Source organism: Prionailurus viverrinus, chromosome A1 (assembly GCF_022837055.1).
Source record: "Prionailurus viverrinus isolate Anna chromosome A1, UM_Priviv_1.0, whole genome shotgun sequence".
In the NCBI taxonomy this organism is placed as follows: Eukaryota; Metazoa; Chordata; class Mammalia; order Carnivora; family Felidae; genus Prionailurus; species Prionailurus viverrinus.
In genome coordinates this window covers 24766680-24838548 of record NC_062561.1, presented here as the reverse complement: position 1 = coordinate 24838548, position 71869 = coordinate 24766680, and the positions used below count along the sequence as shown (strand labels likewise).

The 71869-nt window shown below is 40.4% G+C and overlaps 1 protein-coding gene across 4 annotated transcripts; it reads left to right on the top strand.

Annotated features, from left to right (window-relative positions):
* The first annotated feature begins 17280 nt into the window (after positions 1-17280).
* LRRC63 (leucine rich repeat containing 63) lies at positions 17281-60798 on the top strand. Of its 4 annotated transcripts, none has more exons than XM_047864882.1 (10): positions 17281-17474; positions 18202-18446; positions 33560-34249; positions 34793-34861; positions 37287-37447; positions 47657-47755; positions 48048-48184; positions 51404-51487; positions 54499-54738; positions 60121-60798. In XM_047864882.1, the coding sequence occupies exons 2-10, from the start codon at positions 18362-18364 to the stop codon at positions 60338-60340; spliced, it is 1785 nt and encodes a 594-aa protein (XP_047720838.1). In that variant the 5' UTR covers positions 17281-17474; positions 18202-18361; the 3' UTR covers positions 60341-60798. The 4 variants fall into 4 exon arrangements, with proteins under 4 accessions (XP_047720838.1, XP_047720830.1, XP_047720820.1 ...); XM_047864874.1 differs by having other exon boundaries at positions 17281-17865; XM_047864864.1 differs by having other exon boundaries at positions 17281-17967.
* Positions 60799-71869: the final 11071 nt, after the last annotated feature.

Below are 71869 nucleotides of genomic sequence, written 5' to 3'. Positions count from 1 at the left end.
ACTTCATGGGTCTCATGAAGAATGTATTGTGTAGAAGACACAAAAAAAACAAAGGTACAGAGGATCAGAGGAAACATACGCAGTAGAGAGGAAAACAATGAAATAGATTAGTCTGGTGGCAGAGAAATGGAATGGAGCAGGCAGTGACTGGAAGTAAGAAGGGTAGGAGGCCATGGCCACTAGGTACTAGGTACCTAAGTACTTGGTACCTGGGTACTAGGTACTACCTCATACTAACGTATGAGGCAGGAACTGTCAGCCTGGGATCGTGGCAGTGAGCGACAGAAGCAAGAGGCACACAGACTATCTCTGAGACTACGTGTAGAGGATAAATGAGATGAATGAGTCAAGGATGACTGAGGTCAATCAGCTAAGGAACTGAGGGGAGAGTGATAATGTCCTGGATAGATATGTGACATTTCAGGGGAGCCAAGAAGGAAATCCATTGGATCACACTGACATTAAGGCAACACTGAAAATGCTCAGGAGAGGCCACTGGTGCAAAACGGAAGCCACGTCACTGAGGCTGGGGGGGCTAGGTCAAGGCGGAAGACACAGATTCGCGCCTCATCAGCATGGAGGTCATCAAAACCATGCAACAAGGTGAGCTCTCTAGGAGGAAGCACGTAGGAGCAAATCAGCAGAAGTTCAAGGTCTGACATCTAACATCAAGAGAGGGAGAGAGAAGAAAGGCCAAATTTTGATCAATTTTTGGCATGTAATGGAATATACTAATATTATATTAGATTTCAGATTATTTTAGATTGTATTAGACAATAAAGGACTACATTTTATTTTTGTTTTTCTGTCCCAATAAAGGTTAAGTGTCAACAAAGGAAGAGGCATGTGCACTGCACTTTAAATTCTGTCCATTTTGAGAAGCTTCCTATTCAGGGAAAGGAAATGGCTCAAAATGAAGTCTCTTAGACCGAACAAGAAGATTAACAATCCATTTCCATTTCCAACAATGTGTAAGATCTGCTTCCATCAGCGAGACCCTGGAAGTGCCACGAAAATCTCAAAACTTGTTTTTGCCTGCAGTGACCACAATGTCCAAGTTCATTCACCGTTTTCCTCAGTCGGCCTACTTTTGGCGGGACATTGAGTATACAGCGGTGGATTAGACACGCATTCTCTGTTCCCATAGACTGCAGAGCCGAAATCCTGACAATTGGCATCCTTCCTTCTTGCTTCCAATCCAAAGTAAACAGGATTGGACCTCAGTGACATTTAATGAGTTCTACTTGCTTTTCCCACTGTCCTTTGGCTACGAACATTTTACAGATGAAGGCTGAGTGTTTGCTAACCAGCCAATGGAGGTCTTCTTTCAGATGGACTATTTTAGATGTGACTGTTATACGTGCCCGAGTGGTCACACATTTTAACCTCAGTAGTTGAGTGGCCCTCTCCAGCGGGCTCTGTCTGCTGTCTACACAGTGAAGGTTTTGGCCTTCAGAGGCCCCCTAGTCTTTTACAAACTCCAGCCAGAGGAATGAGAACATGGGAAGAAGGGGCCTCTGTCGTCTCATCTCCCTCCTCACTGTCTTTTCCTCTTTAAATCCGCAGAAATGAAGGGTAAATGGAAGATGAACAAAAAATATGTATTTTTGTTTAATTAAGAATTTTAAAAAAGCCCCTGAATGAAGGAAGCATGAACTCTCCCAAACTGCTGGTGGGAGCAGATTTACTGGAGCTACTGAGTTTATAGATTTTTCGTTTTGTTAAGTGTTCAGGACAGAAGACGAAGCTTCAGAGTAAGTGGGCCAATTCGGCCAACCCTAGCAGGTGGCTCTGCTGGGCGCACAGGGTTGTCTTCATCTCTAAGTCATTTCCCTGCCTGTAGTATGAGTCACTGTCAAACACCCACAGGGACCGTGGAGGTAGTTAAACTGAGTGACACGGGCTGAGTATAAGTGGCAGAAACTGACACGCACTGGAAAACGTACGTCTCGCCCAAAGGCAGTAGCACAAGGAATGTCAGTTGGATCGCACGGGAGAAACCAGAAGTCTAGATTTTTATGTGAGATCATCTAATTTTTAAAATATTGTCAAGGAGTTAAAAAAAAAAAAATTAAATGTCCTGTCACTAATTTGCAGTCTCTGGTCTACAGAGAGTTCGTTATGCTTGTAGAGAACACGGAAGGCATTTGCAGATTTACAAACATCATTAACCTTATCATGTGTAACCAGGGCAAAAGACTCAAGAACATTGAGATAACCTGAGAGCAGAGGCACCCATTTATTTATAATCAAAAGACTTAGTAATGGTGGTAACATAGTGACTACCACTGTACATATGGGGTGAGTGGTTTGGCAGTTAAAAATGACACTGAAAGATGAGAACGAATCACGCAAAATGTTGACACGAGCTTGACCTGTTATCCTCATTGTTGTTATCCTCGTCAGCTGGAATGAGGGGAAAATCTTCGGTGTTACATGTAAATACTGGGTGCCTGAGGTCAGTCCGAAGAAGGCTCGGAATCTGAGTAATTAACATACTGTGGCAAACTGCTTCTGAAAGTTGTTGCCGGGCATGGAACCATTCCATGGGTTCAAAGCCCATTTCACCAAAATTTGAGGCTCCAGTGCAACTTCATGCATCCACCCATTCATTCATTCAACAAATACTTACTGAGCACTTACTATGAGCCAGGTACGATCAGAGGCACTGGAGATACAGTCGTGCATGAATCACACAAAAGTTCCTGACCTGCTGGAGTCCACATTCTAACTGTCTACATACATAGAACAAAGTATGTGATATATTAGCGATAAATCTTAGGAAGAAAAAAATCAGGGAAAGGGAATAGTTGTGTGTGTCCTTCTGGGAAGAGAATTTTGAGTTGAAACGTGAGGGAAATGGGTGCTGACAGCGAGAAGGAGAAGTGGAGTAAGCCCTGCAGATTCTGGAGGAAGAAGATTCCAGACAGAAGCAACAGGGGCAAAGGTCTTGAGGGAAAGGGGCATCTGCCGTTTGCAAGGCCCACGTGATGAGGCATAGATGGAGGGGTAGAGTAGCCGCAGATGAGGTCAGAGGGGCCTGACTGCACAGGGTGTTGGCTTTCACAAGAAGTGGCATAAGAAGCCATCGTAGGGAAGGAAGTCTCCTGACTAAACCAAGGGAGAGAAAGCCGGGTACAGTAAGACCAGCGGGGGCTGCTGCAGTAATCCAGGAGAGACGGTGCTGGCTTGGACTAAGCCCTTAGCAGTGGAAATGGTAAGAAGTCATCAGATTCTGTGTATTATTTTGCCAGTAGAGCTGAAACAAGTTCCTGACTGATTCCGTGCAGCATATAAGAAAGTGAAGAGTCGAGGATGAATTCGAGGCCTTTAGCCTGAGCCATTGGGAAGATGACGTTTCCATCGATGTGGAAAGACTAGAGGAGAGTCGGCTTGGGGCTGGAGAACAGCACAAGCTCAGTTTTAGACCAGTCGTATATGAGGGACCCAGTTAGGAGATCTGCTCAGGCAGTGGGCTGTAGGGTCCAGAGGCCCACACTGAAGTCACTGCCATATAGAGGGTATTTCAAGCTCTGAGACCGGACGAGATCACCTAGAGAACAAATACAGATAAGGAAGAGAAGAGGTCCACGCTCTGAGCTTTGAGGCACTCCAACACAAAAGGTTGGAAAAATGAAGAGGGACCAGCAAAGTATACTAAGAAGGAACACTCAGAGAGACAGGAAATGAATCAGGTGACCGTAATGAGCTGGAGGCCTGGTAAAGATAAATCTCAAGTTAGGGAGTGGGATCAGTCTCTGAAAGGCTGCTGTTAGTTATACAAGATAAGGATAGAGGACTGACCACTGGGCACAGAAATACGGAGGCCATTAGTAATCACACAAGAAGAGTTTGGTGGAGAGGAGGGGCCAAAGTCCCATTGGAGTACTTTCCCGAAAGAATGGGAGAGAAGAAATCGGAGACAGAAACTATACACAAACTTCAAAAGCTTTACTGTAAAGGGAAGAAAAGAAAGGTTGTGGAAGCTGGCTCAAGGGGGGAAGTGGGCCCAAGTGTCTTTTTTTAAGAGGGGAGAAGTTAACAGTAAGTTTCTATGATTCTAGGGATTACCCATCAAAGAGAGGGGGAGGGGAATAATGCAAGAGACAGAGGGACGGTCTGCTGGAGCAAATTTCTTGAATAGGTAAGAAAGGATGAGCTCTAGTAAACAAGTGAAGGGCTAGACTCCTTCCAGAGCCCATCCACAAGGACAGGAGAGAAAGCAGAATAGATAGTCCCAGGCGCCGGGCGGTGGGCCTGCACAAATTTTTCTGACTGCCTTTACTTCCACAATGAATGAGTTTGGGGAAGGAGCTATGGAAGGGTTGCACAGAAAGGAGAGGGTACAAAAGGGCTGACTAGGAGTTCGGAAGCGGATGCTTTAGGGGCATATTGGTAAGCCGCCTGAGCAACATTCAAGGCTAGTGATGACACTTTAAAAATAGTTTTCTCTTAATGACTTAACGTTTCATTTAGAAATCATTCCAGGATTACAACAAAGGTGCAAAAATAGTTCAAAGAATTCCCATATGCCCGTCACCCAACTTCCTTAAATGTTCCCATCTCATATAACCACAGTACGGCTGGCAATATCGGGACATTATCGTCGACCCGCCACTATTAACCAAAGTACAGACCTTTTTCAAATTTAGCATATTGTCCTACTGTTCTTTTCCTGGAGTAGGACCCAATCCATGATCCCATTTTCCATGCGGTTGTGGGGTCTCCTTAGTCTTCTGTAACCTGGGACACTTCTTCAGTCTGTCTGTCATCACCTTGACACTTTGGAAAAAGCTAGTCATAGAATGCCACTCAGTTTGGGCTTGTCTGTTTCCTCGCAATTTAAGTCAGGTATGTATTTTTGGCAGTAAATACCACATAAGTGACATGTCCTGTTTAGCGCATGATATCTCGGAGCCCCTGATGTCTGCCACGGTCCTCCACTGGAAAGTTTGTTTTTTTCTCTTTGTAGTTAATAATTAGGTGATCGCAAATTCATAACACAAGCATTCTGCATGGTTTTTCTCCCACCCTATTCATCTCCACCGGGGCAGGTACTGAGTAGGTAGAGAACTGATTTAATACTGTGGTTTATCAAGTGAGTACCTTAGCTAAGGTTTAACCTAAAGCAGTTGCCGATATCATCAAATACAAAGGTTAACTGCTTCAAAAGATTTTCCATGTAGACCAAGATAATCAATTATAGAAGAGGAAGTTTGATGGATTTTATAATTTCAAAGAAGAAAAATAGCCCTGATTTTCAAGTTTTGTGACACTGATTAATTTATACCCAGCTTTTGTGGAAAGACTTCCGGGTACTTCTGGAAAATACTTCTTAAATCAATTTTTGTCACTACGGACTTAACATACACTTGCATTTGAAAGCAGCCTATTGAAATATAAGTTATTTGTAAGCAGAAAGAGGTTCTAGATTTTTATTCGTCCATCCAACAGATACTTATTGGGCCAATATCTGGCCCAAAACCTGAACAGCTGGTGTGTGCTACAGGTGATAGGGAAAATCAAATATGTATCAAATAACTAATTACGACATTCTGAAGACTCCATGAAAAGTCAGAGTTTTTAATATTCCAAAGCTCTGATAGTGTAGATGCACCTAATTAAACATTTTTCTTACGATGGGATCTTGAACTACCCTGCGGTTTCAGCCATCTATATTCAAAGCCACGGAGACCTGGGGTGAGGTGGAAAATGTAGAACACAAATCCCGAGATCTGGAATCTAAAGTCGCCTGACTGTCAACTTGTGTGGCCAGCTCAAGCCAGTATAGCAAAGTAGCTAAGAGCACGTGTTCCGGAGTTTACCGAGGCTTGGCTTCCGAACCCGGGTCCTGCGTGTCTGGTCTTTGTGAGTTTGGATACGCTTCTTAATTCCCCTAAGCCTGTTTCTTCATCAAAACAAGAAAAGTAAAGTAAACAGCACTCACGTCCCAGCATAGTTACAAGGCATTCGTGAGAAGATGCATGGGCACAAGAAGCGCCAGTCTTCATACTTAATTTCGATTATGGCTGCTCTGATTATTAGTCACCTTTTGTGCTTCATTTTACATCTTACTTTCTTTAAATGCTTATTTAGAGAGAGAGTGAGTGAGAGCAGGGGAGGAGCAGAAAGAGAGAGAGAATCCGAAGTAGGCTCCCCGCTCTGCGTGGAGCACGACGCGGAACCGTGTGAGATCCCGACCTGCGCCGAAATCAAGAGTCGGATGCTTGACCGACGGAGCCACCCAGGTGCCTCTCATCGTACATTTTAACTGTAACTGTAAAATAAGGGCAGTCAGCTAGACCGGAACGTCTCTAGCATCTGGAAATAAACGTCTGGAAAAATTACCCGACTTCCGCAGTTGTCTCTAACGACTGCTATTACACAAGCAAGCATAAAACTTGGTATAAACGGTTAATGCGATTAGATCCTAGCTGTGGATCCAAAATTAGCTTAAAGATTAAATTCAAAACAATGACAACAAAATCGAATTACCTCTGTTAATGAGGAGAGTGGTGACTTCCTGGAATTGAGTCACCCTCTGCCCTGTGAGTGGGTGCCGATCCCCATGGGCACAGGGCACAGGTTATTCTGTGCTCACCGCCCACACCATCTACTGTGTTCTTCCAGGAGATCAATTCTCTACTTCGCTTGCTTTGAACTACTGCAGCCTTCAGTGACATCATTTGGCCTTCACTTTGCACAAACTCATGACTTATTTGGATCTGGTTCTTTGCTCACTAGCCCTTGGAAATTAAAGGAGTAACTTGGCATCAATTCGACATTCATTTCTTAATGCGGACCTCGTTTTGCCAAAGATTTGCCCAGCTCCAAATCTTTCAGTGACTCTCTACTGTTTCAAAATCCTGACATCTAAGTCTCTCTCAGACGTACGTTGGCAGTCATCCCTAACCAGCTTCTTCCCTTGTCAAACTAGGACACCTGCTGCCATAGACTGAAATGTCTATTTCCCCTCAGATCTCATATGTACAAACCTAGTCCCCAGAGGGATGATATTGGGAGGTGGGGGCTTTGGAAGGTGATTGGGTCACGAACGTGGAAGCCTCATGAAAGAGAGTAGTGCTCTTGTAAAAAAAAGGTCCTGGAGAGCTCCCTTGCCCCCATTTTCCTGGCTAGGGCGTGGCTTTTCTCGTTTCAGGGACAGGAAGCAGGGTATTTTGTTTCAGTTCTCTGCCTGCTGCTGACCAGAGACCTCTTGCCTACACCCCACGTACGTGCTACCATCCAGTGCCTGGCCCCTAAAAGCCCATGTCCTAATCGGATACCTCGGTGGATCGTCACAGCTTCACCTCAAGCTTGGTTCACTGCCACTGACTTCTTTTTATTTCCAACGCCAGGATTTCTCTTTCTGTTCATCTCACCTACATATTTTATCTGACGTTTCTATGTATTTGGGTAGGAGGTCGTCCACCTCAGCACTGGCGGCCATGTAAACTGAAATTCCTAGCATCGATTTCTAACCAATTAAACAAACTACACATCCTCATAAAATAACTTGATGACTTTTCATAGAAAATATATAAATATATACACACATATACATGTGTAAATACATATGTACTTCATAACTTTATGTCTGCTCATATAAGTATAGATATATAAATGCATATGTACATGTATACATATGTATTTGTATTTATACATATATATTTTTTTGAAGAAGAGCACAAGTTCCCTTTTAGTATAAGTTAGCAACAAAATCACTGTTAGATGCAATTATAATAATAATGGTCATGGTGTGACATTTCCTTTATACGATTAGGTTCTGAGTTGCCACTGAGAAAAATAATAGTTGACATTTAGTGAGCATTTTCAATACTCCAGGCACCATTTAAAGCACTTCAAGGATCTTCTCATTTAATTTTCGCAGCTCTTTATGGGGCAGGTGCCATTACTGTCCCAATTTGACAGATGTAGATATTAAGGCTTAAAGCGTTGAGTAATTTGACCAAAGTCATACAACTAGGAAATGGTGGGACCAGCAATCGAACCATGTCTGTTTGGCTTTAGGGTCCCAGTAGATCATCACATTACATCTCATCTTAAATGGCTGAGGGAGACGAACTGGGTAGAGTAGGTATCCATAATACACAAAGATCCCTTAAAAATCACTGGGGGTAAAGATAAACACCATGATGTAAAAATAGGCAAGAGACTAGGATAAGTCCTTTATAATAGATAATATTCAGTAATAAACAGAGGGAAAAGATGTTCAAGCTCATTAATAATCAAATACAAATTAAAATAAGATGCTATTTTCTACCTATAAGAATGAAGATTTAAAAAATGATGAATTCCCAGGACCAGTTAGCTCCCATGAAGGAAAATAAACACTTGCACACAGCTGGTGGGAATTAAATCAGGACTCCAGAAGACAAATAGGGAATATTTTGTCAAAAAGCTTTTAAATGTTTATGCCATATGGAAAAAAATTCTTCCATTTTTGAAAGAAACAATAAGGTTATAAAATAACAATGAAACTACTTTTAAATTAAAATACAGATATATATATATACATATATATGTTTATATGTATATACAATGCTTTTAATTATATATATTATAGCAAAATATTAACAATAACTATCTCTATATGAAAAGGATTACAGGAAATTTTTCTTTTTTTTGTTTATTTGTATAATTGATTTTCCTATAGTAAACACGTTGCTAGTTTCATCACCCCTAGATCAGTATTTCTTAACAATACCTGGGCAAGTTGAAAAAGCAAGGTTCTGAACCTGTAAAATCAAAGGCTGGACTGGGAAGAATGAAGTGGGTCTATAAATCTGGTCCCATACGATGTCAAAGATAAAACAAATGAAAAAATTGAGTCACCAAGCAATGCAATGTAATCTCTTTACTTAAATATTATATATTATAAATTAGTAAATATGAGATTGTATATATTGTTTATATATTATGTATTAATTGTATTATATAATAAATATAATGGTTTGGGGAAAAGACAGAGAGAACACATTTGCTTTCTGTACATTTCTATTATTTTTTCCCAACAAGCATTAATTACTTTGATATTAAAACACTCAATTAGGGGCGCCTGGGTGGCGCAGTCGGTTAAGCGTCCGACTTCAGCCAGGTCACGATCTCGCGGTCTGGGAGTTCGAGCCCCGCATCAGGCTCTGGGCTGATGGCTCAGAGCCTGGAGCCTGTTTCCAATTCTGTGTCTCCCTCTCTCTCTGCCCCTCCCCCGTTCATGCTCTGTCTCTCTCTGTCCCAAAAATAAATAAACGTTGAAAAAAAATTAAAAAAAAAAAAACAAAAAAAAACAACACTCAATTAGTGGCTCCTGGGTGGCTGAGTCGATTAAGGTTATGATCTCAGGGTTTGTGAGACTGGACCCCACTAGGAGCCCTGTGCTGACAGCACAGAGTCTGCTTGGGATTCTCTCTCTCCATCTCTCACTTCCCCTCCTCCACACACCCCTCCCCTGCTCACACACGCTCTCTCTCAAATAAACGTTAAAAAATAAATAACACAAAAATACAACAGTTGAGGGAGGAGCTGATCAAAATTCATAAAGTGCACACATTTTTGTTAAGTTACGGAAATACCAAACTCAGTGTTAACATCCACGAAGCTTAACGGATATTATTTAATAGCAAACAAATTACCCCTAGTTACAAGTACTTGAAAATCAAATAGACTTATAGACATTTTTACTCCAAGATTGGTCTATGTGGGAAATGTTAAGATATTCAATAATTTACTTCGCTACGCTTAACGGTTATTGATCAATAATTGTTCACGAATGGAAACTGGTAATAGAACCAGAGGGCATGAATATGTAAAGAGCCTTAAAGGTGAGGAAACAGGCTTCACAGAAGTTCACCACCTGAGACAACACAGTCCCTGAGTCCCACCAAGTTTAGCTGTAGAAACTTTTTAGGTTGAAAACACACACAGCAATCCCAACAACTCTCTTGGATCTTCCTTTGGAGACTTAGGCTAGAGCTGTCCTGAAGTGACTCAGTAATGATACAACTTATGTAAACTTCACGGTCACACTCTCAGGAAACGTGCCCACTGTCTAACAACAAATGGCATACAACTGCCATAAAAGTCGTTCACGGTCTCAGGAGACAGGATCTTGAGCTTACCTCTCATCAGGGCTGTGCGCCCTCCCGGGTGCCAACTTCCTGTGCTTCACCCTGACCCCATCAGAAGTCTGTCCCTTGGACTTCAGAGAGGCGCTATACGGTACCAGGAAGAAAGGTGCCTGTCAGATGGACGTGGTGACCTCGTGCTCTCCTGGGAGGGCCACAGCCCAGGTTGCCCAAAGCACTCCTGGGGAATGGGACCACTCTTCTCCCCATGCCCGTGGCCACCCTTCTCCTCCCTGCTGGTGGGCAGTGTGTGCAGGAAGGCGTGGAGGACTCCCTCCCATCCTCTGCCTCTCGGTGGTGCTGACAGGCCTGGGTTCTCGGACACAGCAGACGCTCTCTGGCCTCTTGTCTGTGAGTCACCAGAGGCTCTCCCCGAGGCAGGTGGTTGAACCGTCACCATGTTTCTCCAGCCGTGGGGCCGGAGCAGGCTGAACCTGGCCCCCGGTTCCCCTGGTGCCTGAGGCCCAGGGTAGCCTCGCTTCCCGTTCCCAGCCACCCCCTTGGATCACCACTGCTGGTGGAGCATCTGGGGAGCCGGGGTGGGAGTGGGGAAGGTCTTGTTGGAAAGGTAACACACCCCTTCCCTCTTGGGGTCAGGTGCCTCCTTGTCCCATTGTGTGCTAGGTGGACTGACCTGGCGAGCCAGCCAGGTGTTACCCGCGCCAGGTTGCAAGCCAGGGAATGAGCGATGGTGGAGGGCTGAGCCAGTCCCCCGGTGCTTGGCCATCTGAGGGCTACCATTGTGCCCATACATGGGTGCCATGGTTCCCTTACCTGTTCTTACTAGAAAGGTGCTGATTTGTGCGGATGTTTTAAGAGGGCAGAGGTCATTTGGGGGAGGTCTAGAGGTCAAGCAGGAGAGAAGATCCTTGCTTCCATTTCAGCCAGAGCCCCTCCCTTCTGTGATTCCTGTATTCTCCAGCCAGCTCATGTCAATAACTCATACAGAAAATTCTGGCTTCTTAAAATCCACACCTCCACGACTAAGGGATGTTCTTGCAGCATTTGATGCTCTAATACTTCTACGCCTTATGGAAAACATTTCTTTTTCAAAATGACTCTCTCCTCTTGAAAACAAGGATAAATGAGATGAATGTATTAATAAACACTCTGGGCCAGGTCTAGTTCTCAGGTGTGGGTCTGAAAAGCACGCTGCTCTAATTCATCACAGCAGATTAGCAAAACCGGCCCTTCCGGTTCCTAACTAATCTCTACTGAGCAAGAAACGGTGGCAAGGCAGATTTGTTATATTAATGGATCCACTTTCAGTCAGCGTGGCCAATTGCTTCGGCTCCTCAAGGACCCCATTAGTGCCACCTTCCTCTTACCTTTACTGGGGACACACCCAGTGTCTCACAACTATGCACTGAGAATAACCAGAGTGAGTGTGCAGGAGGAGATGCCTTTTCACCTCCCGAGTAGGATCACTTGGGTAAAGTGATACACCAAGTTACAAACCCACTGGAAGCAATCCTTTTTAATGCCATGAGTCTGGGTTTGGGAGATGGGGTGGGGCCGGGTGGGGGAGCAGGGAAGAAGGAATGCTCTGGTTTTCTTAGCTCCTGCTGAAAAGAGTGGTGACTACAGGCATCTCCTTATGGGTCTGCTTCTGGGTAGGTTGGTTAGTGAAGGGGTGTGTGGGGCTCCCGAGCACAAGGAAAGGACCTCACCAGCAGTGACATATAGGAGTTCCATGGCTCAGAGCAAGGGACCATCCAGTGAGAAGGGACCATCCAGTGAGAAGGGACCATCCAATGAGAAGCAGGATGGCAAGGGACCATCCAATGAGAAGGTCCCATCCAATGAGAAGGTACCATCCAGTGAGAAGCAGGATGGCAAGGTCCCATCCAATGAGAAGGTACCATCCAATGAGAAGGTACCATCCAGTGAGAAGCAGGATGGCAAGGGACGGTCCAATGAGAAGCAGGAGCACAAAGGCTCATCTTATTTGGTCGTCTGCATGCAAACCTCTTGTAGTTACAGAACCTTTTCTTTAAAGCAAATCGTAAGCAGAGCCATATTAATATGTCAAACAGATGAAAGCGTAGGTGTTCTGCTTGTAAAGGTGTCCCATCCATCTTTACTCGTGGATGGAAGAGTAAAGCACTATAGTCTGTCTTCCCCATGACTCCTGATAGGAGCTGGACACCATATCTCCTTCCGTTGGAGGATATCACATCACCTGGAAAAACTGGCAGAAGAAATGAAAGCAATGTTCTCCATGCCACCGAGGCAGGTCACTACGTGGGACAGGGTGAGGAGACAAGCAGTGTCCTGGAACTTCCTCTTTTCAACCCGGATAAAGTCTCTGACATCAAAGCATGAGGGTGGGGGACTGAGATTGTTGTAAATCCTATGGGACTGTCAAGAACACGCTAATCTCACTGTGCGATACAGAAACAGTTGGCCGCCCTTCTACTTGTCCAGCTGTGGTGTAAGAAATGCAAGTTCCTTGTCAACACAGACAGCACGATGCACCATCACCTGTCCAGGCAACCTGTGTCCTTCCCTACCCGAGTCCCCACATGCAATTTCAGCCTCGTTACACGGAAGAATAAAACATACGCTTAGTCAGGGTTGTGAGCACAAAGCAGAATGATAGGTTTGAAGAGCAAATCCATTGTATTTACTGTTTAAGGTCATAAACTGCTATTGGTCTTAGAATGAAGAGTGTCATCACAAAGCATTTCTGCTCGCCTGTGGTTCGAAATGCTACATGTCATTTTGGAGGACTGAGAGAGCACGCAGCTCATATATCCTATGCCTATGGCACATGTTTGTTATAAATTCAGGACTGAATCCCAGCTGGTTCCAAGGACTCAGCACATTAGAAAAAACCTGGGAAGGGTTATGTGCTCTTGGAATACGTTTCCCTCTAGCCATTCAAAGGGGAGTCACGCTGCAGACCCTCTCGCCTTTTCCACCTTTGTTAGGCTCACCAGCTGGCCCGGAGGATGTTGACAACAAGGTGACTTTCACCCTTGGGTTACTGGTTGAGATTCATCATGGATTCAGTCCAGTTCAATCAATCCTGACAGCAGCTTGCGGACCCAACTCACGCGAAGGACGAATCAAGGTCTCCTTACTTACATCACCTACTTGGACTCTTTTGGGTACAAGCTGTCCCACAGATCCTCGGCAGCCGGAGGGGCATAAGGATCGGAAACCTGTCTAGAGCACGCATTTGTTTCACAATCTGAGATCGGCAGGCTAGGTTTTCTGTCATGACGGAGACATTAGCAAACTAAGTGTGATACTTCATGGACAAATAAATGCCCAGGATTCACCCCCCAATGCTCTGAATACTTTGGTTTACGTCAACTATCATCACATAAAGCAGGGACAACGGATATAGGACACCTGTACCATTTGTCTTCTAACAATTAGCATCCAGGGAGGACTCATCTGTACCCAGCACAAAACTAAGTCCTTGACACTGATTATTGCTTTAAATCCTCCCAATACCCTGAGTTAGGTACCATTTTACCCCAATTTCACAGGTGAAGAAACTACTAGGGCTTAGAGAGGTTAAGCAATTCAGGAGCTGGTCCAAAGGCAGAGAGCTAAGAAGGGGCAGGCAGGGATTTGAACCCAGCTGAGCTATGTTATGCAGCCTTTGACTGAAACTTGACGCAGACACTAGAATTTTCAATTAACATGATTAACTGTGGGGTAAAATAAAGCAAAATCAACACTTAGAACAGTGCCTTCCACGTAGTAAGTAATGCGCATGGACATTTCACCATTCACAGCACTAAAGGCAATGTTGCTTAGTCAACCTAACATTAAGGAAACAAATATTATTTACCTTTCTTTGGGGAAGGACACAGTCACACAATATACACAGATATCTAATATCCACTGGGTATAGATGAACAGTCTAAAACCATCATTGAAGCAAAGGAAGTACAAAATCATTTCCAAGTATTCAGGGTAGTGTGAATAAATAACACTATTCTACCCGAACAACATAACACAAAAAAAGATTTAAAAATGTAAAGACCTCAAGTAGTTGTAATTATAGATAAATAAAATCATTGAGGGGCACCTGGGTGGCTCGGTCAGTTGAGCAGCCAACTCTTGATTTCAGCTCAGATCACAATCTTAGGGGTTCCGTTCGGGAGTTCCAGCCCAGGATCCGGTGCTCACAGCTTAGAGCCTGTTGGGATCCTCTGTCTTCCTCTCTCTGCCCCCCCCCCCCTTACCCTCCCCTCTCTTAAAAATAAATAAATGTTAAAAAGAAAAATAAGATAAAGTCTTTGAAAATGATTTAAATTTTCATTTCAATGTACAAAATTATAAAGCTTCAAACGAACCATTGTTAAGTTTTAATAAAGTTTAAAGTTCAGCACCTACAAAAGACCTTATGCATAGGAGGTTGCCAATAAATCGCTATCCTTCCATTATGTCTAGGATTTTTAAAACCTCTATGATGCAGGTTGCATGATATTTTCTTATTAATGATTTTTAAATCATTTCCTTAGTAATGATTTTTTGGGGGCGAAATCTCAGGATCAATCTCTACTTCAAACAAAGACAAGGAAATAACTGTCATCCTGAAAGACAAAAAGAAATAACTAAATAACTGGCCCAAAATAATTAAAATAATTAAGAACAGAAGTGAAATGTTTAGATATGAGAGGTAAAAAGAAAAGCAGCTTCAAAATATCTTTATTAACATTTAAGAAAATATAAAACTGTCCTGTATGCAGTGGCATGGAAACACAAGAAATATATGTATACATTTAAGCCACCGTGACGGGTGACTAGAATAAAGACATTTTGCAGTACTGGCTACATAATTAAACAGGTAAATTCAGACCAAGAAAATACCTCTTTCTCAAAAGCATTTTGAGAAATGCCCTGGGTTACCATGGGGACTCAATAGCTTAACCAATGTGCACTCAAAAATAACTCTTCATTTTCTAAAAGAACTTCTAAAAACTGAGCATAAAAATACAAATTACTCCAATTATTTCCATAGGGCAAACGTTAGATTAAATCTGCACTGACCAAAATGGTTAGTAAACCTCTGTTCTGTTTAAAAGGAAAATAAATAAACGAGAGAGCTATTGGGAAAATGGTAAAGATTTCTAGCAACAATCGCTACACCTTTCCAGCAGACCACGCGGCCCTTTCATCAATGGCAGATCTGAGGTTCCCCAAGTGTTTCCCACCATTAGGAAAATCAAGAGCATTACCTGTGGGGTGCCTAGGGTTCCTTTTGCGAAAGCTTTTATCTCAGTTTAGCAACAAAAAAAAAAGGCACAAAACACAGGATGTATATAACCTTGGCTCACCATTACTCTGGCCTCCTTAATACAATCTGCTAAAAGAGAGAAGTGTTGTGGTTCAGTTTTTTCTCATCACGTGTTTCTGTCTAATTGCAAAGCTAATGGGACAAGTAAACAGGTGGCTGTACTGTACAACAGGTAAAATAAATCCTTCAAATCAACGACGGAGCTACCGTATTTAAAGAGACATGATTTTTTTGAAAGGGGAAAAAATGGAGGTAGTAACATTTTCAAAAATAGTAAAAAAAAAAAAAAAATTGATAAAAATAAAATAATCCAAATTGAATGTGATTTGTACTTTCTAAATCCAGCCTGTATTTGTACATCATTTCCACATTTAAAGCCCTGGGTTCTACCTGGTACTTGCTAGAAGAAATCTGCAGGGAATGAAGCCTGGTGCCTGATTCCATATATGACAAAGCATTTTTAAAAAAACTATTGATAAGCACATTGCCTTGATTTTGACCATGCAATACGAAGCATAAATTTTAAAGGCCAAGCATTGGTCAGTAAAACTGAATCTCAGTAGTTGGCATGGTTCAAACAACTTTTAAGAGCATAGGAACCTGACTCAATTTAAATACTGGAACACACATTTATATGAGAAACACATTTTTAGGCCTAAAAATATAAACATTTTTCACACTTACACACTATGCACAACAAATACTACTTGAGACAAAATTGAGCAATCAGATCTGCCTAATGCTGTCAATTTTCTTGTCTTTCTGAGAGGCTTATCAATCCGCGGAGCAAAATCTATAGGCAAAAACGGAATAAATTCATGGTCTGTGGCCGCGGCCTCATTGGGACACATTAATCTTACAAGGAAAAGAAACCACATGCTAATACTGTAAAGAAAAACAAGGTGCCTATTCCCCAGAGTCTGATGAAATATTTTTTTACTTTTCCACTTTTTTCATGGACGATGCTTGCTTCTAAGGAGAAGAAGGAAGACTTGGTTAGGGAGTAAATCTTAAAGGATCCCCAAAGCTAGACAGATTTATAACGAAGTCTCTCACCTTGCAACATCTGTTACTAAAGTTCCTACACTTGTACTTAAGAAAAAAAAATTAGACTGCGAGGAAGTTCCATCTGCATTACTTTCTGAGTTGGGATTTACACACCTACCTGATGAGTTTTCCCTCATACTCTTTCTCCCTCAAATCTTCAAAGAAACATGCACGTACACGCAAACACAGACGATGTACCGAGCCCTGCACGTACAGGATCGTCAACACCGAGAGAGAGGAGACAAGCCATACTATGATCAAAACAAATGACTGTAACCGTGAGAAACGGGTGGGTTTCTTTTAAAGCCCGCTTGGACCCTTAATGCCCCTCTTCCTACTCCAGGAACTTTATAGGCTCAGAAAGGCAAAACAGTTTGCATTCAAGTAAGAGAAAGAAAACAGAATGTTCGCTTTTCGGGGGCACTACAAAATCAGCCACGGGACCCCGCTGCGTCCAAGTGCAGCATTAAGGAACGCCAGCCCAGACCCTAGATACACCGTGTAATCAAGGAGAGTAAATAAATAATAGTGGTCAATGTCATTAAGAAGGAGAAAAGTAATAACGATTGTCACCACGGGCTTCCGTACAGCAGCGACACACGGACCGGGCTTCTCCTCCAGCCCCCACCGCCCGCAACCTCCCGGCAGCAGGACACCGCGGCGGAGAGAGAGGCCCCTGGGCGCCGCGCGCGCCGAGCCGTGGGGCGGGGCCGGTTCCGCGGGGCTCGGCGGGCACGCGCCCCGCCCGGCCCCGCCCTCCTCTCCAGCGCCGGCGAGTCCCGCGGGCTGGGCGGGTTTATCGCCTTCCGGTTGCTAGGACCCGTGCCCTTGGCCTCAGGCCAGGCCTTGCGGCGGGGGTGGGGGTCGAGGGTAGTTAATCTAGGTGCTTTCCCCGCGGACTGCTTCTCGCGGGAGACTCGCATCCTGCCTTGACCTTTACCTCGCTGCCTCAATTCCGAGGAAAAGATGAAAGAGGAAAAGCCGGTCGTTTTGAGAAGCAGCTGATTGCCTTGAAGGATAGTGTAGGGGTCCAGCGCATCTTCTCCAATAATACGGAAGGAAAATTACCGGCATCAAGGGGGACGTACTAACAGGGACCATACCTTGAGCGCTTGTGTGCAAAGTTATCTTTGCGGGATAAAACGGCCCATTTATGCAGCTCCAAAGCATTCCCTTCGCAACTGTCAACGGAATCCTGATGTGCCAGGCACTTTGATGTTGCCTTGAGAACTTAGCGCATGTTCTGAGCTTCTGGCATTATTTCTAAATTGTACCAATTGGAACAGAGATCCTGGAAAATCTGATTATATTGAAGACCATCTTAGTTTTGGGTTAAAGAGTATGACCCAACTAGTCGTGGTTGAAACTTAAAACAAGTCCTTTTGCAGAAAGAAAACAAGTTGCCTGTGAACTGTAAATAGATATTTCGAGTCTTAAGAGGCTATCATGGAGGGATTGCCTTAATCTTTTTGACCAAATCTTTTCCCAAATATGTAAAGTAATAACAGTTTGAAGGTAGAGGTGAAAAAATGAGTGTTATTTTTACCGTTCGGGAAAATCAGTATCTACTAGACGATATAGCATGGGCAGATTGAACATTTGCTAATATGAGAAATTTTAGAATGATCCTGATTAGTAATAGTGTATATATTTTAAAATTGTGTTAGTCATAAACCTAAATTTTATCTAGATTCTTTCTAGAAGTTTTAAAGAATTTTTTTTTTTCCTTATCCTCTTTTTCTTTTATAGGAATTCTGCTTGGACTCAGCACAGTATTAGCAAAGAATGATTTTCACTAAAACGTAGATTCCAATGAATTACTTTTCAGCAACAATTCAAACATACTGAAAACCTTTTCAATTCCCGATTAACCAATAGCTGTGAAAAACAGTGTTCATTGTTAGTTAAAATGCAAAACCACCCACAACTGCTTCGAAGACCTTTACCTCCAAAACTCCCTAAGCTGCCTTTACCTAAGAAGAGAGTCTATGCAGGTATGTGTATTCATCAGATATGTTATTAAGTTTATTTATTTTTCGTAGAAATTTCTCAGGCTGCACGGTTCAGAATCACAATAGTAAAAAAGACACTCACTAGTAACCAGTAACTTCCAAATGTTTATTGTGAGAGGATAACATCCAATTCAATTCTACAGTTACAGTTGACCTTCATTATTTGTGGACTCTATGGGTGCAAAGTTACCTAACTGCTACAATTATTTCTAACGCCCAAACCAGTATCTTGTGCTGTATGTTATCTTTTTAACTCAAGGATATGTCAATGAAGAAGACTTCAGAGCAGTAGAGACAGCTCTTTTTCCTTTTATCATAGGTGAAACTGTATGCAGGAGAGTAATACATATGGTAACTCTCAGTCATTAGTGGATGGATATGAGGCAGGCAGTGAAAACATACATGTTCCCAGCTGACATCCAATAAGGAAAATGCTCTGCCTTCTTGTTTCAGCTCTCGTACTGTAAACAACTGCCCTTTTCTCACTCTGTTTTCAGTCTTTTGTGCCTTTTGTTGGTGCTTTTGCCATCACCCCCAGGAATAGTGTTCAAGTGCCGTCTGGTGTTCCTAAGCACAAGAAGGCTGCGAGGTGCCTTTACACAGAAAAGCATGTGTTAGTCAAGCTTCCTTCAGGCATGAGTTGCAGTGTTGCTGGCTGTTTGTTCAATATTAACGAATCAACCATATATGTTAAGTGTCTTTAAATAGAAACACAGATAAAACAAGATTATGTATTGATTGGTTGCTGATAATGTTGAGACCAGAAGTTTAGAGGAACCTAACCCTATATTTTCCTTAGAAGCAATGGCTCAGTATTGGATAATTCAGTGTTCACTGAGATTTTATAGAACAGAACGGCCACCGATAACAAGAACTGACTGTACTTCTTAGCACAGCGCTAGGAATTGGGGATGTAATAATGAGCAAAAGAGACCTTGTCCATCTTCTTCATTGGTTGCCGTCTGTTTGGATCAAATAATCACATAAGTAATTGTCAAATTACACCGCAGTAAAGTGAAGATGAGTCGCTCGGATAACCAGAACTTTATATAATACCCTTAATCCTCTATTTTTGTATGTGGTATCTTTTGACTCTGTACAGCAATGATAAAAGCATATTTCCACTTCTTTCCCCTTTTCAGTCTCCTCAGTCACCTGATTTTAGTCCATTGTGTTCATTATTTTATAATGTATTTCATTATTTTCGTGTCAACATTTATACTGTTAACATATGCCTAGTCCATCAGTTGATTTCCAATGATAAATTATTACCTTTGATTCCTGGCTATTAAAGATGTAGAAATCAACATGCCCGTACTACCTCCAATTTCCTATCCCACTTTCCCTTCAGCTTTTGTTATATCATTTCTACATGGTCATTTCTAGAATGTTCTATATTTCTACATTTACAACCTGTTGTGTAACAATAATGCCCACAGTTATGTGGATTTACTGCTCACTACCAGTTCTTTTCTTGTAGTTTTTTCATTCATCTCTTGGTTGAAGTCTATCCTCTAGTACACAGTTCTTGCTATTGACATTTTGGGCTGGAAAATTCTTTTTTGGGGGAGGGGGCTCTCTTGCTTTTTGGCACCTTGGAGGGTCTATGACCTTGACTGTTAATAATCCTATGTTTCCAAAGGCTCTTAGTGGAGTACTTTGCATATAGTAGGTGTTCAAAATATTTGTCGTTGAAATCCATCAATACTTAAAATGACTGAAGTACGGTTTATAAACATGAACAAACACTGAAATAAAACCCTGAAATGAATATCTATACTTTGCATAAGATGCTAGATGCCATAGGGAGTTAATGACGTGAGTGATCTGGTCCCTGCCCTTCAGGACATTTTAAGACCTTTAATCAAGTTCTGGAGATGAGATACACATAAAATAAGAACCTTAACAGTATAAAGCAGCATAGAATTTTGTCCAATTAATGGTATAGGCAATAGTAGTTCCTACATGTGAGTGAGCACTGGGGCAGGAATGGGGCTTGAGCGAAGACTTAAGGAATTAGGGAAAGTGGAGTGAAATATGTTTTACAGAGGAGACTGGTGTACTTTTTTGATGGCAGCGAAGAGTCTCTTGGAAAAGTAGAAATTTAATATACTAGAAAAAAAAACCATGGAGAAATGTGTCAAGAAATAGAGAAGCATGGAATTGAGAAGACAGATACCATCTCCATTGGGAAGATATCCCTAAACGCCACTTCCCCCTTCACCTAGTCAGGGTACCTTCCTTTATGCTCCCATAGTATTCCATGTTTACTCCTACCAAGCATTTGTCCTTCTCTAGTTTAACTGTTTACCTGCCTAGCTTCTACACTTAATGGGGAGATGTTTGATGGCAGTAAGGTTTGTGCTGTGTGACTGTCCCCTCAGCACTGTGGGTACAGCTGGCATGTGATACATGTTAAATGTTTAGTGAATTAACAAGAACGGCAAATATGGGCTACGTTAATCCAGAAAAATGGATTGAGTGTAAGGTTTTTAGGTAGACCTGGAAAGAAGAAAATGATTTCAACTGGCTAGTGGGAGAAGGTATTCCACGCAGTGTGGTCAACGTAGGAAATGAAATTACAAATGAGCAGTATAGGCTTTGGGATTGTCAGTAATAAACTAGAGTATCTGGGGGTTTCTCCTGGAAACTGACGAATCGTTACACAGCAAGATTAAGTGAAGTGGGTCCAGTTTGCATAGATTTTTTTTTTAATGTTCATTTATTTATTTTTGAGAGGGAGAGAGAGAGAGGGAAAGCCCACATTTAGGGGACAGGGAGAGAGAGGGAGAGAGAGAATCCCAAGCAGGCTCCATGCTTAGTTCAGAGCCCAACATGGGGCTGGATCTCACAACTTTGAGATCATGTCCTGAGCCAAATTCAAGAGTCAGAGGCTTAACCGACTGAGCCACCCAGGTGCCCTGTTTTTTTAAAAATGTTTACAGTTCACATAGATAGTTATTCACCAAACTAAGAAGTCTGAATTATCACTGCTAAGATTCAGATAATTTGATGAAAACTTTATAAGGCTGCATCAGACAATCAAGGGTGAAGTTAAATTGATGTAGACTAGGATGATGGCAGTGAAAGTTAGAAGAGAAAATCTGGTTTTTTAAAAATGTCACTTAACTAAGAGAGAAGGAGGTTAAAATGCAATAGCCTGCGTGGAAGCACATGATAAGCTATAAAATCACTGTGTGGTTGTAAGATGTTACAGTACTTGTCATACTTCTCACTTGGTCTGAACTTACTGGCTTGCAGCAACCTGGAACAGTGCCGAATGCCCTAGAATGGGAATCCAAGGATCTGAATTCTGGTCTTAGCTTCAACACTAATATGAGGTGTGGCTTTAGGAAGTCATCCCGTCAATGGGTCTTACCTTTCTATTCTGAAACAGCAGAACTTAATTAGGTCACTGGTTTTCGATCCTAATCTCCACTGTAAACCAAATGAAGAGGGGACATGAATCCATGAGAACAATAGCTCACTTCTTCTGTGATTCTCATAGTAGAAAAGGAAAGGGGAGTGGGATGGGGGATGAAAGGGGTGGGAATTAGAAGCTTTAGAGTTGACATATCTAATGTGAATATAGCCTGGGGTGATTAATTGCATGTGTTAAATGTGAGGAATTAGAAGTATGGAAGATGGAAAAATAACCCCACAAAAGATATCAGCATCCTAACTTCTCGAACCTGTAAGGTTATCTTCTATGGCAAAAAAAAAAAAAAAAAAAAAGAAAGAAAAAAAGAAAAGAAAATGTTATATGGGGTTCCAAATATGATCAAGTTAAGGCTCTTGTGATGAAAGATTATTTTGGATTATTCGGGTGGGCCCAAAATGCAGTCACATGTATCCTTATAAGAGAGAAGCAGAGATTACACACACACACACACACACACACAGGCAGAGAGAAGACTATGATACGAAGATGGATCAAAGAGAGATTTGAAGGTGCTGGCCTTGAAGATAGGAGTGATGTGGCCACAAGCCATGGCGTGCTGGCAGCCACCAGAAGCTGCAAGAGGCAAGAAATGGATTCTCTACAGGGGAGTCCAGACAGAACAGGGCCCTGCTGATACCTTGATTTTTGGCTCAGTTATATAACTTTGGACTTCTGGCCTCCAGAGCTGTGAGAGAATAAATTTCTGTTGTTTTATGCCATGAAGTTTGTGGTTATTTGTTACAGCAGCTAGAGGAAACTAATACAAGAGGAATCTAGGATTCCAATGTGTGTGTGTGTGTGTGTGTGTGTGTGTGACTAAATAACAGCTGTATCTCTATGAGATAAAGGAGGACAGAAAGTGCTGATGACTTTGGTGTAGGCATGACAAGTTTGAGGTGCTTAGGGCTTCCAGACCCAGATTTAGAATTATTACTGTAGATGGAAAATTAGTTACAATTGGGGGAGGGATAATGATAGAATCTTTGGAAGTACAAAATGGTAAGTTGAGAAAGAGAAAGATTTGTGTAGAGAAGATAAATGGGCAGGTGGTAGGAATGGAAAAATGGCTCTCATGAGAGCCAAGGAAAGAGTGAATTTCATGGAGAATAGGGTGGATTAAAGTATTGAATGCCAAGAGGAGGTCACATAAAGGTAAATAATAATGTGTACCCATTAGGTTTAGCAACAAGATATCAATGATCATTTTGTGATAACAGCTTTGGTAGTAGAGGTGGAAAATTCCAGGTCGTAATGGTTTGAAACGTAAATAGGAGGAAACTTTCAGTGTCAGCCTCAAAATGTAAAGAGATTGAAAGTGATCACTCATATCCTCATAAGGGGAAAAAGTAAATAAACTGATAATTGGTGACTTTCTTAGATCCATCAGAAAATTCGAGTCACAGAGCAAACCAGCATCCTGAAATCTGGAGAGACAGGCAGCTATAGAGAATCTCAGCTGAGACTGGTTTATTGGGATCAGAAGATACTTAAGCCAGTAAGTGATAGGAACAGTTAAATGCTAATTTTGACAAATTGCTGGAGGTTGAGTGTGGACTAGCTTAAGAGTTAAAAAACTCCTAGGGTCTGGTCTTAGGGGAGCCTCCACACTGCCATGGGTTTTAACTCCAGGAGCCCCACAAGATTCTCATGAAGAGCAGAGAAAAATCTGTTCATCTTTTCCCCAGTATGAGGGAGAAAGTAACCACTGAAACATTCCCAGAGCATGCTTCTGCCCTCTAAAGAAAACTACATCACCAGACCCTTGTCTGACCTGGGGTAAGGTCAAGTTAGATAACCCTCTCCCCTTGTAGCCTTTCTGTGTCATGTAAGGGGAAGAAAAAGCTAAGAAACATTCTGAAAGCCACAACCCAGGGATTCAGGCCCACTAAAACCCTGAGATTTTTATATAATAAATATATATATGAGGGGGACCTGGGTGGCTCAGTCTGTTAAGTGTCTGACTTTGGCTCGGGTCATGAGCTCACGGTTAGTGAGTTCGAGCCTCATGTCGGGCTCTGTGCTGACAGCTCAGAGCCTCAGCCTGCTTTGGATTCTGTGTCTCCTCTTTCTCTGTCCCTCCCCCGCTATCGCTCTGTCTCTCTCAAAAATAAATAAACATTAAAATAAATAAAAATAAATGGGGCGCCTGGGTGGCTCAGTCAGTTAAGCGTCCAACTTTGGCTCAGGTCATGCTCTGGCCGTTTGTGAGTTCAAGCTCCACATCGGGCTCTGTGCTGACAGCTCAGAGCCTGGAGCCTGCTTTGGATTCTTTGTCTCCCCCTCTCTCTGCCCCTCCTGTGCTTGCGTTCTGTCTTTCTCTGTCTCTCAATAATGAATAAGCATTAAAAAAAAATAATAATAAATAAATAAATAAAAATAAATACATGAGATTTTTTATAATAAGAATATACAATAATTCCTTTCTCTAATACCTTATCACCACATCAGTAGGGTTCTAATATAAAAAGAGGGGATTACAACTGAAAGAGCTTTAAGATGCAGACTTTATTTAAGAAGGCATCTGTAGGGAAGCACAGAGACAACAAAGGAAGAAAAAAGAAAAACAAGAAAACTAGAAGAAACTTAAATGTCTGACACCAACAGCTACAGTCACCTCCATTCCCATTCCCCAGTACATCGTGCTCAGCTTTTGGCAAAAGAATTACAGCTCATGCTTAAAGATTAGAAAAGAACACAGTCTGAAGAGAAAAAGGAAGCATTTAGAACCACACTCAGATAGGACACAGTAACTGAAACTATCAGACAGCAAATTGAAAATAACTGATTGATATATTAAGAACCTTGATGGAAAAAGTAGACAGCATGCAAGAACAGAATAATGTAAGCAGGGATATGGAAACTACGGAAAAATCAAGGGAAATGCTAGAAGTAAAAATTACTGCAATGGAAATCAACAGTGCCTTTAATGGGTTCATCAGTAGCCTGGACACGACTGAGAAAAGGATCTGTGAGTTTGACAACAGGCCAGGTGAAAATTCTCAAACTCAAATGCGAGGAGTAAAAAGAATAAACAAAATAACAAAACAGAATACCAAAAAACCTGTGGGAAAATAACAAAAGACAGGACATACGGGTAATGGAAATACGAGAGGAGACAAAACAGACGTGAGAGCAGAAGAAATGTTTGAAGTAATAGTGGCTGAGAATTTGCCAAAATTAACGACAGACCAAACCACAAATCTGGGAAGCTCAGGGAACACCTACCAGGATAAACATATTTTTAAAATGCACTTAGTCATATCTTATTTAAACTGCAGAACACTAAAGACAGAGGGAAACTCTTGAAAGGAGGTAAGGCAGGGGGAGAGGGGAGAAATCCCTACAGAGAAAAAAGATTCAGAATCACATTGGATTTCTTGTCAGAAACCATGCAAGCAAGAAAAGAATAAAATGAAAAAGTTAAAAGTGTTGAAAGAAAAAAAAACTCCACCAAAGTAGAATCTGTATTCAAGTGAAATTATTCTTCAAAAACGAAGGAGAGGGGCACCTGGGTGACTCAGCTGACTCTTGATTTCGGTTCAGGTCACGATCCCACTGGGACCGTGGGACCCAGCCCTGCATGGGGGCTCCATGCTGAGCATGAAGTGTGCTTGATATTCTCTCTCTCTCTCTCTCTCTCTCTCTCTCTCTCTCTCTCCCTCCCCCTCTGCTCCTCTTCCCACCTCATGCTCTCTCTCTCTCTTAAAAAAAAAAAAATGAAGGAGAAATATAGACTTCCTCAGACAAAAACTGTGGGTATTTGTGGCCACTAGAACTTTTTAGAAGTTCTTTTGTGTTAAAAGAAGAAAAATGATATTGATCCAAAACTCAGATCTACCTAAAGAAAGGAGGAGTATCAGAGAAGGAAAACTGGAGTGAAATAAAAATTTATTTTTCTTATTCTTCCTTGATCTAATAACTATTTGAATGAATAATAGCCACAGTGTATTAGGTGATTACAGCATAAGGATAAATGAAATGAATGGCAGCAACACTATAAAGAATGGGAGAGAGGTCTTGGGAATACTCTGTTAAAAGACACCCACAATACCTGTTAAGTGGCATCTTATTATTTGAAAGCAGACTTAGGGTATGGAAGTGTTGAATTACTACATTGCACACCTGAAACTATTATAACACTGTAGGTTATATGACTGGAATTAAAGTTGAAAAAAAAAAAAGAAAAGAAAGTAGACTTCGATTATTGAAAGGATAATAAAAGAAACTTTTTATTATGAATTAAATATCCTTTCTAAATGCCGCACATCAGACTTGAGTTGTCTCGGTTTTTTGCATAGCAAGATAGTTGTAATTTACAGTTTTGATACCAATCAATAAAGTACATGCCAATTAAAAAAAAAAGAAAATAGACTTAGGTTAACTGTAAATGTATACTATAAACTTCAGGGAAACCACTTAACACTTTTTTGTAAAAGAAGCATAATTGATATGCTAAGAGAGGAGAGAAGCTGAGACACTGAAGGAGAGAAACTGAATGCTTGTAAAATGCTCAACTAAAACCAGAAAAAGAAAAAAAGGAAGGGAATATTAAAAAAAAAACAAAGCAGCAGTGCAGTCTACATATTTTACATATAACAAAACAACCTATTATAGAGAGAGAGGCAAACCAGAGGAGACTCTTAAATACAGAGAACGAACTGAGGGTTGATGGGGGGATGAGGCAGCGGGGAAGATGGGTGATGGGCACTGAGGAGGGCACTTGGGATGAGCACTGGGTGTTGTATGTGAGCGATGAATCACGGGAATCTACTCCCAAAACCAAAAGCACGCTGTATACCCTGTATGTTAGCCAACTTGACATTAAATTATATAAATAAATAAATACATACATAAATACAATAAAAAATAAATAAATACATAAATACATAAATAAATAAATACAAAACAAACTGTTATAGCAGATAAAAAACAAGACCCAACTATATGTTGTCTACGAGAGACTTACTTTTTAATAAATTATTTGTTTATTTTGAGAGAGAGAGAGTGCATGCAAATGGGCGAGGGGCAGAGAGAGAGAGAGAGAGAGAGAGAGAAAATTCGAAGCAGGCTCCATGCTCTCAGTGCAGAGTCTGACTTGGGGCTCAGACTCACGAACCATGAGATCGTGAACTGAGTCAAAACCAAGAGTCAGACACTTAACCAAATGAGCCACCCAGGCACCCCTACAAGAAACTTACTTGAAATATAAAAACACAGAGAGGTTAAAAGTAAAGGTGTAGAGAAAGACATACCACACTAACACTAATCAAAAAAATATATAGTAGCTATATTAATTTCAGACAGAGCAGATTTCAGAACAAGAAAAGTTATTAGGGGAAAATAGGAGCAATATTTACTTATAAAGGAGTCAATTCTTTAAAAAGACAACAGTCTTTAACTGACAGGCACCTAAAAGAGAGAGAGGCAAAATATTTCAGGCAAAAACTGCTAGAGTTGTCAGGAGAAATAGATAAATCCATTGTTATAGTTGGAGAGTTCCACACCCCTTATCAGTAATTAACAGATCTAGCAGGCAGAAAATTAGTAAGGATATAGTTGAACCAAATAGTACCAACAATTGACAGGATCTAATTGACATTTATAGAGCACTTCATCCAACCACAGCAGAAAATATTCTTCTCCCTCACATAAGACACTCATCAAGCTAGACCACATTCTGGGCCATAAAACACACTTAAAAAAAAAACACAGATATTCTACAGTGTTTGTTCTCAGAACACAATGGAATTAAAGTAAAAATCAGTAACAGAAAGATATGTGGAAATCCAAAAATATTTGGAGATTAAACAACACACTTAAATAGCACATGGGTCAGAGAAGTCACAGAGATATTTTACAATGTTTTTTAACTAAATGGAAATAAAATTACAGCCTATCAAAATATGCAGTATAAAACAATAGGGCTTAAAAGGTATGTAGAACCTTGAATGCATATTTTAGAAAAAGAAGATTAATCTAAAACAAATACTTTACACTTTTACTTTAGGAAACTAGAAAAAGGAGAAGAATATAAACCTAGTGCAAGCAGAAGAAAATAAATAATAATTAGAGCAGAAATTAAGTTGAAAAAAGAAAAGCAATTGAGAAAATCAACAAAACCAAAAGCTAGTTCTATGGAAAGATTAATAAAATTGATAAAACTCTAACAAGGCTATCTAAGAAAAAAGAGAGAAGAAATAAATTACTGCTATCAGAGATGAAAGAGGGTTCATTGCTTCTGAGTCTATGGACATTAAAAAAAAAAAAAGATAAAGAAATATTATGAACAACTCTAGGTCCATACATTTGGTAACAGATAAAAGGGACAGATTCTTTCAAAGACATAAACTACCAAAACTCACACAAAGTAAAATATATAACCTGCTATAAATAATGTTTATATTTATAAATAATTTATTACTTTATAGGCTTGTATAGGCCTAGTTTAAGAAATTGAATCAGGGGCGCCTGGGTGGCGCAGTCAGTTAAGCGTCCGACTTCAGCCAGGTCACGATCTCGCGGTCCGTGAGTTTGAGCCCCACGTCGGGCTCTGGGCTGATGGCTCGGAGCCTGGAGCCTGCTTCCGATTCTGTGTCTCCCTCTCTCTCTGCCCCTCCCCCATTCATGCTCTGTCTCTCTCTGTCCCAAAAATAAATTAAAAACGTTGGAAAAAAAAAAAAAGAAATTGAATCAGTAATTAATAACTTCGCAAAATAGAAAGCACCAGGCCCAGATAGAGTCACTGGTGAATTCTACCAAACATTTAAAGAGTAAATGATATCCATTCTCTACAAACTATTCCAGAAGATAGACGCAGACAGAACACTTCCTAAATCATTCGGTGAGAGCAGTATACCCTAATACCAACACCGGACAAAGAACTTACAAGAAAACTACATATAAATATCACCAATGAACATAGGTGCCAAAATCCTCCACAAAATTTTAGCAAATTGAATTCAACAATGTATAAAAATAATTACACATCATGACCAAGTGGAATTTATTCTAGATATGCAAGACTGGTTCAACACTCAAAAATCAGTTAATGTCACCCATCATATAAATAGCCTAAAGAAGAAAAATCACATGATCACATCAGTAGATATAGAAAATCCATCTGTCAAAATCCAGCATGCCTTCATGAAGTAATTCTCAGCAAACTAAGAATAGATGAGAACTTTCTCAACTTGATAAAGAAGATCTACCCCAAATCCCACAGCTAACAACATCTTTAATGGTGATAAACTAGATGCTTTCCCCCTAAAATGACAAAGGATGTCCCCTCTCACCACTGCTATTCAGCAATTGTACTAAAAAATCCTAGCTAATGCAATAGGACAAGAAAATGAAATAAAAGCCGTACAAGTTGAGAAGAAAGAAATAAAACTATCTTTATTCTATGTAGAAAATCCCAAAGAATCAACAAAAGAACTCTTGGAAATAAAAAACAGCTATAGCAATGTTACAAGATACAAGATTAATATACCCAAATCAATTGCTTTCCTATATACCAGCAACAGTTAGAATGTGAAATTCAAAACACTACAACTTACTTTAGTATCAAAACACACTACAATTGGGGCGCCTGGATGGCTCAGTTGGTTAAGCATCCGACTCCGGCTCAGGTCATGATCTCACACTCCGTGAGTTTGAGCCTCGCGTCGGGCTCTATGCTGGCAGCTCAGAGTCTGGAGCCTGCTTCATATTCTGTGTCTTCCTCTCTCTCTGCCTCTCCCCTGCTCATGCTCTGTCTCTCTCTGTCTCAAAAATAAATGAAAACACTAAAAAAAAATTTTTTTAACACACTAGAATTAATTTAGGCATAAAGCTAATAATATATTATAGGATTTATATGCATAAAACTACCAAATTGTGATAAAAGAAATAAAAAATATATAAATAAATGAAAAGGTATTTCATCTTCATAAATAGGAAGATTCAATATTGTTAAACTTGATCTACAGATTCAAAGAAATCTCAGCCAAAATACCAGCAAGTTATTTAGTGTGTATTGACAAAATTATTCTAAAGTTTATATGTAAAGGAAAAACACAATACCAAATACAATACTGAAGAAGAAGAAGGAAGTAAAATTGTCACCACTCAATTTCAAGATTTTAAAGTAATACAGTGTTGTATTGGCAAAATAAAGGACAAATAGATCAATGGATGAAAACAGAGAGCCAAGAAATAGATATACACAAATATAGTCAACTGATCTTTGACAAAAGAACAAAGAACAAAGGTATAGTCTTTTTAGTGAATGGTCCTGGAACAAATTAACTAGGTACCAACACGCAAAAAAAAAAAAAAAAAAAAATTAATCTAGACCAGACCTTATACCTTTCACAAAAATAAACACAAAAGAAGCATAGACCTAAATGTACAAATGCAAAACACTAAAACGTCTAGAATATAACACAGGAGAAAGTCTAGGTGACCATGGATTTGGCAATGACTTTTTAGATATGACACCAAAGGAACAGTCCATGAAACTAAAGATTTATCAGGTTTATATTTCCATCTGTTTCTTTTGGAACATTCCTTTATGCATTAAATAGAAATAAAACAATACAATAATAAAAACGAACAACCCATGAAATAAAAAATTGGTAAGTTGAACTTCATTAAAATTAAAAACTTCTACTCTGTGAAAGACATTGTTAAAAGAATAAGAAGACAAGCCACACACTGGCAGAAAATATTTACAAAACACATATCTGATAAAGGACTTTCTATCCCAAATCGATGATCTCTTAAATAATAAGAAAAGAACCTAATTAAAAAGTGGTCTAGGGGCACCTGGGTGGCTCAGTCGGTTGAGTGACTCTTGATCTCAGCTCAGGTCATGATCCTGGGTTCTTGGGATGGAGCCCCACTGAGTGTGAAGTCTGCTTGGGATTCTTTCTTCCTCTGCCCCTCTCCCCTGCTTGTGTGCACACACACACTCTCTCTCTAAAATAATAATAATAATAATAATAATAAATAACAATAATAATAATAAAAGTGAGCTAAATATCTGAAATGTCACTTCACTGAAGATATCCAGAAAGCAAATAAGCATAGGAAAAAATGCTTAACACTAAACGTTAAAAAAAAATTTTTTTTTAAAAAGGAGGGGGGCGCCTGGGTGGCTCGGTCGGTTGAGTGTCCAACTAAGGCTCAGGTCATGATCTCGCAGTTCTTGGGTTCGAGCCCTGCGTCAGGCTCTGTGATGACAGCTCAGAGCCTGGAGTCTGCTTCAGATTCTGTGTCTCCCTCTCTCTCTGCCCTTAACCCGCTAGTGTTCTGTCTCTCTCTGTCTCTCAAAAATGAATAAAAATGTTTTAAAAAAGTTTTTTTAAGAAAAAATGCTTAATGCTGAAAAAAGAAAGAAATTTAAGAAAAAAAGATAAAAAACGCTTAATATTTGCATTTGTCATTAGAGACTGCAAATTAGACCAACAATGAGATACCACTGCATACCTCTTAGAATAGTTAAAATACACAACACTGACACCACCAAATTCTGGAGAAGAGCAAAACAAACCCCTCTTATTTATTCAAGGCTACGTACTGCATGATTCCAACCACTGTAGTATTTTGGAAAAGGCAAAACAATAACACGGTAAAAACTAAAAAATCAGGGGTTGCCAGAAATTTGTTCAGAGAGAGAAGTGTTGAATAGGTGAAGCACAGGGGAATTTTAAGGTGGTAAAATTATTTTTTATGATACTGTAATAGCGGATGCATGGCATTACACATTTGTCCAAATCTATGGAAATGGATAACACAGAGCATGAACCCTAATGTCAAGTATGGACTTGAATTAATTGTATGTCAACATTGGTTCATCAATTATAATAAATGTACTCACCAATCAGGATGTTAATAATAGATAAAATTGTAGGGGGGAATATATAGGAATTGTAATCTTGCTCAAGTATTTTCATATCTAAAATTGTTCTAAAAAGACTATTAATTAAAAGTTACAGACTAAATAAAGTGAAACAACAAACAGAACAGAGAGAGGACATCAAACTGAGGGTCAGTTACTTCACACTCCGGAAGGATAAATATGGTGAGACTGGTGGTTGGAAGGAGTTCTGGAGTTTGTTGAGGATTTTGCTTGCGTTATTATGTTTTGTTTTAATATGGGAGAGAGGGAAAAAAGTTGAATGATGGTGTGACCATTTTTCTTGAATGAGCTAGTTTTTATTAGTTCCATACAAGCAGGAAGCAAACGTTCTTATTCTCCCACTAGTGCCCTTCAAACTCACCCGGGACACACAGCTTTCCTCCAAGGCTTTTCTAGTCAACTTCACCTCTTAGCCTTGTTTCCTTTTCAGATATTAAACGAATATTTCAATCTGAGTCATTACTTTTATCTGGCCTGCCCCTTCTCCCAGCTCAGACTAGGTCTGCAAATTTTTAGACATGCCAGAGGAGACAGGGGCGTGACAAGGTCTTCCACCTGGTTCTTTACTTCTTTCCCCCAACTTATGGTTTCTGCTCCTCCATAAGTGGGGCTAGGGATGGAGAAGAGTTAAGGAGTTAAAAACTAAGCATCAGTCTCTGTACCTACCCTGAAATGCCAGGAGATGCAGGTCAAGGAGTTTCAAGGATTCTCTTGCCTTGCTCCAATTGGAACCCAGGACTGGGTGGGCTGATCCCTTTTTGCTACTCTGTAAGTATTAGTGGGGGAGGTGAGTAGAGGAATGATATGTTATTTTCTCCTCCTGGCATACATTCCTGCTCTCTAAATGGTTCTCTGAGAATTCTGGTCACATTGTTTGAGGTTGGGGAAAAATCATCCTCTTCCACCCACCACAAGGAGGGGAAGATTGAGGAAACACATAGCACTCCAATAACTCTATCCAGGAGAATTCCTCTCTCTGAACTCAGGTCAGACTCCAGCCATCTCTTACGCGTAGACAGCAGATGGATGAGACCTGGATTTGTTTTGGCATCTCTTTGCAAGCCTTGCCTTAAAGAATCTATTATCTCTTCTTTAGAAGGTAGAAGTCTTCATCATTTAGTACTCAACTGAGACAATGGAAAAGAGTCATTTGACATTCTGTCCCATAGGAAAGAGAAAGTATATTTGGTGTGGTGAGGTACCGAAGAACCATTGTATGTTTTCTGGACCTAGGAGAGAAAAGAACATTTACCTTTTAATCTAACTGAACTTGTAGTATTTTGTACCCAGCATCAGGATGTTATCGTTTCAAAAGACACATTGGTCTGACATCTGGCGTTGAAAAGAATTGTGAGTCTTTGCTCAAGGAAGTTTCAATGAGGAAGAGATAACGAGAAATGATAAATAACAAAACTTCATCAAAATAATTTTTACCCATTTTATTTCCAGTTTTAGTAGCAACTGGTCAAAAAATTACCTTTATACCCTTTCTTCTATCAATTCTGTTCTTCCAAGAGTCTCTCCCTACCCTTTCTAAATCTAACACAATTTAGTTTTTTCTCGTTTCCATTTGTTTACTCAAACTTTACCCCAGTCAGTTAAACAAAAGTCCTCATAGCTGAGCAGGTATATGCAGAAATTTTTAGAAGGTGAAAGAGGGGTGAGTATGAACTTTAAGACATTAAATTTTGTCCCTGGTACCTTGATAAATATAAACTAATTGTGCCTTTTTTTTTTTTTTTCCTGGTTTAGCCAAGACTGGTAAAGCTAAGCCAAAACGTGTGACGTTCACTCCAGAAGAAACCACTTCAACTGAAAGAAAGAAAACTAGTTTTCCTGATGTTTCAAGAGATCGATCACAAACCCCGATCAGTATCCAAAATCTCTCTCTTGATCATCATGTCCAAGAAAGAGTGACGACTATTTCAATACCAAGAAAACATTTTAACAGGGTCTATTGGCACATTCCAGACACTGCTACTGGTTGCATATTTTTTCCAAGCTGTCATTCAGCCTCAAGTCGAGTTTTTGGGAAAGAAACAAGCCAAACGGAAACTTCAAGAAAATCAAAACGAGAAGTGTCAAAAAGAAAAAATATTTATGTTGATAACATGTTCAAAGACATTCTGATTCTCTCCTCAGAGTTCTCCAGACCTGCAAGTGCACCTTCCCCAGTTATTACTCCCAAACCCAAGGAAGTTCTCTCTGAGTATCCACCTTTATCAAAGAAGAAAACCTTTATTTTTAAGCAGGCTCTGATAGATTTAAGTGAAACAGGGCCAAGCCCTCCACCAAGAAGTGTGCCTCTTAAAGCAGAAAGACAGTGGTCTGAACGTTTAAAGCAAAATACTGCAGTGGTGCTAACTATTAGTAATTTTCCAGGTCCCATCGCCCTACCAACACCAATTTTGCCAAGAAAACCTCGAAGACAGTCTTTGTTAGGTAAATCCATGTTCAAAATGATACATGTTCAAAATGGGCATTTGGATTATTTGCATTTTTTCCTATCACAAATAATGCATGCTTTGTAATAACGGGGTCAAGTGGACCAAAGGGGAGAGAAGGCACGCGAGCAAAGGCTGCTTTCCCCTTGGGTTTGCAGGTTGGGATGGCGGGATCGCTTTCTGCCTATGCATACATTCAATATACGATCCAGAAAGAGGTAACAGAAGTATTGACCTTGAGGGTCTGCCAAGGTCAAACTGGGTGCTCTGCCCAGATGGCGGTAGTGGGAACCAGATGAGGAAGCCCAAAGGATCAGAAAAGTCAACATAAAAGAGGAGTGGGAATGAACAGTCATTCAGAAGGCGATCAAGATGAACTCTAGAAGCAGAATGCCAGTGCGGACGGAGCCCTTCACGGGCACGGTTCCGTGGACAATCCAAATTCATTAAAAGATGAACAATTATAATGAAATCATAACACCCTGAACATGAGTGTTCACAAGTATCCAAAAAGTTGTTTCATTTTTTTTCTTTTTTCTAGAAACTCAAGTAACAGAATCCGACAATGTGGAAAGCACGTCGAGGCAAAGCGTGCCAAACCTGACGGAAGGTAAACGCTAGGCGTATTTCATTCTTTAAAAAAACTGTACATAAGTTTATCTCTCTACAGAAGTATTCATGATTTTGTGTTGGTGTATGTGGGTGGGGTTCACACATATGTCTCACCTCATTTTCAGCTCTTTAAGCCATTTGCTCAGCAACTATGTTTGACGTATTGACTATAAGTCAAAGTTTGTACTGATGCTGGGAACATAAAAGCTGGAGCATTCTTAATCTGGGTAGGTGAAATAAACATGCAACAATGAAAGGTAACTACTTTCCATGTGCCAGGCACTGTTCTAAGTGCTTTAACTTTAGTTACCTAGAAAAAACAAATGAAAAATCATCTCTTTTTTTCTAATGTTTATTTTTGAGAGAGAGGGAGAGAGAGACACAAAGCGTGAGCAGGGGAGGGGCGGAGAGAGAGAGAGAGACATACAGAATCTGAAACACGCTCCAGGCTCTGAGCTGTCAGCACAGAGCCGACACGGTGCTTGAACTCATGAACCGTGAGATCATGACCTGAGCCGAAGTCGGATGCTTAACCGACAGAGCCCCCCAGGAGCCTCCATATCCGCTGATTTCTAAGCTGTGCATGTGCAGGACAATACTCTAAGAAACACAGCAAAAAACATCAGCAGAGAAGCTACGAGAAGTGAGCATGCATGGGAGGCAGTTATTGAAGGTAAAGCTCTGCCAAGATGCAGGGGCCTTGTAAACACATGGGGCTTTTAGTTGAAGACCCAGAGGACCCATGCCTTAGAAATAAGGATGATGTTTTAGAAAAAAGTACAAAACTAAAATAGATTATCCCTAGCAAAGCTCAAAACCAGTCCCTAATGAATCAAAGTGATACTTTTTCCACTTTTCTTTCAATCAAAGAAAATTTAACACTTGGAGAGACACGGCGTTATCCGGACCCTTTAAAATTTTCATCCACAGCATCCAGCATTAAATTAAAAAATCACAAGTTATCCTATAGAAACAGGATAAAATGTCTGAAGATCTGTAGAAAGATAAAAGGCAATAGAAACAGACACATAGAGTCAGATACCAAAGTTTTCAAAGAGGGATTTTAAAAATAATTGTGATGACTATGTTTAAGAAAGGAAAGAATGAGTTAGAGAATTTTACCAGAGAACTAGAAGTTTTGTTTTTAAAAATAGGAGTCAAATAAAATTCTAGAGCAGAAAAAATAACCAAGGAATGATTCAGTTAATGATTAAACACAGAAGGCTCCAACGATAGGACTTTCTCTTTTTCCCAGGTCATCAGCCGAAACAAATCATGCTGCCATTTCTGATTTGTTGACTTTGTCCCACTCTGGCGGTCCCCTCTTTGAAAGTTTCCAGAGCCTTCAGGGATCCATCAGGGCATTTCTATTTTTTTCTCCACCTGAATTCCCATTTCCATTCCAAAACCAATGCTTGGGCCTAGTCCATGGGGGTGGGTGGGCTGGGAACAGCACACAGACCTAGGTCTTAACTCGCTCTCCTTTCCTTCTTGATCCACTCTCTCTCCCAAGACAACGACTCTCTCTATCATATCATGCATCTCTCTTGATGCTGCAGTTACCTTTCACATCTATTGACCTGAGACGGGCCCACAGGGCCTATTTTGGCAGCTAGAAACTGAACATTGCTTTCTTTGGTCTAGGATGCATGATTTCCTTTCACTGAAGCCATGGCCTAAGGCTTTCCGAGATTGTAAAATATGTTGCTGCAAATAATACAGCAAGAATGGCCGTGAATGTAAAATATATGTTCCGAGGTCACAAAATATTTTCCTGCTGCATTTGGGTTTATACTTGAATAGGCCGTTTCTGAAGGTGAAACCCACAAGGGTCATGAGGAAGCAAATTTAGATGCTCTCTGTTTGACTAACTTCTAAGTTGTTTGGATTTTTTTTCTTTTCTTGTGTGGGGTCTCCGAACGGAGACAAGAAAGCCGAATTATATAAGGCCCTTGAAACAAAGCGAGGGTGTCCTTTGCGAGTTGATCTCTATCTGACTTATGATTATGTGATGTCCTTTACTAGTTTTGTGAAGCAAGAAGTTGCTTATGTAATTCGTAGTAAAAGTTTTGAAAATATTTGTACACATAACACAAAAAGACTGAGATTGATAGAATCTAAGTTATCTGGAGAGAAATCTATGAGCATATGGTTTTCCTTTGGAAAGACAAAGGTGCCAGCTAATATTTGAAACACAGACACACACACACACACACACACACACACACACACAAAACAAAGCCCAGTTTAGCAAATAGAACCAGTGGGACTAGGTTAGTAAAGGCTCAGAGCACTCTCTCCCAGAGGATGTACACAGCTAACCTACTTACCATGATTCACTGTGACCGTAATATAAATACCTTTTAACTTTCATTCTAAGTGCTAACGCATTTAAGTCTCATTTTTTTCTCCTGTTTATTTAGGTATCATTAACATTAAACCTATAAAAAGAGAAGAATCACATGTGATACGGGGTGAAGGTTTTAAGACTATTAATGCAACACGATATGAAACAATAATAGCCATGACCAACCTAGCCATAATTAACTGTCAAATACATGGAAGAAATGCACTTAATCTTAAGGTATGCTACATCTTTTTAATGGCAATTTCTTTTCAAATCAGCAATTATTCTTGCTCTAGGTTTCTTAACTTTGGTTAGTTTCCACGGTATTGAAGGGAGCCTTCCTGTTACAATAGAGATTTTCCAGGAACGCATTGAAATTTATCTCTAAACCTATGTCCTAGTTTGCCTTCATTCCAGTTTTGTAAAATGTTAAGATCCAAAGAAATTATAGTGTATTTTCATTATCTGGCATGAGTAAAAAAAAGTGAGATTTGGAATTATCATATTTTGAAGTTATGGGCAATCTTTGGCCTTTGTGCCACATCTAGCAACAGGCTAAATTTTCACTGAACACAAGCCTGGTGTGATGAACAGCGATAATAATAGTTGCCATTTATTAAGGACCCACTCTGTGCAAAGCAAATGTTACTCTTAAAGCTTACAATTCAGCCAAATAGGTATTATAATCTGCAGTTTACAGTTAGGAGCACTGAAGCCCAATGAAAATAACTCGTGAAAGACCATCCAGCCAACAAGCAATGGAGCCTTAGGTTTGAAGTCAGAGCTCTTTGACCTCAAGACCTAGGTTTCATTGAAAAATGTATTTTGAAATACGTTCAAACTCATAGAAAACTTGCAAAAATAGGAAAAGAGACAAGAGAGTTTCTTGGGGAAGGTAGGGCATTCAAAAAGGCCTATGGATACTGGAGAATTTAGAAAGCTATGTGCATGGCCAGGGCAGGACGCATTCTAGAGAAGATCCCATGCAATCACTACCTTTTAATGTCCTGGCTAAGCATTGAAAGAGTGCCCTTGCGTAGAGCCAATCTGAAAAGACTGGAAGAAATATTATTCTCTCTCTACTCCTGTCCTGTTGTACAAGGAAATCTCTGTCAAAACACTAACTGAACACTAGCCAACAGACCAGAGATTTCAAACACAACACATGAAAAATTATAGACCTCACGAAAACAATTAAGAAAAATCACTAAACCAACAGCTACAAACAATTAAGAAAAATCACTAAACCAACAGCTACAGCCCACAGCAAGTAAAATTAAAAAAAAATATGAAAAGGGGGAGTAATATGATTTTTATAGTTACCACATTATAATATGCAACTGTTCAGTTTTCAACAAAAAATATGGAATATGTGAAGAAACAAGAAATGTGGCCAGTCACAGCAGAAATTAATAGAAACTGTTTCTGAGGAAGCACAGACATTGGACTTACTAGGGGGGAAAAACCTTTATATCAACTGTCTTAAGTATTCTGAAGTAGCTAAAAACAAAACAAACAAACAAAAAACAGAAGAATGATATGTGAGCAGAGATTTATCAATAAAGAGATAGAAATTACAAAGAAGAACCAAAAAGTAGTTATGGAACTGAAAAATACAATTAAAAAAATCTTACTGGAAGCTTTGAATTGTAGGTTTGAGCAGGCACAAGAAAGAATCAGAGAACTGGAAGATAGGTCAATTGAAATAATCAAATATGATGAACAGAAAGAAGAAGAAAAGGAAGAAGAAAGAGAAGGAGGAGAAAGAAGAAATAAAAATGAACAGAGGCTAAGGGACCAATCAGACACCACTAAGTGTACCAGGTAATGGAAGTCCTAGAAAAAGAAGAGAAAGAAATGGGCAGAAAGAACATTTGAAGACATAATGGCCAAAACCTCCCCAAATTGATTAAAGGTACAAATCTGTAGATCTCAGAAGCTTGACAAATTCCAAAAGGATAAACACAGACAGTTTCACATTGAAACACATTGTAATCTGTCAAAAGCTAGAGAAAATCTTGAGAACAGCAAGGGAGGAATGATTTGTCATGCATAAGGGATGCTCAAACTTAATAGCCAATTTGTCATCAAAAACCATGGAAGTCAGAAAGGAATGGGATGACATTTTTAAAGTGAAGAAAGAAAAGCAATCTCTCAACCAAGAATCCTATATCCAGCAAAAATATCTTTCAAAAACCAGATGACAAATTAAGATGTTCCAAGATAAACAAAAGCTGAGGGAGTTTGTTATTGGTACACCTGCCCTATATGAAATGCCAAAGAGAATTCTTTAGTCTGCAACGAAGAGATATTAGACAGGAACTCAAAACCTGAAAAAGAAATAAAATCTGGTAAAGGTAACTACATAGGTACATATAAAACCCAGAATTGTTCTATTTTTGGTTTTCAACACTTCTTTTTATGTCCTATGTTATTTAAAAGACAAATGCATAAAACAATAATTATCAATATATGTTAATGGACACACAATGTAGAAAGATGTCATTTTTGATGACACAACAAGGGCAGGGGTAGATGTGTATAGGAACAAAGATTTTTTTGTGCTATTGAAGTTACGTGGTATCAGTCCAAACTAGATTGTTATAGATTTAAGATGTCAACTATAATCTCCATGGTAACAACTATTAAGAAACTGTCTTAAAAATATACCACAAAAGAGAACAAGACAAGAATCAATATGGCAGATTGCAAAATAATTAAGCACCAGTGAGGCAGTAATCAAATAACAACAATAAAAAACATTCTGGAAAAGGCAAAACTATGGAGATAGTAAAACTATCAGTGGTTGCCAGGGATGTTGGAGGAGGGAGGGAAGGTTGAATAGGAGGAGTACAAGGGATTTTCAGGGCTGTAAAATTATTTTATATGATACTGTGCTAATGGATTCATTTCGTTATACATTTGTCAAGACCCACAGACTATTCAACAAGAGGTTTGAACTCTAATGTAAATTACGGACTTGGGTTGATAATGATGTGTGCAATGTTGGTTCATTGATTATAACAAATACATCATACTGGTGTGTGAAACGTTGATGTTGGGGAAGACCAGGTGAATGTGTGTGGAAAGGGTATGTGGAGAAGAAAAATCTCAAATCAACAACCTAACTCTACACCTTGAAGAACCTGAACAAAAGAGAAAACTACACCCTAAACTAGCAGCAAGAAGGAAGTAAGAAAGATTACAACAGAAATTAATGAAATAGTAGATAGAAAAGCAGTAGAGAGATGGGGCGCCTGGGTGGCTCAGTTGGTTGAGCGTCCAACTTCAGCTCAGGTCCTGATCTCATGGTTTGTGGGTTCGAGCCCCACATCAGGCTCTGTGCTGACAGCTCAGAGCGTGCAGCCTGCTTCAGATTCCATCTCGGGCTCTCTCTGCCCCTCCCCCACTTGTGCTCTGTCTTTCTGTCTCTAAAATAAATAAACATTAAAAAGAAAAGAAAAGCAGTAGAGAGAATCAACAAAAAATATAGTTCTTTAAAAAGATTAATAAAATCAACAAATCTTTAGCTAAATGAAGAAAAAAAGAAAATACAAATAACTAAAACCAAAAATGAAAATGGAGACATTACTACTGACTTTACAGAAATAAAAGAGATTATAATAGAATACTATGAACAACTGTATGCCAACAAATTAAATATCTTAGATGAAGGAAACATTTTTTAGAAAAACACAAATTACCAAAACTGACTCAACAACAAATAGAAATCTAAGTAAACCTATACTGAGTAAAGAGATTGAGTAAATAATCAAAACCTCCCAACAAAGAAAAGTCCAGGACCAGATGGCTTCATGGATGAATTCTGCTAAACATTTAAAGAAAAATGAATACCTATACCTCTCAAACTCTTCCAGAAAATGAAAGAGGAGAGAACACCTCTAATAGTATTCTGAACCCAGTTCCACCATGGTGGGGGGAGCAGTTGCCCCACACCACTACGCAATTCTCAGATACCAGCTGGGGGGTCCTACAATTCAACTCAATTCTCACACTACCTAGAGATAACACCAGATTCCACAGGTAAAGTGCTCACTCCCACAAGATTGCCATTCAACTCAGGATGCCAATCACATGCCCCGGCTGTCACCTACACCTCTAACCAATTGGCTACAAATTAGAGGTTCCCACGACCCTCTCCTTGGGTTCAATTAATTTGCTAGAGTGGCTCACAGAAATCAGGAATCCCATTTACTTGCTAGATAACTGGTTTATTACAAAGGATATTAAATGATATGAATCAACAGTCAGATAAAGAGATACACAGGGCAAGGTATGGAAAAAGTATTTGGAACTTCCATGCCCTCTCCAGGCACCACTCTCCCCAAATCTCCATGTATTTACCAACCAGGATGCTCTCCAAACCCTGTCGTTTTGGTTTTCTGGAGGCTTTATTACACAGGCATAATTGATTAAACCATTGACATTTGGTGATTGAACTCAATTTCCCTCCCCTCTTCCCTCTCTGGAGGAGGGCAGTTGACGAGGCCAAAAATGCCAACCCTCTAATCACATGGTTGGTTCCCCTGGCAACCAGCCTCCATCCTTCAGGGCTTTCCACAAGCCACCTCATTAACAGAAACTCAGTTGTAGAAAGGGGCTTGTCATGAATAACAAGACACCCATTTCATCTTTATGGCTCTGATGTGGTTTCAGGAATGGAGGACAAGGAATTAAATATAACAGAAGATGTTCCCATTGCTTTTATGACTCTAGAAATTTCAAAGATGTGGGAAGCTGTGAGCCAGGAACTTTGGAATGAAGACCAAATACACACATGAGAGATATATTTTGGTCATCTGAGTGAACAAATATATATTCTTTTAAACTAGAATATCATAATCTCTAACATATTCTATGCTGTCAATATAACCCAGATACCAAGGGAACAAAAGACATCACAAGATAACCACAGACCAACACCCCTTATGAATATAGATAAAAATCCTCAGCAGAGCACCTGGCTGGCTCAGTCACTTAAGTGTCCAACTCTTGATTTCGGCTCAGGTCATGATCTCGTGGTTCTTGAGATCAAGCCTTGTCAGGCTACTCACGGACAGCACAGAGCCTGCTTGAGATTCTTTCTCTCCCTCTCTCTCTCTGCCCCTCTCCCACAAAATACTAGCAAAGTATTCTCCTGGGTAAAATACTAGCAAAGTGAATAAAAAAACAATTAAAAGGATTATACATAATAACCAAGTGACATTTATTCTTGAAATAAAAGGGTGATTCAACATAAGAAAATCAATCAATATACATTCCTGCATAAGGGGAGAAAATACATAATCATCTCAATTGATGCAGAAAAGGCACTTGACAAAACTTGGTTCTTTAAAAAGAGGAATAAAATTTCTAAATCCATAGTATGATTGGTTAAGGAAAAAGGAAAGAAAATTCTAAATATCAAAATCAAAATAGAAAAGGGGAAATCACCGCATGTCTCACAGACTTTAAAATAGAAAATAATAAAACACTGCGAACATTTTCCCAGTGAGTGCCACGGCTATGATGAAATGGAAAACTTCACTGGAAAACACAACTTGCTGAAACAGGCGTAATAATAGAACACCAGTACGGTTTCGTATCTGTAAAAAAATCTAATGAAAATTTTAATTAAGAGCCTTCACACAAAGAAAGTTCCAGGCCCATAGGACATCCCCAGTGAGTCTACCAAACATGTAAGGGAGATACAACACCTGTTTACACCACCTTATTTTATGATGCCTGTATAACTCTCATACCAAAGCCACACAAGGACATTGTAAGAAAGAAAAATTATGGGCCACTGTTTTTCATAAATGTATGTGCAAAATTTCTCAAGAAAATATTAGGAATTCAAATCCTGCAATGTGAAAAGTTTTAAAACGAAGGACAATGTATCATGACTAAATGAAGCTTTTGCAAGAAACTCAAAGTTGTCTTGATATTTGAAAATCAATGTTATTCTCAACAATATCATCTCAATAGATGCAAACACTTGACAACATTCAACACCCACTGAGGATGAAGGAAAACAAATATACCTCTAAGTAAACTGGAGTTGAAAGAAACCTTTCATAATTGTAAAGATCATTCTAGCTGGTGCCGGGGCTGCCCTGGTGGGGTGGCTGGAGCTGAAGTGGGTACCGGCCCGGCGGGGGGCGGGAGGGGCGCAGGGGGTCTCAGGATTCTCCGTGCAGAGGACATATTGGCAGGACACCTGAAGCTTAAGTGTGTGCAAGTCAGGTCGTCCTGGGACGCTCTGCACAGGGTCACCCTTGTGGGGTGGCTGGAGCCGATACAGGGTGCAGGCTGGGGGTTCCCTGGGGTGGTTTTCACGGGAGAGGCCCTGGTGAGATGCTGGGGCCAAAGCAGGCATGAGCCAGAAAGTCCCAAAGCCCTCTGCACTAGGGGTGCCCTGACAAGCCATCTGGAGCTGACGTGGGGGCAGGCCTGGACTATTCTGGAGTGCTTTGCCCCCTTGTCACCTTGGCTTGATGGCTGAACCTGTAGCACTGACTGGGAGTGTCCCGCTGTGTACCATCGTGGGGCCATCTTGGAGGGGTGACTAGGGCTGGTGTGGGCTAGGGAACTGGGGTTCGCTGAGACAGCACACCGACTATGGTGCCCAGGCTCTGCTTCTTCCTGCACTGTCAAGGCAGCCGGGAAATGTTAAGCGTGGTGTTCACCAGCCCCTCCGACCCAGAAAGAGTTCCAGCAGCCCCCCTCCATTTGGCAGCGTTCTAGGGCTAAATCTTTTCTATTCTAGCTGCTCCTTTAAACCGCGGCTTTTTCTCTGTGTCCCCGGGAGCCTGGGGCTGGTGTGAGCTAGGGGCCTGGGGCCGCCAGCGGGGCCTGCTCCCCTCTGCGCTATGGAGGTGGAGGGGGAGCATCAACCATGGCGCTTACCAGCCCCACAAACCCAGAGAGAGTTCCAGAGCTCCAGCGGCTCTCCCGCGGTTTGCCAGGGTCCTCGTGCTGGTTCCTTTTTGTTCCAGTTGCTCGCTTAAACCCAGGCTTTTCCTCTGTGCCTCAGAGCAGATGAATCTGCTCCTGGTCCCTCAGTACTATCCCACTGCAGGGCGTGGAGGGCGCGGGTTGCCTTCCTCATAGTATTTCCATCTCCTTTGACGTTCTCTACATGGTGTACATCTTTTGTTGTGCAGAAGCTGTTCAGTCAGCCCTCGGTTCTTCTTCAGGAGGAATTGCTCTCTGAGTAGGTGTATGTAGATTGGGTGTGTGCATGGAGGAGGTGAGTTCAGGGACTATCTACACTGCCACCTTGGACCAGAAGCTTCAAAAGCTCTTTATTTTAATCTGAGCTTCAATCTTATAGAGCTTTCCTGTTAACCTTTTCTCCTAAGGCTGTAGCCTTTCGGCCCTTTCATACCAAGTCGGAGGCCCCCCTCGACTTTGGTAAGCCCTGAACTCCAGTTTTTATCTTTCTAGCCCTAATTAGGCTGGCTATGATTCTATTCAGCCTCTTGACCACAGCTTTTGATGAAGCAAATGACTTCGGGAGAAAAGTAGTGTTGAGCGTCGTGTTTACCTCCCTGAGATTCTCTCCTCTCTGGAAGTTTGGTTTATGAAATCCTAGCTACCCTTGGTAATTCCCCAAGCCTTTATTGTGTTGTGGTTGTTTACCCTGTCGGTTTCAGTGGGAAGGTTGTTTTGAAATAAGATTGTCAACCATTAGAAGTAAAAATATCAGATTATCTGGTTTTGAAGTGAATTACTTTGTTTTTTTTTTTTAAATCTTATTTTAAAAATGTTTTTTTATAGTTTATTTATTTTTGAGAGGGACAGAGACCGCATGAGTGGGGAAGGGACAGAGAAAGAGGGAGAGAGAGAGAATATCAAGCAGGCTCTGCACTGTCAGCACAGAGCCGGATGTGGGGCTCAAACTCATGAACTGTGAGATTTGGACCTGAGCCCGGATGAAGAGCCAGACACTTCACCAACTGAGCCACTCAGGTGTCCCCGGAGCGAATTACTTTATAATTTTTTTTTTTTTTTTTTAGTTTTTATTTATTTTTGAGACAGAGAGAGACAGAGCATAAATGGGGGAGGGGAAGAGAGAGAGGGAGACACAGAATTGGAAGCAGGCTCCAGGCTCTGAGCTGTCAGCCCAGAGCCCGACGCGGGGCTCGAACTCGTGGACCGCAAGATCGTGACCTGAGCTGAAGTCAGACGTTTAACCGACTGAGCCACCCAGGCGCCCCTGGAGCGAATTACTTTAAATGAGAGGTTGGCAAGCTTTTTCTGTAAAGGGCTGGATAGTAAAACGTTAGGCTTTGAGGGTTGCATGGTCTCTGTCACAAGTATTCAACTCTGTTCGATAGTTCAAAAGCAGCTATATGCAATGCTTAAACTTATGGGCAAGGCTATGTTCCAATAAAACTTTATTTAGAAAAAAACAGTTGGCAAAGTGTGGTTTGCTCATCCTTGCTTCAAATGGGAGAGAGAATGTAGCTTTTAAAGAGTTGGGTGAAGCTAGTCAAGAAAAAAAAAAAATATTTCCACGGCTATAAATATTATTTAAAAAAATATTTGACTCCAGAGTAGAATCCAGAGCTCTGTGGGGGCGACACAGACGAATCAAACGTCATAATTCCTTATTTATTTCAGGGCCTTATTAAAAGAAGTAGATCTTATATGAACAAAATTTACACAGAACAAGTGCACTGAATAGTATGATACAGACTCAGGGTCTAAGCACTTAAAGGTCGCTAGAGCAGTTCAGGAGATGGGGAAAGGCTCCACATTCTTAGCGCTATTTAGTTCTTCTCGACCCTTCCATGATAACCACAGCAAACAGGTTTGGGAGGTCACTATTTATCATAGGTTGGTTAGGGAAGGCCTTTCTGGTCAGCTGCCTTGTGAGCTGATGGCTGACTATACGCAGGCCACTAATGAAGTGAGAAGGCAGTTCATGGAGGGAAACGGGGGGCGGGGGGGGGGGAAGCACTTTCCAAAGGCAGAAGGAAATGTAAAGGCGCTAATTGTTGGCACAGTAAGTGGAGTGATTGGAGACTACGACAGACACGTTTCTACTACATAAGTGTACCCGCCAGTTCGGCAGAGAGGAGTGTCTAATGACAGGAAAAAAAGAACGCCTCCTTTTTGTCTATATACACGTTTACCAATAGTAATACTTTAATACAAGGTCAGTCTCGGGGCGCCCGGGGCGGCTCAGTCAGTTAAGCGTCCGACACTTGATTTTGGCAGGTCGTGATCCCACAGTTGTGAGATCAAGCCCCTCCATGGGCCCTGTGCTGGGAATGGAGCCTGCTTGAGATTCTCTCGCTTTCTCTCTCTGCCCCTCCCCAGCATGTGCTTTCTCGGTAAAAAAATAAAAACGTAAACAAACAAGTAAAATCTCAGTTCTGAAACCAGCACTTTCAACTTCAAGATTCTTTAGCCATGAACCTTTTCATTCTTATACGCTACCTGGCATAGCCTGATGCACTATGGCGACGTCTCCCTTCTCTACGAGCTGAGTAATGGAGTCCCTTGGTTCAGTCAGGTGACCATTAGTGAGTCTACGATCCTTAAGAAACAAATGTTTCCACTCTCCTGGAGCATTAAAGATATAGGGGGGCAGCAGGCATGTCTTAGTCAGTTCCGGCTGCTTTGACAAAATGCCACAGACTGAACGACTTCAACAACGAATGTTCATTTCTCACAGTTCCCGCGGCTGGGAAGTCCAGCATTGAGGGGTCAGCTGGCTCGCTTCCTGGTTCGAGGTCTCTTGCTCACAGCAGACTTCTTCCTGTATCCTCACATGGAAGAAAGAGAGAGCTCTGGTCCCCTCCTGTTCTTCTAAGGGCACTAACCCCATTATAAGGGCTCCACCCTTAAGACCTCGTGGAACCCTAATTACCTCACACAGGCCTCATCTCTACATGGCATCACACTGAGGGTTGGGGCTTTCACATGTGAATATGGTGGGAACACAAACATTTCGTTCATCACGGGACATAGTTTTCTTCATTCTGAGTTGGCATATTTCAGTAAGAAATTTTAGCTGTTAGATTAACAGCGAGACTAGAGAGAAATAGAAGTAGAAACATGACAAAATAAGCTAAAAGATATCATTGAATGTAAAATATATTTACTAACTTTTCAGCATGTAGTGGACACTCAAGCAATGTTTGCTTGTTATTAATGAAAATAATTCCTGTCACACACGTAACACTATACTTCTTACACACATGAATACTTAGCGGTGTTTCTATTTCATTTCTATCCTTCACATAATTAAGAAATTATTATTATGACAGACTAACATACATGAATGGAAGGTGAATACAGGCTCGTTTGTGTGTTGTGAAAAACACCATCACTCAGATTATGTGCTCATTGTTTTGCTTGTTTTACTTTAGTATAAAATACTTTTGTGCCTTGTTAATGATTCACCTCTAATCTCTTGTCATTTTCTTTTAGGGTTTTTTTATTATGACTTGTCCAGACTTAACACCGTTGGCTTCCCAACTGATATATCTTAACTTATCCTTTAATGAGATCAGTTATTTTCCCACAGAAGTGAGTCCATTTTTATCATTGGTGTATATTGCAATAATTTCTTTTAATTTTAATTTTGATTTTGATATTACTGTCTTTTCAAGAATAATGTCTTATTAATAATAATTATAACCAAAAAATAGCCACTTATGATACCCCGGAAAAGAGTGAAAAAAGAGATAAATAATACAGCCAGTTAATGTTCTTTTGCTGATTCTACTATGGTAGTTCAAAGGGCTTACAAAATGTAACAAACAGAGACTTGTACACTTTATCAGGCCACTCATATTTGTTTCTCTTTTCTGTTCCTCAGATATTTTGTCTTAAAAATTTACAACTACTATTCCTGAGAAATAATCCTATCAAAGAAATCCCTTCTGAAATCCAACAGCTTAAGTTCCTTAGAGTTTTCAGCATCGCCTTTAATTTGATCACTACCCTTCCACCTGGGTAAGGTCGGTGGCCTGAGATTATAAACACAGAAAAGAATTTACTATTTAGAAAGCGATCAATTTCCCGTTTGAAAGCAGCTGGCAACTTTTTAGCCATCGAATAATTCGCATTCTGTTCTGATTCACTGATTTGCTTCTTGTTATTGTGTTAAAAGGAATCCGACCAGCTACATAGATGTCAGCTCTCACGGGGGCTAGAGCGCTCATCTAGAGATCCATTATCTGAGTATAGATTAAAAGAATATATATCATATAAAGACGCTCAAGTGAGAAACTTGCACCTATCCCTCGACAGCCTTTTTGGAAAGGACACTGTATGTGGCTTTAGGAAATCTAGACTTTTAACTTCAAAATTGATAATGACCTGTTTTGTCTGGAGAAAGTCACTTAAGCTTCCTGGTCTCAATTTCCTAATCTGTAAACTAAGAAATTAGCTAGTATAATACCGAAGATTCTGTAATAGGAATGTTGATATTTGGGTATGAGAGAGATGGGTTTCCTCCCCCCTCCCCCTCCCCCACATATGGACAGGGAATTATTTAACCCCTAATGAAAATTTTAAACCAAAACCGTAACCAAACGCAAAACAAGATACTTCTTCGAGTTAGAGTTTAACAAATTGAACGTGGGTAAAGGGCAAAGGGACAGGGGCTCTTAAATAGTTGAACAACATTTTGTAAAGATTCTCACAGCAATTAAGGAACCGCATCAAAATTCATTTATAAGCTTGTTCACCTAGCATTGTTTGTAACTAACAATCTGACAAATTCTATATTCATAAACTGTATCACTATTCAGTCATTTAAAAGAACAAAAAGCATATAGAAGTTATACCATTTCTGTATAAAAATGTGTATATGCGCATCATACATTACACGTATATAAAAACATAAACACTAAGAAAGTAAGAATACTGCCTTGTGTATATTTTATTTCTGTTTAAATCATCTATATTTTTCAACAGTAACATAAATTGTATTTTCTCTGCCTTGATACTAGAAGCAACTATTTCTCTAGGGAAACCCTGTTTCTTTTTTATTGAAAGATGGTGTTTAAAAACTGAGATCTGAGTGCTGGATGTCCCATTGCTATGGTGATGACATTGCTTCTAGACGGTCCCGGTGAACAGAGCTAAGTAATATATGTGTGTACACTAATCTGTGTGTACACATATATATATATATATATATACACACACACATAACCCTGCATATGTATACACACACACATATACACACACACACAAACTACATATATATATGTACATATAAAGACACATATATGATTGTGTATGTACCTATATATGCATCTAAATATAAAATTACATTTGATAATCTATAATTAGAACTACAAGCTTTAATAACCATAACTGTCATTTAGACAAAACGTAGGGGCACCTGGGTGGCTCAGTCGGTTGGGTGTCTGACTTTGGCTCAGGTCATAGTCTCACCTTTTCACCTGAGTTTGAACCCCGCGTCAGGCTCTGTGCTCACAGCTCAGAGCCTGGAGCCTATTTCAGATTCTGTGTTCCCCTCTCTCTCTGTCCCTCTCCCGCTCACACTCTGTCTCTCAAAAATAAATAAACATTAAAAAATTTTTTAAATAAGCAAAATGTAAAAATTCTTTTTTTTAATGTTAGTTTAGAGACAGAGAGGGAGAGAAAGATGGAGGGGGGTACACGTAGGGGAGGAGCAGACAGAGAGGGAGACACAGAATCTGAGCTGTCAGCACAGAGCCTGGTGTGGGGCTTGAACTCACTATCCATGAGATCATGACCTGAGCCCAAGTCCTACCCTTAACTGACTGGGCCACCCAGGCGCCCAGGAATATAAAAATTCCTAAAGCAACTACAACTTGTTTGTAAGTAGAGGGTCAACATTATTCACTATTTAGAGATTAAGCAAATTAGTTTGGACTATTGGTTAACCATTGGTTATAGTCAAAAAGTTTTAAGGAGCTATTTCTCAATAATACTAGTGTTTCTAAAATAAAGCTGTATATATTTTATTAGATAACAGGTTCTGTATGTGTATTAGGGGAAGATTGACAGCACAGCACAAATTCCCTGAGGCCCAATTTTTTGTTGCTACGATTTTGCGTTGAGCTGCTTAGAGCATCTGTTGTAAAGCAAAAGCAGAGAGGAAAGTCTCGGCTCTGGAGGCACAAAGAACGGGGTTCTCATCCTAGCTATGCCCTTGCCGTTAGGCCCCCTACAGTTAGAGTTATGCCCTTGATCATACAACGTAAAGGTGTCATCAACTCTCTCAGGTTAAGTGTTTGAAGTCTTGTAACCACGGAAAGCCCTTTGATGGGTCTATTTAGTTTTCTTGTAAAATAAAAATAATAAATCATTTCCAAAACCCAAAAGGTGTCTTCTTTTCCCCAAAGCCTTGAGATGGCATTTGTTCATGAAATACGTTTTCATTGTTTGTTTAAGGGGTAATGACATCACCAGAATGTCTCCTTTCCTTTCCTTTTTTTTTTTTTCCTCTTTCTTTCTTGGTTCTTGTCTTCTCCATCCCAAAGCCTACCTGGAGGGTCCTCACAGCCTCCGAAAAAGAACCGGCTCCACTGACACCCTGATTTCGGACCACTGGCCTCCCAGACTGTGAGAGTGTAAATGTCCCTTGCTCCACGCCACCTGGCTGTGGTCATTTGTTATGTCAGCCCTAGGAAACTAATACAGCAACCAAGGAAATAATATATTCGAGTGTGCTAGAAATTTCTCAGGTGGCTTTTTCTGCGTGGAGCTTTATCCACTCCAAACATTTCAAGGCAGTCTTAATTTTTTTTTTTTCAACGTTTATTTATTTTTGGGACAGAGAGAGACAGAGCATGAACGGGGGAGGGGCAGAGAGAGAGGGAGACACAGAATCGGAAACAGGCTCCAGGCTCTGAGCCATCAGCCCAGAGCCCGACGCGGGGCTCGAACTCACGGACCGCGATATCGTGACCTGGCTGAAGTCGGACGCTTAACCGACTGCGCCACCCAGGCGCCCCTCAAGGCAGTCTTAAAGGATAAATGGTTTATTTGAGGAACTTGGATTGTAATTACACTGCCTATAATGAAAAGAAGTCCATAAATTATAAGATCTTAGAAAAATACAGTTTTCTCTAATACTTTTACCTCTTTACTCAAATATTTAATTCTTCATTCATGCCCAGTAATGACAAACATGTAGTCATTTTTAATTTCATTTTCTTTTTTCTATTTAAGGTTATTTTCTTTGGCCCATCTTGAGGAACTTGATATCTCCTACAATAGTGTTGCTTCTATCCCAAACAAAATCCAGAAACTCAGGTATTTGGGAAGTAGTAAGTACACACAATCATATGCCCTACAAGGGTATATTTGGTAATGATTGTGTTGGAGAAAATTGAATTCTTTAATATATTGAATGGTCATAAAACATAATATGTGAAAGCATAAAGTTTACAAAAACAGAATTTGAATGATTGCCATTTTTAAGACATAACATTTTAAGACATAACATTTTAAGACATAACATTTTCAGTGATTGTTTAAAAGCTGTCCTGATGGCTACGTAATAGAATGACGAGAGAACCTTGTTCATTTTTCTGTGTGTGAACCTGTGTTCTTATCAGTCTTAACTTATTTTGGGTAAGGATATACACATACATCGTGTAATCTTTTTTTTTCCTTCTTCTTTTTTTTTTTTAATGTTTATTTATTTTTGAGACAGAGAGAGAGACAGAGCATGAATAGGGGAGGGGCAGAGAGAGAGGGAGACACAGAATCTGAAACAGGCTTCAGGCTCTGAGCTGTCAGCACAGAGCCCGACGTGGGGCTTGAACTCACGGACCGTGAGATCATGACCTGAGCCGAAGTCGGACGCTTAACCGACCAAGCCACCCAGGCGCCCCCATCGTGTAATCTTAATAATACCAAGCTCTGATTCTTTCTCACACTGATTTTTAAAAAGTCTCTGAAGTTCATCTATGTCCTTCTAGGTCAGTGCCATCCTATTTTACTTACGACTTTAGAATAATTTTTAACAATTAATAGGGGGACTATTTTTCAATAATAATCTTTTAACTGTTCTCTTTAGGGGGTGTCTGGGTGGCTCCGTCGGTTAAGTGTCTGACTCTTGATTTTAGCTCGGGTCACGATCTTGCGATTCATGGGATTGAGCCCCGAGTTGGGCTCTGCACGTATAGGGCAGAACCTGCTTGGGATTCTTTTCTCCCTCTCTCTCTCTGCCCCTTCCCCCTACTCTCTCTCTCTCTCTCTCTCTCTGGATAAATAAACATTTTTAAAAAAACCTATTCTCTTTATATCATGAGCTGTAAGATCATTTAATATAATTCCAAGCCCCCCCACCCCCAAAAAATATAAACACAAAATTGAAATTTCGATTGGAATTGTCTTGAGTTTACATATAAATTCTGAAGAATTTATATTTCTGATGTTACTAAATCTTTTCAATCTAAAACATAGCATAATGTTTCATTTGTTTAGATTTTGTTTTATGTCCTTTATAAGAATTTATGACCGGGGGCACCTGGGTGGCTCAGTCGGTTAAGCATCTGACTTCAGGTTGGGTCATGATCTCACAGTTTGTGGGTTTGAGCCCCACGTCGGGCTCTGTGTTGACCGCTCAGAGCCTGGACCCTGCTTCAGATTCTGTGTCTCCCTCTCTCTGCCCCTCCCCTGCTCTCTCTCAAAAATAAATAAACATTAAAAAAAATTAAAAAAAAAAAAGAATTTATGGCTCATTCCACATAAGTCCTTTATCTTTATTACTAACTTCCTCTAAGTATTTTATAATTGTGTTGCTATTATGAATGTAACATTTTCTCTAATTTTTATTTCTAGCTGACTATTGCCAGTACAGAACAGAGAAAAGCTATGTCCTTCTTTACATGAATTTAAAATCAAGTTATATAACTCAATTTATCTTCATTCTGGTTCAGTTTTACTGGATTTTCTTTGGCTTTCTAGGAGGATAGTCTTATCCTCAGTAAAGTGAGATGATTTTGTCTCTGCTTTTCTAATATTTGTACCAATCATTATAGCCCATGTAACAATCTTTATATTTTAACAGGAGTATTCAACCTGTTCGCATTTGTTAGGACTGATATATTTAAATTTCTGCCTTCCATTTTACTTTGTATTGACTATTTATTTACTTCTTCCTTCTCCTATTTGCCTTCTTTCTGTGTGTGTATGTGTGTGTGATTTTTTCAAGATGCTACTTACTCTTTTTTTCTCCCTTATTAATTTTGAAACCCTACTGTACTTTCCCAGTCTATTAATGGATATCTTTTCCCCCCAAACACACGCAAACATTTTTCTTTACTATTTTAATACTATTTTTAAAAAATGTTTATCTATTTATTTTTGAAAGAGAGAAAGAGAGAGTAAGCAGGGGAGGGGCAAAGAGGGAGACAGAATCCCAAGCAGGCTCCGTGCTGTCAGCGCGGAGCCGGATGTGGGGCTCAAACCCACCAACCGTGAGATCATGGCCTGAGCCGAAATCAAGAGTCAGATGCTCAACTGGCTGAGCCACCCAGGCGCCCCCATCATGTTTTAGTATTGTCAGGAGTCAGAACTGAAGAGTTTGTGTGGACAAGAAACGAGGCTGCACATGAGCACATGAGACAGACTCCAGAGCTCCCAGCCCTTCGCTTCAAAAGTCGTCATTTCAACCTCTTCACTCCCAGCACACTTGACAAGTTGGACCAGCCTTTGATGTGTGTTTATGTGACCCTCATAAAGAGATACTTTTCTGCCTGTCTCCAGCACTAATTAGAAAGGAGATGAGTGGCTGTAAAACACACCATCAAGACAAGTAGTATAAATGAGAAAATCAGTAAGGTTGGTTCTCTTTGAACAAAGAAATCAGGGCTATCAGAAGCAACGGACACAGTAAAAACCAGGGGGACTCGGGTGATGAAAAGTCCGTGTGCAACATAGCACATGATACATATGATCGTGTTAGTTCCACCGTTTTGATGAGGTTTGGATGAAAAAATAGCTACTGGTGTTCAATTGCTCAACAAATATATATCCTTTCTTTGTATCATTATGCTATAGTATTTCTTTTTCCGTAATGACATGTTGCAAAGACCCAAAACATATGCTTTAACTCTGCTATTCACACAAACGCACTTATTGGCATACCATACTGTTTCAATTGCTTTTTAATTCTCTGATTCTAAAGAAGTTCTTAAACACTTGTATGTGATTGCTAAGTTTGATGCTAATTTCCCAGAACATTGGGACGGAATTTTATTTCAGTATTATGAGTTGCATAAACACCTTTTAAATTTGGTTTCCTTTATTTGCAGATTACTTGAAAATCTGAATGTTAACGGGACTGATCTGACTACTTTTCCACCTGCGCTTTTGAAGCTTAACCTGAAAAAACTCCAGTTTGAGAACACTTTCACGCATCCTACTTTTTGGAAAGAGAATTCTTTAAATAGCCCCCCGTGTCTGACTCATCTTACTTCCTTGTTCTTCTTAAAAAGTAATCTAGACAAATATTACGATGAGATCCCAGTGGAAATTCAAGAGCTGCTAAAATGGTGAGCAAATGCTGAAGCCCTTTTAGGAAGAATACACCTTTAAGCCTTTAAAATGGTAGTCAATAGAGGCCAGGTGAGAGTTTTACCGTCAACACACACACACCACACCACACCCTCGGGCATACATAAAATTCTTCGAATTTCTCCTTCTGGCTCTTCAGGCATGTGATGTCGTCTGAATTCAGCCCGTTTGCTAAAATCCTCAAGTCACTACTTAATTCAAGTGGGAGTTACACATTGCTGAGGGGTAGCTGGCAATGTCTGTACAGTCCGTAGTCATAGGTCCTGTGAATTACTAAGGACATAGAAGTGGGTTCTTCCAAAAAAGGCTTCTTTAGTCCCAGGCACGCTATGCAAGGAAATGTTTTATACTCTAGCTTCCTAGAGACCAGACGTATTTCGAGCAACTTCTCCTCAGTGATCCGTGGCCAGTGTGAGAATCATTGCCTAATCTCAGGACTAGGGTTTTTTGTTTTTTTTTTTCTTCAACGTTTATTTATTTTTGGGACAGAGAGAGACAGAGCATGAACGGGGGAGGGGCAGAGAGAGAGGGAGACACAGAATCGGAAACAGGGTCCAGGCTCTGAGCCATCAGCCCAGAGCCTGACGCGGGGCTCGAACTCCCGGACCGCAGATCGTGACCTGGCTGAAGTCGGACGCTTAACCGACTGCGCCACCCAGGCGCCCCAGGACTAGGGTTTTTAAACCCCATCCACTGGCGGTCCACTTAGCTTATCTCTTATTTCCTTCAGATGGTGTAAATCTGTTGTTACGCTCATCAGTGCGTATATTACTGATTTAACAAACATTTGTTGTATGCCTAAGTAAAATTTCCCAGGACTAGATAAATTACCAATATAGACTCCATAAAAGGCAGGAAGCCTAAACAGACTAGTAATCATCAAAGACATTGAAGAAGGTGATTCTAAACTACCAGTAAAAAGGGACCAGGACCCAAAGTTTTCCATTTTAATGCATCGCGATGTCAGCGTTCATGAGATTTGAATGCACATGAAAAATTAAGAAATACCTCAAAAGATACAAAGTTTTATAAAGAAATAAAACCAAACTAGTGAGTGGTAACAGATATGGTACAAAAAGATTTGAATTCACCACAAAGTAGGGAAGCTGAACCTGACATTCCTCAAATCTGTACCCAAGAGTGGGCTACGTGTCCCCGGGCAGTAAATACCTTTTTTCTAGCTAACCAAGCATTTTTGAGAGAAACATCCTCAATTTAGACTTTGAAGACTCCGAAAAAATTAAGTTAAATTGAACATTATCTCACAGTTGAAAGAAATGTCCAAATACGTGTGGAAATGAACCATCAAGAGTTAAAGTCAGCAAAATCAGTCAACAGGTACAAGCCTCCAAGGATCCAAGATATTAGAACTTTACAGAATATGAAATACCTATTTTCAGTGTTTAAAGTAATAAAATATATTAATTTTAAAAATGGTTAAGAAATAAAAGACCATCGAATATGAGTGGGCACATATGAAAAAGAAATTTTATTTTCATTTATTAAAAAAATTTTTTTAATGTTTATTTTTTTTTAATTTTTTTTTCAACGTTTATTTATTTTTGGGACAGAGAGAGACAGAGCATGAACAGGCGAGGGGCAGAGAGAGAGGGAGACACAGAATCGGAAACAGGGCCCAGGCTCTGAGCCATCAGCCCAGAGCCTGACGCGGGGCTCGAACTCACAGACTGCGAGATCGTGACCTGGCTGAAGTCGGACGCTTAACCGACTGCGCCACCCAGGCGCCCCTTTTAATGTTTATTTTTGAGAGAGAGAGAGAGACAGAGTGTGAGTGGGCAAGGGGTAGAGAGAGAGAGAGGGAGATACAGAATCCGAAGCAGGCTCCAGGCTCTGAGCTGTCAACACAGCGCCCAACGTGGGGCTCAAACCCATGAACAGAACCGTGAGATCATGACCTGAGCCGAAGTCGACTGCTCAACTGACTGAGCCACCCAGGGGCCCCTCTTTATTTATTTTTTAATGTTTATTTATTTTGGGGAGAGAGAGAGTCAGAGTGTGAGCAGGAGAGGGGCAGAGAGAGAGGGAGACACAGAATCTGAAGCAGGCTCCAGGCTCTGAGCTGTCAGCACAGAGCCCAATGCGAGGCTCGAACTCACGACCCATGAGATCATGACCTGAGCTGAAGTCGGATGCTTAACTGACTGAGCCACCCAGGTGCCCCTGAAAAAGAAATTCTAAATGAAATGAAATTCTAGAAACTACAAGTGCAACAGTTGAAATTAACTCGGTGCATGGGTTAAATAAATAGACAACTATACAGACACGCAGAGGGATCTGAAGAGATTATTGTGTCTATGCAGACAGGAGGTAAAGAGATATTAATACACACTCTAACACAGACGTAGAGTCCCAGAGAATTCTGTGTATTTTCAGAAGTAATGAAAGATGTGACCTCGGACGCTGAAAGCTCTATACGAGGGCAGTAACACACCTTATAGACACCAAAGACGAAGGCAAAGACTCAAAATCAGCGAGGGGAGAAAAAAGGCACTTAGAATAAGAAGTCAACTGCTAGCAACAGCGGAACAATGACCAAAAACATGCTACTTTGCCCAGCACAACGAACTTGCAAGAACAAGGGAGAAAGAATGTCATTTCAGAGAAAATAAAACAGAGAATTGACTTCCTCTGGATTTTTACTAAAGGAACTTGCAAAGGGTGTGCATCAGGAGGAAAATGACTCCAGAAGCAAGCTCTGAGATGTAAGGAGGAATGGAGGGAAAGAGATTGGAGATATGTGGATAAACAAACATGGTCTCTAGAATCCATGAAATAATAACAACAATGTCTATGGTGTGGTGTTGAAAAGAAGCTATAACTAAAACCAGATATCAAAAACAATTAGAGATGTAATATTTAAGATTTAAGAGATGTAATATTTGTAAAGAAACGTAACGTACCTAGGAATATATCAAGTGAAATATGTACAAAGCATTTACAGAGAGAAAACATCAAATGACAGAAAAATAAAGAAGTTTGAATGAAATGAGAAAGATACATATTCAGGTATAATAAGATCCAACACCAAAAATACATCCGTTCTCCCCAAAAAGAACGGTATGTTCAATGTAGTTCTGGTCAAAACTCCAACAGAATCTCCGAGAAACTTGATAAGCTGACTATAAAATGTGTATGGAGAAGCAGAGACTGCAAAATAGCCAAGACAAGCCTGAAAAAGAAGACTAACATTAAGGGCCTCGTTGGTTTATATCTGGTCAGATATGAACAATTATTACAAAGTCAGAGAGAGTAATACAGCTGGTGTTACGTGCAACGAAAGACAAATTAACCAATGGAAGAGAATACATAGTCCAATTACGTTCCTGTGCGTGTGCAAAAGCTTGATGTCGGGCAAAATAGCACTGTGGATCAGTAGGAAAGGAGAGATTTTTCAATAAGTGATACTGAGATATTTGGTCACCTACCAGGGGAAAAAATGTATCATTAGATTCCTGCTATGTGTATGTCACTATCCTATGCAAAATCAGTTCCAGTTGGATTAATGATGTAAATGCGAAAAACAAAACTTTAAAGCCTTCGCAAGCAAGTATAGGAGACTAATATGTATAACTTCACGATAGGAAAACACGCCTTGAGCAAAACAAAAAATATAAACAGTAAAGCCAAGTTTCATAAATTTGACAAAAGTGTAATCTTTCCATGTAACATGACACCTATAAAACTAAGAGGCAAGCCATCAAGAAGATATTGCAATGCATACAGCTGTTGAAACATATATGTATATCTCCCACAAATCCGTAAGAAAAGATATAACCAATAAAAGGTGTATAAGTGATAGGAATATGCAATTCAGGGGTGATGATACATTGATAGCTGATAAACACGAAGAATGTTAAATCTTATTGGTAATCAAGGAACTGTGATATCACATAGCAACAATAGGTTTTTTATGTACCCGTTTAATCAAGATGAAGGAGATTGACACTAAATGTTGGCTTTGGATGCCGCAAACTGGATTATCATGTACCATTCGTGGCACTGTAAGTTGGTCAAAGCTTTGTGGGAGGCATTTTGACAGTATCCTGCTTACCCCTTGAAAGAGAAATTTAAGGGGCGCCTGGGTGGCGCAGTCGGTTAAGTGTCCGACTTCAGCAAGGTCACAATCTCGCGGTCTGGGAGTTCGAGCCCTGCGTCAGGCTCTGGGCTGATGGCTCAGAGCCTGGAGCCTGTTTCTGATTCTGTGTCTCCCTCTCTCTCTGCCCCTCCCCCGTTCATGCTCTGTCTCTCTCTGTCCCAAAAATACATAAACGTTGAAAAAAAAAATTAAAAAAAAAAAAAAAGTAAGAGAAATTTAAGTCTTCAGAATTCGTCTCATAGAAATAGTAACATGTGAACACAAGTCAGGCATAGGGATGGCAATTGCAGCCTAAATGTGCATCAATAAAAAAGTGGTAAAATAAAATTACGGTGTATCCATGTTTTGGAATATTATGATGCTATTCATAATATGAAGCAAAACAAAATGTATTGCCATAAAAATTTGTCCAAGACATTCTGTTAACTCTTTTGAGATTTTATACGTATGTAAAATTTAATGTGTATCCATGTTTATATCAATTTTTTTTTTTTATTTTTTAAGTTTAAAATTGGTAAATCATACCGATGTCTACACCACCAAGAAAGTATGAGTGGCCCCTGATGATTCTCATCCACACCAAACTTTGTACTGGCAGACTTTTCCATTGTGCCCATCTGATGATTATGAAATGGTATCTGTAGTCTCTGATGGCTGATGAGGTTGAGAAGCTACACTTCTCAATGTGCTCTCAACATTCAAGTCTCTTCTTCTGTGAACAGTCTGTTCATGCAAACGGAATAAGCGGTTGATGTCTTTATTTTTTTTTTTAACTGATTTGTGAGCATCTAAAAATACATGCAGACACTAGTCCTATACTAGGTTATGGTAGTCCCTTTATTTTTAAAATAATATGTTTATTTTGAATTCTAAAAATAATACGTAGTTCTTACAGAAAATTTGAAAACTATGGAAAAACTTTATAAGGACATTTAAAAATGTCCTGTGATCACACTGACCAAGAATATGTACTGTTTTCTCTCTGTGTCTATCCTTAGAGTGTTTCCTTGCTATGCATCTGTACTTTTTTGTTTTAGAAAACTAGGATTGTTTTGTATTCACATATCTATTTTTTAGCACTTAATTCTTACTTGTGTATGTTTTAGCTCTTTAATTAGATGCTAAGATCAATAACGATAAAGGCCCCATTTTAAACTACTTTGATCTTGCACAGCATCGGGCAAGATGTCTTTTCCTTAGTAGATATTTACTAAGTATTGACATGATGTTTCCTCATTCGCAGCCCGTCTACATGTGAATGGTGTCACGGTCCCAAGTTTGGTGAAGGTTTTCGAGTCATCCGATCCTGTGATATTTTTGGAGCAACACAGCTTCCTGTTTTGTACCATGTCTGTTCTTCCTACTGCTATAGAAAAGTAAAGGAGAGCAGTTTTATTTTAAAGAATGATCCCAGTAAAAGAAGAGCTCTAAATTCTGAGTTGATAAGTCATACAATGATTTAGGAGTCCCACTTTAAAAGCGATTAAAGTTTGTGTATATGGTAGTTCCTGTCTTTGAGAGTACAGGTTCTGTCTTCTCTGAGGCCTCTTTGTAACCCCAGCTCCTTAAGGAACTTTGTGATTGTGAGGAAATTGTTGCAGAATAATTACTTTAGGAAGATTAGTAAAAGGTCTTGGGATTTCAGTGAAGATCTAGAAAATTACTGCATGTTGGGCGTAAAATGAGAACTGACAGAATCCTTCGCAAAAAAAAAAAAAAACAATTTATCTTACAACTGGCTTTTTTGGCCATCCATTCCAAGTGATAAGATAGCATTTCAAAGTCAAACAGTGGCATTTGTGCCTCCTATGGGTTCAAAGCCACGTACCCAAGTTGTCTTTGTGAATGCTGTTCATGAATTTTTGTGGAAATCTGCCCAGTGCCAACCATCTCCATTGTGGATTGTTTTCGGTAATAAAAGATTTATTCCAGTCCTATATTTAGTTGTCTGAATTCATTACCCAGGCTTTTAGAACACTGGTACAATCTGTCAATTATCCTGACCTTCATCTCATAAAGCTGGATTCCATAGGCCAGTGCTAGCACTCACCAGGCCTTCAAAGATAGCCTGGCAATTGGGGCGCCTGGGTGGCTCAGTTGGTTAAGCGTCTGGCTTCAGCTCAGGTCATGATCTCATGGTTCATGGGTTCGAGCCCCACGTCGGGCTCTGTGCTGACAGCTTGGAGCCTGGAGCCTGCTTCGGATTCTGTGTCTCCCTCTCTCTCTCTGCCCCTTCCCTGCTCTCGCTCTCTCTCTCAAAAATGAATAAACATTGGGGCGCCTGGGTGGCGCAGTCGGTTAAGTGTCCGACTTCAGCCAGGTCACGATCTCGCGGTCCGAGAGTTCGAGCCCCGCGTCAGGCTCTGGGCTGATGGCTCAGAGCCTGGAGCCTGTTTCTGATTCTGTGTCTCCCTCTCTCTCTGCCCCTCCCCCGTTCATGCTCTGTCTCTCTCTGTCCCAAAAATAAATAAACGTTGAAAAAAAAAATGAATAAACATTAAAAAAAAAATTAAAAGAAAACCCCAAAGATAGCCTGGCAATAAAATAAGGTAAAACTTACAAAATTACATTGCAAAGCAACATATGCATACAGTAGAACTTGCTTCTTTAAGAATTAGTGTTTGGTAACAGGAAGGTAAGAGCATTTTGATATAACAAACAATTGAATTTCAGAATGGCACAAAATTGTTTCATATGCGTCATATTTTTATGTGTATTGAAGTCCGAAATGTCATTGCTAATGATGAAACTTGATGAAATCACATGATTGAAATTTATACAGGGATCTTATCTCTAGAGAATGTCAGAAAACTCACATTATGTCAGGTGTGTGTGTTTCATTTAGTAACAACAAGGGGGTACAGGAGTGATTCAGTCAGCTGAGTGACCGACCTCCTGAGGTTGTGATCTCCCAGTTTGTGAGTTCAAGCCCCCCATTGGGCTCTCTGCTGTCAGCACACAGCCCACTTCAGATCTTCTGTCTCCCTCTCCCCCTCCCCGCTCTCTCTCATACGTGCTCTCTGTCTCTCAAAAATGCATAAACGACAACAACAAATGACAATAACAAAAATGTGTGCTAAATATTTAAATAGCTGTAACAAAATTAAATACACATATATTTTCAACATAGTTATAAGAAGTTATTGCTCAAGAATACTCGCATTTGGGTGCAAATATATATAATAGTGACCACTTGGAAACATTTTAAGTTTTTATCAGTAGAGAGTTGGTTAAATATGGTAAATCCAACAAGGTAATATCATTCAGCCACTTAAAAAATTAGATGGCTCTGTTTTTCCTGACATGGAAAGATAATTATCAAGTATTCTTGACAAGATACTTATTAGGTAATATAATCACATAATTTAAAATTCAAAAGATACCAAAGTGTAGATCTTAAAAATTCTTTAACACCAATGCCCTACCGTCTCAGAGGCAATCAGTGATACCAAGCTTTTTGTATTCTTCCAGGATGTTTTATTGTATATGTAAGCTAGTAAGTAAATATATTTCTTCCCTACTATTTATACAATATTAACAGATACATGCTCCTTTTTGGACCTTTCCTCTTAACTACGCCGTAGAGGTGGTTCTGTATCAGTACATTATTACCTTCTATTATTTTTTATGATTGCCTATTATTCCATTGAGAAATGTATATAGTTTTCTTTACCAGTTCAGTACAAATGAACTCTCGACTTTTTATAACCTCTTGTTATGAAAAAAAAAGAAAAAAACAAAAACGTTGCAAAGAATAACATTGTCATTTGCACGTGTTTAAATCTGTTTGCGAGATAAATCCCTAAAGGCGAAGTTGCTAGGTCAAAAGGTATGTGCATTTATATTTAATTGGGGGCATACGGAATATATTTATTTTGTTCGCTTTCGAATATGTAATACTAATATGTTGTACCCAGTTGGAACAAGATTTGGGTCAGAGCGAAAAGTAAGTCTTTCCAATCAACTTCCTTCGGATTCCAATTCTCCTCAGAGGCAAACATTGCTACCAGCTTCTTGTCTTTGCCTCCAGGGAAATTCTAAGCATGTATAAACACGCAGCTGGATGTAGAAGAAACTTCCTTATTCCAGTAGCTTTTTAAGAGAATTTTTGGGGGTCACATTCTATAGCAGCAATATTGACTTCGTCTGTAAGCTTCTTGGAAATGCAGAATCCCAGATCCACCCCAATCCTACTAGATTAGAATCTTTGGGGATGGTTTCCAGGAATCTTCATAATCACTCTCTCTCCAGATGATTCTAAGGGTCACTAACATGGACATTCTCTGGTCTCTAGAGGTCAGAAGGCTCACCCCAAGATGTCAGAGAAATAAATATGCAGGTTTGGGCATAATGCACTTTATTGTCTTCTCATCTCAGCCATACACCGTCATCCCCGAGATCTCATTCTACAAAAATTATTTAGGAATGTTATCCCAGGACTAGTTTAACATTCAAAAATTGATCAGTGTAAGCCACTGGACCTCCAGACCTCCATGAGCACCAGAGTGCAGAGAACAGAGACAGGCGAATGTTTCTCTTTCTAGATGTTCATTATCCTGGTGCAAAACATCTCAGTAAGTACGTCCTTTCCCCCCTTTCTTTTCCTTCACTTGCCCTGACTTTCATTTTTTCTTCTCACTCTCCCTCCCTCCTTTCATTGCTTTCTTTGGACCTCTATTTTTTCCTGTTTTTCGTCCTGAGGTAGGGAGTGGTTAATTAAATTTAAACACAAAGGAGGACCAAGGATCATGGAAACAGTCTGTCTGTAAAATACTCAAGGTGATCCCGGGGTCCCTGGGTGGTGCAGTGGGTTAAATGGTTAAATGTCTGACTCTTGATCTCATCTCAGTTCATGGTCTCGTGGTTCATGGTCTCGTGGTTCATGCATTCGAGCCCCATGCACTGATGGCGTGGAGCCTGCTTGGGATTGTCTCTCCTTCTCTCTGCCCCTCCCCAGCTCGTGCCCTCTCTCTCTCTCTCTCAAAATAAATAAATAAACATAAAAAAAATTCTCAAGGTAATCCCAAAGTCATCCTGTAACAACAAGTATGTGTGTGAGCACACATCTGGGTACATGTAGAAGGGGGTGGGAGAAACTGGATGATAAACAAAGGATTCATGGTGCCCTCTGGGGAATGGAACCTGGGGCTGGGATTATGGTCTTTTCACTTTCTATTACGTGATTGTTTCCACTTCTGAGTGTTTGAATTTCAGTTTAATTATGAATTACTCTAATAAACATAAAAATGTTTTAATGGGATTTTAATGGGATCATGTAATGCCGACATTTTCTGTCTTTCTTCCCTGAGTCATATATTGCAAACATTTTTCTAGGTTGTTTATATCCAATATTGGTAAGTTGCCATGGAAATGCCCCAACTTGCTTATCTAATATTCTCTTGTTGAATAAACTATCTCTGGTGTTTATCTGTTGTAAACAACAATAGATTTCATAAATGTAATAAAACCAAGGATAAATAGTTGCCAAAATCTATTTTTGTTTTTGTTTGATTGTAACAAAAATTTCCGACATTTAAATTGCCAGATGAACATTGTGCAGAGATTTAAAGCTTTTTATTCTTATGATTAAATTGTTATCCTCATTATCAGTTTAGCTTTTCACCAGCAGTCTGTGAGCTGCCCTTTTCCCCAAACCCACAATATCGTTGATTTTAGTTAATTAATTAACTATATGCATTGCCAATTAGATAGAAAGTACATACATATGGTTATTTCACTTTCTTTTATTACTAATAAAGTTAATTTGGGTTCCATGTTAAATAATTATGATTCTGTCATCTTTTGTAATTTTTTTCCTTTACATCTTTTTTCTGATGCTTCTATTGATATGTTCATCTTACTGGTTTGTAATGGTTTATATATGTTGAGAATGTTACCTTCTGTCATTTACGACCCAGCCATTTACGACCAGCCTTTTATTTTTTCCCCCCATTTACGACCAGCCTTTTATTTTTATTCAAAGTGGGGGTTTTTTTGACAAGCAGATTTTATTTCATTTATGTATTTACTTTTTGACATAAAGATTTTAAATTTTAGGTTGCAAAATCATGGATGAAACTCGAGTTACGACACAACGTCAGCGAATAGTGAAATAAGCCCGACACGGAAAGAAAAATACTGCCTGATCTCCCCTGTATGTGGAATCTATAGAAGTCAAGGTCAGAGTAGAGAGTAAAAGAGTGGTTACCAGGAGCCGGGGTTTAGGGAAAATGGGCAGATACTGGTCAAAATCAATTTATTCCCTTATGTTTTTGTCTTTTACTGCTAAGCTTAGCAAATCCTTCTTTCTTTCCAGTTACATAAAGATCCATCTGTGGTTTATTTTACCTTTTAATCTCGATTCATTTCAAAATTACTTTAGTATGGAACATGAGGGGTGGCTCCAAATTTAACGTTTATTTGTTTTGGGGACAGAGAGAGACAGAGCATGAACGGGGGAGGGGCAGAGAGAGAGGGAGACACAGAATCGGAAACAGGCTCCAGGCTCCGAGCCATCAGCCCAGAGCCCGACGCGGGGCTCGAACTCCGGGACCGCGAGATCGTGACCTGGCTGAAGTCGGACGCTTAACCGACTGCGCCACCCAGGCGCCCCAAGGTGGCTCCAAATTTAAATCTTTCTAGAATGCTGAAAAATTAGGTCCCCATCCAATAGCAACTAAGGCTTCACCCTACCAACTTGAAATTGTCACTTTTACTATGCATTAAATTCCTACATAATTAGGTCTGGTTTGTTTGTTTTTTTTCCTACTCCAGTCCACTAACTTGTTCTCTGTGATGCCAACACCATGCGGTTTTAATTCTTTTAACTGAAACTGCATCTTAATGAATATATCTGGTTTCTCAAGTTCCAACTCATTGCTGTTTTTTGCTCAATACTTTTTAGTCACCCTTATACCTTTATTTTTCTACAATAATTATTAAAATCTTTAAAATTGTTGTGTATTATGTCCCTCCCTTTCACCAAATAAACTACTGTGGATTTTTGTTAGAAACTGAAGAAAACTGATATCTGCACAATATAGAGTCTCCCCGTCCAGGCACATATACTCTGTGACATCATTTATGTAGTAATAATGATAATGATAGCAATTCAGCCATTGGGAGATTTTCTTCTGTATGACCTACATTGTTTATGTTAAAATGCTGGCATCTTATTGGGAGCAGTAATCGTGGCTATTATTGCTTACGCACTTATTCAAAAAGCAGAATTTTTAAGCTCAAAGGTTTGATCAATAGAGCTCCGAGGAATATTCTGCCCAGCTCCGAAAAACTGGATGCCAGCTTTGGTCGCTCTCTGCTTTGTCCTCTTGGCCACCATCAGAGCTCTCTATGGAATCAGCATGCTTAGCTGACTGTGGCCAAAGGCAGGGGTTGGGGATGGGAGGGCAGAGCCTCCTAAGCCCCCTTTGTCGTAGATTGTCATTTCCTGCTTGGAATCTAAGGAGACAGAAGTATGTGACATCTCCCGGGCTCCAGGGACTCAGCAGTCGCTTACTGGTATCCCTGTTTAACCATAACCATGACCTTAACCCATCGAGGTAAGTTCTTTACTTTCACGTACCTGAATTCATGCATCATGAGCGTGTACTCTTGATAATCTGTCTCCCATAAACTGCCCTTCCAACAACGCACGACAAGTGACAATTTGAAGAGATTCCATAGTGTCACTGCTTGCCAGAGACCACAAGGGTGGAAATGGGGAAGCACCAGCCCTCAACTGAGGCAGCCCAGAGCATTCTCCAGCCCCGGCAGGCACAGCTGCAGGGAGCATTCTAGATGGTACCACCCAGGGCCTCCATGTCCTGCAGGCTCCGAGTCAAGGCCTAAGGCCCCAGAGTTGGTTGTTAGGAAGTGGAAGGAATGTCCTGTTCCAAAGAGGTGACTGGCCCATCCAGTCTCCTCTACTAATGCTCCATCCCTACCAAACTCCCAGACCCTGGGTCCTTACTTCCAATAACGTCAAGGAAAACAGAGGTCAAGCGTCGAGCATTACAGGACCCCACCCAATTCTCCCTTCTCCGATACCACGATGGCTGCCTTCAAGGGCGTTGTGGTTTGTCTTTTTAAATGGATTTTAAACAGGGGTTTCTCCAATTTCTCCTACTTTTAAATTACCAACACAAGGACATTTCCAATTGATTGAGGGTCAGTTGAGGATCTCTCATATTTTTTTATTTGTTGTTTTCATTACATTTAGGGGAGGGGGAAGATGTAGAGATTAATGGCAAAAATTGATTCTTTTTTCTATTTTCTCCAAGTTGTGCTTAGTTAAGCACTTCTAATCTTTAAATAGGATTCCTTTGGCTAGCAAACAATGCAAATGTTCCAAATCCAATTAATCTCAGAAATCCATAACTCCACAAATCAAGAGTGCCAACCCATTTTGACCATCTGAGCCACTCTTTCCTAACACGTCAGGAATTCCTGTTTTTCACCAATAAGAAATGCTATACGTTTGGTCATAAAGTGGTTGTGGGAGGACATACATGCAGGAGGCCAAAGGGCCCCTCTGCTGCATACCTCTGGGGACACCTGAAGATTTGTTGTTTTGTAGCAGAATAAAGAAAATTAATAATCACATTAAACTTATTTGAGTAAAACTTTCAAGCTAGTGTTCCCTGGAGATCGCTTCTTCCCCAGGTGAGTTCAAGTTTCGCCAGTGATTTATTGAGTACCTACTACATGCCATGAAATATAGGCTCTTTGGATAAAGTATCATGTGGAATGTTCTATGACAGAGGTGTGTCCACAATGAAGTAGCACAGAACCAATTATGGAGATTCAAGAAAGATTTCCGGAGGGCATATTTGTTAAGCCAGATGAACAAGGTTAATGTTGTAAATTGCACAGCAGAGGATTTTTCAGAGATAAGGCTTAAGGCCAGAGAAGTAAACAGGGCTGGGTCATAAGGCTCTCACATTCCAGAGAAGTAAACAGGGCTGGGTCTTAAGGCTCTCACATTCCATACGAAGAAGGGTCATTAGCTGCTGAAGAGCCATTGAAGATTTTAATGGAAGAATAATAACACAATCCACTGTGTGAACAGACTGGAAAACTCAGAGAAGGTGCTGGGATTTGCAACAAGGCATGCCAGTAGTAATAGGGAGGAAAATTTTCTAGAAATATTTAGAATGTAAAATTAACAGAAAGGATGTTGAGCATGAGGGAGAAGGGGAGTCTCTGGAATGACTCCCTTGATTTCTACTTCATGAGAGGAAGAAGCATGAAAAAAATCTTGACTGCACTCAATTTGCCACGCCTAACACTTTGTCATAGAAAAAAATAGTTTTATAGAGACGATATGATACTTCAAAACTGCATATTGGTTTTAATTCATTTTCTGTTCTCTTCTGGACACCTAAGTGGAGTTGACTTTATACAAATGTCACATTTTAAAAATCTAGATCTGGGGCGCCTGGGTGGCTCAGTCGGTTGAGCATCGACTTCGGCTCAGGTCATGATCTCACGGTCTGTGGGTTCGAGCCCTGCGTCGGGCTCTGTGCTGACAGCTGGGAGCCTGGAGCCTGTTTCAGATTCTGTGTCTCCTTCTCTCTCTGCCCCTCCCTGCTCATGCTTTGTCTCACTCTGTTTCTCAAAAATAAATAAATGTAAAAAAAAAAAAAAATTAAAAATCTAGATCTGTCAAACAAACCAAAGGTGATTATTCTCTTTATAAAAGGATCTTTGTTTTATAAAATCAATCTTCATATGACACCTTTAAATTGTCAGCTCGAGGGGCACCTGGGTGGCTCAGTCAGTTGAGTGTCCAACTTTGGCTCAGGTCATGATCTCGCGATTTGTGAGTTCGGGGTCCGCGTCGGGCTCTGTGCTGACAGTTTGGAGCCTAGAACCTCCTTCAGATCCTGTGTCTCCCTCTCTCTGCCCCTCCCTTGCTTGTGCTCCCTCTCAAAAATAAATAAACATTAAAAACTTTTTTAATAAAATAGCTCTAAATATGATTTAATATTCTGCTCCTCAGAAACACATACATTTGATAAAATCAGACATATACTCACTTTTGAATTGATTTGTGGGTTTTCTCTTCCAAGATAGTTTTTTTGTTTTTTTAGAGTAAGTGGCAGGTATTTTCTCGGATGAATTCATTCATTTATTCATTCATTCAATTAACAAATATTTATTGAGTTCTTCTCGTATGACAGACACTTGGGTAGGACACTTCAATGACAGCAGTGAATGAAAGAGACAAAAGTTCCTGTCTTCATGGAATTTGCATTCTCATAAATGGTTCCTTTTTTTCTTCTTACAAATAGCGGAGTTTGTTTTCCCTTTTGTTGGTTTTTAAGGTATTTTCTAGCATGGTGTCTGGCCCACAGCAGGGACTTTTCCTACATTTATTCAACTGAATAAATTCTCTACGCAACAGAAAGTGACTCTAACAATATACTGCATAAGTGACTTCACAATTTTAAATATTCTGATCTATTGTCAGCCTCAGACAAGATGTCAGACTATATATTCTCATTTAAAAAAATAATTCAGGTATTTGCTCACAATCTTCAAGTTATTTATAAGGAGAAAAAGACAGTATGATTTCAATGCTCTTAATTTGCTCACTTAATCTCTCATCAAATAATGTGCTGTCTTCACAACACTTCAGCCCCCTACATACCATTGTAAAGCAGATTACATTGCCTAAATATTTTATAATTTGCAAAGCACTTTCATATACTGAAGGAAAGGAGGGATTTTAAAGTCATTGTTTTTTTTTAGTATTACCTGTGTGGCACAGAAGACAGATTGTTCACATTTCCTTTTTCCTTTCCCTCCTTTGAAGTAGAATCTTGATTTTTAACTAGGCACAACTGTCTCCCAGTATAAAGTACTTTGTTTCCCAGGCTCCCTTGAAGCTAGATTCAGTCACTACCTCATGGTAATGAAATCTAAGTGAAAGTGTTGGTAGGACTCCAGGAGGGCTGGTTAAAGGGAACAGATTGATTTGAGAGGAGGCTCTTTTTGCTCTTTAATCTCTCCCCTTGTCTCTAGCCTGGAAGGCAGACAGGATGGCTGGAGTTCCAGTAGCCACTTTGGGCCATGAGGTCACCTCGAAAATAGAAGGTAGGAGCCTAGGTCCTTGGTGACACCATAAGCCACGATGTCAGACTGGTATGCCTACCTTGCACATGGAAAGAACTCAATTTCTATCTTGTAGCCATCAATATTTTGGGCTTTTCTGTTATCTCCAGCCAAATTTAATCTTAACAAATACACCTTGTAATACACTACAATCAAATACATTAGGAGAGAGTCATATTCCCTCTACTAAAGTAATATGCTTTTAGATCATTTCTTTTTCCCTTCAGCTGGTCTTAACTCCCTTTTGAACCTGATTTCACTTAGGTTTATACATTAGGTTGGGGACAAGGGTAAGCAAACTGAGTTACCTGCAAGGCTATTTGTGCAGTAGGGCAGGGAGTCAGGCAGGCTCTCTCACCTCATCAGACTCTGACCTACTTACTGGCAAGGAACAAATCGACCACTTCTGGTCAAATTATTTTCCTTTTCATACCCCTGTATACCTCTTAAAAGAAAAAAAAAAATGTCTTCTAAACCAGCAAGCCAATAAAGCCTAGGAACAGCATATAACCATGTTATTGAGTGGCCAACATGCACCACGGTGGAAAATGCCAGCCCCACGTTATCATAGTCCCCAGCTCGCTGCAGACTTTCCTAAGCAATCCTTATGCTCTCACCTGCTCAGCCTGTTCTGCTTCTGACTCCTTAATAAAATAATTCCCCAGGGGCACCTGGGCGGCTTAGTGGATTAAACGTCCGACTCTTGATTTCAGCTCAGGTCATGATCTCACGGTTCGTGGGTTTGAGCCCCACGTTGGGCTCCGTGCTGACTTCACGGAGCCCGCTTGGGATTCTCTTTCTCCCTCTCTCTCTCTCTCTCTCTCTGCCCCTCCCCTGCTTGCATTCTCTCTCTCAAAATAAATAAATGAACTTAAAAAATAAAAAACTCCCCAACTAAGCTTCTCTCTGGGTACACGTTAGCACCTTACAGACGCATGCATCCGAGCTAGGTTGCTAAGCTATTGTTTCGTCCTGGTTAGTAACGATAATAGGACGCTAAAATGTGACTCTCGGCATTCCCACTTTTAAATGCTTAAGACAAAATGATACATTTCCAAATTGAGGTGTTAGACGGAACATTCCCAACCAAAGAGCTAGGAAAGAAGTGGAACTTCTTTCTAGAACTAGTTTTGTGACGGCTCGTGGGAGCTGCAGTGGCAGATTCCTGGTGAGTGGGGGCCTCTCCAAGAAACCCACTACATTGCCCAGACGGAGTCCAACTGAGCACCCAGCAAGACCGAAAGGCACAATGTCTGATCATGGCAGTGCCAGTGACAAAGACCGTGCCCTTTTCTCCCATCCCGTTCGCCCTTGGCATCACTCGGAAAGCATCAGAAACTACAGAGAAGTGATGCAAGAGCAAGCCGGGGGAGAGTCGCCAGGGGGTGACAAGCACAGTTGATCAGGGCCCCTACCCCACTGTGGCTTTCAAGCCTGACCCGGTACTATTCTCACTTGCTTAAGAGCTTCCAATAGTATGACTGTCACACCGGACTGGATGCTTTGTTGCTGCAATGATACTGGTCATATGACCCAAAGGGGCAGGAAGGACTTCTGGCATCTACCAGAGATTTCCTGCAGAGGCAGGAAAGAAGGGCCAGTGGGGGGGAGGGGCAGGGGGGAGGGTCAAATTACTCTGTCCGTGCTGCCCCCAGCTGCCTCCCCCCCTTCACTGGGTCTCACTTGCTCAGAAAAGCAGCCACACCAGCTTCCCCATCAGGCCCCTCATGACCCACAGGCAATGCTTGAATCCGGGGCAGTGGAACTACTCGTCCCTTTTGAGAGAATTTCTACCCTGGCTGCTCCTGAAAATTGGAAAGGATGTCTCCTGACACCTAGAGCATGACAATAGGAGTCTGTGTCCTCAAAGTGTCACA

Excerpts from the sequence above, each read along its gene's own strand:
- LRRC63 (XM_047864882.1), top strand. The coding sequence starts at position 18,362 with ATGCAAAACCACCCACAACTGCTTCGAAGACCTTTACCTCCAAAACTC. Across the intron at positions 34,250-34,792 it reads TCGAAGACAGTCTTTGTTAG|AAACTCAAGTAACAGAATCC; the intron begins GTAAATCCATGT and ends TCTTTTTTCTAG. Across the intron at positions 47,756-48,047 it reads TCAGTTATTTTCCCACAGAA|ATATTTTGTCTTAAAAATTT; the intron begins GTGAGTCCATTT and ends TCTGTTCCTCAG.